Here is a 61,726-nt window from a genome sequence, read left to right as displayed (position 1 = left end):
CGTGGTCATCAGTAACCGAGAAAAGAATCAAGGATTAAGCCAGAGGCGCTGAAGGCCATGATCGAGGAGACCAAAGGAAGGAGAAGGCAGGAGACCACGATGAGCTCGAGGAGAGGCTTCTTGGATGGAGCGGGAATACTCCATTGCTCGCTCGGTCGGTCACAAGGATCCCAGCCACAAAACCCAGAGCTCGCAGAAAACTAGTGTGCTTTTCTGAATCAAGTGACAGAATTGGCGGCGTTGTTGCCTGGGTTTTTATAGTTGGACCACGGTGCTGCTAGCGCATTGGCATCCTCTCGCTCTCCTTCAATTTATTTAGAAGGTGGATATTGTGCGGTCAGCACACTAGGTAAGATATCTCTTATAGCTTATTGCACTGTAGATTGTAATAAACAGTCAACAATAGAAGTACTTAGAGAGAGAATACAGAGTATGATTCTTGTATTTATTGATCAGAATGTTTACATATTTATACATATTGAATGGACATGAAAAGAGGACATGTTTATTAGGGAGGCACGTCTTCTTAATATACATAACTCTTGTAGTTGACACTTAATTGATCGCATGGTGTTTATTCTCAACACTCCCCCTTAATCAATTGTTGCGGTTGTAAACTTCTTGTTGAAAACTCCTCTAAAACCTTGTAGGAAAAATATGAGAAAAAAATAATATATTGATATGTCATTAAAACTTCTTTAAAACTCAATAAAAAAATATATATTGATATTGGCATATATTAATTATTATTTCATTAGCTCATATGATAAATCTAGGTAGAAAAAACTCATTGATAAGCTTAGAAAATAATAATTATGATCTATATATCATATTAAAACATCCAAAAAATCTCTTAGCAAAATAGGAGAAATAATGTAGATATTGCCTCATTAAAAACTTTATATGAGCAATCATAAAGGAAAAACTCATAAAGGAAAATAATACAATATAATAAGAACATGTTATTATTTAGGGATCATCTCTCCTGAACCTTGCAAATCTCCCCAAATAATTTTGGTTTAATAATGCGGTGCATAAAGCCACATGTCACCAACAAATGTTGGCAAATTGCAATGCTATGGTTGGTTTTGTAAATGATTTGATTCTCTTGATGAGAGATTTAGCTAAATCATTATGAATGTGCATATAGGATACTTAATGCAATAATATCCAAAACTAAATAATAATTGAATGTATGTTAAAGAACGGCATTATCCATGTGAATGGAATTGATCTTGCGTCCAGGATAATTTACTCTAATTTTGATTATTTGAGAAATATGTTTGGTAAAAATGTGGTGCCATATGTATAAAGGACATATGTGAGACTATTTTTAAGGTACATCAATCTGTATTATAGAATATCTAGATAGTCCATAAAATTGCTGAATAGAGCCACATATATATTCTTGATTATGTTAAAGAAAACGGGTAGCGCATTATGAATTTTAAAGTAATAGAGCCTCAAAATTAAATTCCTTGTGATACATGCGGAGCACACAAATCTTAAGATTTGGGAATTGATACTTTGATCAATAGAATTGTTAATAGTTTTCTTATTATCTCTAAGGTAGAGTGATCGAGGCAATCATGTCAAATCTTGATTTGATCAAGATAGAAAAATTATTTTATATGCAATATGTGCTACATGATTTGATGTATGTGTAGTACAATTCAGATGGTATATAGAGAAGCTTGCCATATCCGTTAGTTTTTTGGTTTTCAATATGAAAATCATTATAATGAATATCTCAATAGCTTAGCAAGGTACGGGCTGAACTAGGATACAATTGAGTATCATCAATTGTGACTTGTGTACCTAAAGGAGGAGTAATTATGGCACGATCCGAGCCAATAATTATTGCATCGCATCCAGCGATTGTCAAAATATTTTCTTGTCTCTTAGTTAGAGTTTAGAAATACTTTTGATTTCTTGCAGTATAGAGTTTGTGGTGCAATTGTCCATAAGGCATATTTCCTCCTTCATCAGATTGACTACTATAAAAATCTATACATGGAAATGAAAAATTTAATATGAAATTCTTATTATATATATAGAATACATACAAACTTTATGTAATATCATAATGCTGGTACAATATTGTATTACAATATTTAATGAGATGTAGATAACATGTTATCTGAGGAATTGGGAGATTAGTTAAGATCTCCAAACATGTCGTGCGAAGTAAATTTGACAAATATGTTTTCCGTGTTCATAGGATCTTCTGGTTACAGAAGAGTCTGGTTGTTACTTGATTTTTGTAGAACTTGTTGTGAATAACTATCCTTGTTTGTGCAATTAGTTTGAAAATTTAAGTGTGTTTCAAATTTTTACCCTTGAGTAGGTTGGTTATGTCCCACAGATTGTAAATACATATAAATTAAATATCTCGGTGTGCATCATTTCTTTGTGGTGTGCTTGTAGCATCCGCACTTGCGACAACAATACATTTATCAAGTTTGGGTTTAGAAATATCTTTATCCTGATCTAGTGCATAGTGCTTCTTCTTCTTGCTGTGTTTGTGTTTACCATTGAAGTTCTTTGGATGGTGTCTAAAAGAGCTATCGAACTTGTTGTTATTTTGAGCATTAGCGTGTACTTCAGGTAAAGGAGCAGCGTCAATTGGACACTGATGATGATTACTTAGAAGGAGCTCATCATATTTTTTTGCCCGAAGTAATACTTGTATTAAGTCAGAATAAACTTGGTATTCTGTTGCACGATATTGTTGCTGTAAGATCTTATCAGTAGGAAGCATAGTAGATAAAAGTTCTGTAGGTTCTTTTTTGTAAAAATGCAATTTTGAATAGATTTTATGAACAATGTGGTTGTAACCTCCGACGGATTTGAAATCCTGGAGTCGGAGATGTCTCCATTCATAACTTGCATTAGGCATAATGATTGCCTTCTGCTGTCCATATTTTGAGAGGTTGCCATAAAGTGCTCAGATTCTCTTCCATCAAATACTCAGATTTAAGATCCGGATAGATATGATACCTTATTATGTATAAAATTCTATATTTTACTTGATCTGGTAGCGGTGAATCTTCCTCTTGTAGAGGTTAGAGTATTGCTACTATTTTGAGGGACGCAAGGCTGATCTTTACGTCCATAGCGCATGTTGGATAGTTGTGACCGCCAAGCGCGAGTCATCGAACTCTTTGCCGGTCATTGTATCATACATGGATTTAACTATAGATTTAATTAATTTACTGTTGGTAAATTAAAAATCATTATGGTAATATTGTAATAATGATGTAAAATCAAATTGAGACTTGAATTATATAGTGTAGGCATCAAATTATGTAGCTAACACATTGAAGATAATCACCAAATGTGGTGTGGATCTCACAGTAGTAAGAGACATAATCTGATATATGTCAGTAGATGCCTATGTTTATAGTATCTTTAGTTATGCTAAGTAGAATATTTGAAAGAACACGTTGAAGGTAATAATTAAGTTAAGATGATGAAAAATAGACTTCATAGTAATGATGGATAATCTGTAGATATACAGTAAATGCTATAGTTTTATTATCTTGTGTTTCACAAATATTAAATTGAGGCAATCACTTAATTTGATTTTGCATGAAAATCTGCTTTTAATTAAGCGCTATGTGCTTTTATAAAGCAATTTTGGGCTTAAATCAAAATATGAGTGTGGAGAGTATTTAATTGCAATATTAAAGTAAATTGCAAGATTAAAGTAAATTGCAAGAATTTAAAAGTATAGAAAGGTAAACACATATTTCTTTAAATGCGGTGACACAAATACATTGAACACATCGCAAATCTAGTACTCATTGTGTCTAAAAATACTTATTCATAAAAGTATCCAAATTGGTACAATTACAAACAATTACAGGGGTTATAATAGAAATAATACACACAATACTATTTATTTGGACTGAGGGGGCCTGAGGGAGCCTAAATGGAAATAGCTGGTCACTAGAATTTTTATTCTTTCAAGCCTAAAACAAATTTGGGCCGAAGCCATTTCATTTCCACCTCGAACCTTAGGAAAGGCATTTTTTTTTACATGCAAGGAACAAGCAAACGTGGGCCGCAGTCCAGACAGTCTTTTGGCCCAAAAGCCCATGCGAGCTCCCCCTCCTCATATATATAAGAGGAAGAGGCGGCGGGTCCACCCTAACCGCTCGGCCTCGCTCACTGAGTGCAGTTGATGCTGGATGGGTGGGTTGCGTCGGATCCGGATCCCCTGACCTTAGGGGATGAAGTCACGAGTAAACAGTAATTTGTGAGTAGATGAACAGTTCTTTGACATCAATTTACTGTAGCAGTGCATCTGATCTATCCATCCATGCTCCAACGGTCTACAGAGGTTTGAAGTCACCTGACTTCACAGTGGGTGAAATCAGAGAATCCGATTCCGGTTGCGTCACCGCCAAGTGCCTATTGGCTTCGTTGCTGGTCATCGGTGGTTGCTGTCGGATCTCGCATGGAGTGGTCGCCACGTCGCCATGATGTGCGACGCCATTGTGGGCGCGTCGCCGAGTCACGATGAGGACCATCGTCGCTTGCCGAAGAGCTGCCAGCTATAAAAATTTCTAAACCAAGGAAGGACAGCCTAATGCCCCATATACGGATGTCCTTGTCGTCCAATATATCTTGTAACAGTGTTGGACCATACCACATAATTCCACGATTTGGCCCATGGGACGATTATTGGGCTCAACTTCTTTCGGCCCATTAAAACTGGCCGACTTCGTAAATTACTGGAGCCCGCCCCACTCAAGAGCTGATAAGAAACCCTCGCGGAGCTACCAACACACTGCTCCCTCATCTCCTCTCCTCTCCGCCGCCGCCGCCGCCGCCCATCGCCTCGCAGCCGCCTGCGGCTTCGCTCCAAAGGTAACCGTCGAAATGTTCTCCCCTTCGTCCCTATCCTAGAGCAACCAGTTCGTGCTGTGCTCACCTCATTTCGTGCCGTTGTTACTGGAATCGTATGCGATTTGGTTCTTGATTCCAGTCTGTGCCCTGGATTTGGAGGTTTAGATGGTTTCTTGCACCTGTAGATGATCCCGTGTGCTGATTACCTCGCAGTGTAGATAGACGAGGTATCCAGTTGAGTTTTGGGTTGGCTGTGTGTGTACCTCACATCTTTGGCTTCCCTTCCCAGCAACGGATCAGAGCACCGGTACTGAGGCGCTACGGCTGTTTAATGGCGTAGTTGCCTATTTCTTTTGCGTGCTATATGGACCAGGGAACCCGCTTTGCAGCAGAGTTTTGTTTCGTGTTTCTGCTGCCAGTAGTCGCCCAACAGTTAAAATCTTTCGAGTTCTGAATCATGGCCGTGGATAACTAGTGAATTCTTGCTTACTGATCGCGGCATTATAGGTTCTTTAGTTGTCTTTCGAGACCCTTTGGATTGAAGCACACGCACTCAGGTGCTATGGCCTTTGGCATTGCATAGTTGCCTATTTCACTGATGTGCGAGATGGACTAGGGTAGCACCCTTGCGGCAGGAGCTTACTTATTGGTTCTGTTCCTGCTGCCTGTCGAATCCCAATATTTATGTGGATGCAAAATGGCTTGTTTACTTTATTTAATTGTTATGGGTTGTCATGTCATGTACTTGCATAGTTACATTTTCCTTTTGTTTTGAACTAACGATAGTTACATTCTCATGTGTTGATGTCATGGATGCTGATTTTCTGTCTTTGTTTCATGGAAAATACACAGGCGTTTGTGAAGGTTTCTTGAAGCTGAGAAGGTGGTGCTGAAGTAAATTTTTACTTCTGTGAGAAAGAAGGGCAATCTTTAGGGCTGCCTGCGCCGCCACCACCATCCTCCTCGCCTCGACTCCACCTCTTTGTGCGGCGCGATTCCCCTCCTTCAGGACAAAAGCGGCGTCCCTCGGGGCTTTTAGGGCTTATCGATTCATTACCTCCTCTCCCTCCTGCCGCGTGGCTCGGATCGAAGCAGAGCAGAGAAGATGGTGGCGGCGATCAGGGTGCCCAAGAGCCGCCGCGCCAAGCGGGAGCTCCTCAAGCACGCGCCCAAGCTCGTAAGCTTCTTCCTCTGCCCCCTCCCACCCCTGCTTTCGCTTCCCAAAACCTTAGTGCTGTCGAGCAGGGGCGGAGCTATTTGTCGGGCTTCGATGTGCCCTGAATACACATTCCAATTCGTTTTCTATGGAATTGAATACATAGCTGCCATCCTTTTTAACAGACGGACATTTTTGTTCTAGTATAAAAGCTCCGAACTGAACCAATATATGCAAGCATGATGACACGACTAAAGTATCAAATCTGTAGTGTTTTACGTAGCTTATTAGTGTCATTGCTACTTTCTTTACTCTTGGATACTAGTAGTGCACCATGTCGCCATACCTAAATGTTAGTCCTGGATCTGCCACCGCCATCGAGCGTTGCGGCTCCTCAAGATGAGCAGCTCGCCTGCGGGGCAGTGTGTGGTAGCCATCTTAGAACAAACAACACAAAGTAGGCAACATCTGGATAACCTGTAGCATCTCTAGTCTTCTGTTCCTGTCCGGGACACCTGTACCGTCCTGTAAACTTGTTTTCCGTTTCTAGTGATGGAACTCTAGAAAAACTTTACCACTCTAATGGGTTGAAAAATGAAATAAAGCATGAGCTTTCGGCGGAGTGCTCAGTGCGCTATGCCTTGTGCTTGAAAACATGTGGGGTTATTAATGTTAGCCCATTTAGTTATTAGAAGGCTCAGCATATTTTGAACCTTGTACGGTAAGAAATCTGAAACGAAATGGTTAATGCTTTTTTTGACCGAGTCTCACATCTGATTTCTGCTTTGATACTTTTGCCAGGTTGAGACCGGCAAGAAGACACTTATCCTCCATGGTACCAAGACTAGTGCTGTGTTGAACTCTGTGCTGTCAGATATTTACCACCTCAAGCGTGATAATGCTGTGAAGTACACCAAGAAGAACGACAAGATTAGGCCTTTTGAGAGTGGTGGTGAATCTTCTCTGGAGTTTTTCTCCCTCAAGACGGACTGCAGTCTTATAGTGGTGAGTGAAATCATTCCGATTTGTTTTATAGTTTGTCATTTGGGTGCTCGGTGTAGAGGACTATTTGTTTCCACTGCAAGAGATGTGATCCTGTAGTTCCTAATGCTGTAATATTTCATGGTGTGGAGTAGAAGTAGAATAATTGAAAAACAAATAACATTTCGAATTGAAGAACTAGGTGGCATTGCATATAAGAAGAAATAGGCACACCAATTCGAATTGAAGAGGACTTGAACTTGGGTGGTGGGGGTGTACACCCACACCTCCCACCAACTGAGCTAGGCTCAGTTCCTATAATAGAATGAACTGCATGATGAATTTCTGACAACCCCTGGCAAACCTATCTGAAACAGAGTATAACATTTTCTATTTCTTTTCTAATGCTTGAATCTATGTCCTCGGATCTTAAATGTGGTGATTTGCTGAGTTGACTTGATCTTATCTGTCCATTGTTTCAACTGTACTTCTTTACTTCTGCTTCAGTATGGTTCTCATTCAAAGAAGAGGCTCAACAATCTGGTTTTGGGAAGGACGTATGACCACCACATATATGACCTTGTTGAAGTTGGAATTGAGAACTACAAATCCATGGAATCTTTTGTTTATGATAAGAAGCTGGCACCAAAACTTGGATCGAAGCCTTTCTTTGCCTTCATAGGGGAACACTTTGAGAGTGCTGAAGAGCTGAAGCATTTGAAAGAAGTGCTGCTTGATCTTTTCAGAGGAGAGGTGTGCCATTTTGTAAATACAAGCTGGTATGCAGGACATAGATAATCACTTGAGTTTCATAATAAACTGTTGCTGTTGAATGCAGGTTGTAGAGAATCTAAACCTTGCTGGTGTAGATCGGATCTATGTGTGCACAGCAATATCTCCTACTACTGTCTACATGATGCACTGTGCTGTCCGTCTGAAAAGGTCGGGCACATCTATTCCTAGGATGGAGCTGGTTGAAGTTGGACCTTCAATGGATCTGGTAGTTAGGAGGCACAGGCTTCCAGTTGAAAGTTTGAAGAAAGAAGCAATGAAGACTGCTGAGCATTCTAAGAAGGTAAACCTGGTGGAATTAACTGTCTTTTATTCTTCAGATTATTGTTATCTTATCTTGCAAACTTTGGTTCCATTAGCCTTGAACAACCATCTTGTCTTTTATGTTCACTAAAATCTTCCTGAGTCACTGCGGTATTCACAGCTATCATGAACCTTCTTGCAGATGAAAAATGTAACAAAGGATCCAGTACACGGCAAGTTGGGAAAGGTGTACATGCCAGACCAGGAGGTTTGTATCTAATCTGTTTGGAGCAATTGAAACGTGAAGATTATTTTACCGAAAACTAATTTGGTTCACTGTTTTGACTGAAAAGGTTGGAAAGATGACTTTATCGAATGACGTAAAGGGACTGAAGAGGGAGCGCCGTGAGGCCAAGAAAAATAAGGAGCACTCAAAGAAGCAAAAGGTCAACCCGAGTAGCGAAAGCTGAAGGTTATTTTTTCTTGGAAACTGGCCAGCCTGAGGAATTTTGCTTTAACTGGTCCCAGCTGCTGTGTTAGCAAAGTGGAAGCCACTTTCTGTTAGATTGGGTGGTAAATAGTTTAGTGCCATCTTCTTAGGCTAAAAATATTTGTGGTGACTTCCACAGCAATGTCGTGTACCTACTCATTTGTCGTCCTGAGCATGGAAATTTTGAGCAATTATATGTTACAAATATTTCATCTTACAGTTGCTAGTCTAAGAAGATGTCCCTGATCTCTGATGATTGACGAGTTTTGTCCTCACGAAATGGATGACATCTCTATCCATGTGGTTGTGAACTATGCAATCTGTTGACTTCTCTGCTGTGCAAGACCATCCATCATCTCCCGCCCTTGTTAGAACGGCTACTACCATGGAGCAGGGAAGCAGTTCACTGCCAAATAATGAGAAGACTTGGGAGGTTATGTTTTGGCGATGCTATATTGTTGCTTCATAATGAATCGAGGTTAACATTGTTCTCGATATATCGGTCATGCAGTGTTCTTGCACATGGTCCGAAGTCGTCGGCAAAAGGAATTAGCAACCAACAAAGTTTCCAAGACGCTATGTCGCTGTGTGAGGAAACTCTCTAGTGGGCACGATCGAAAGTGTGTAAGATCTGATGTCGAGGCACCAGGGCGTTGAAGTAGCTTTGTATCTAATACTTGCAATTGCAACTTGAATCTTTAATACTAATATGTTTATTTATTATTGCGTTACAATTCTAGATCCTGTTCTTTGTCAACACCATTACCTTAGTATTAGTAAACAGAATGTGTTGATGGTACGGTAGCCGCATCTAATTATCATTCAGTCGATTAAAATAATGTGATGTTTTGTCATTACACCTCTTCGAGAAAAGCTTATGAATCTTAAAACAAAATAGTTACACACTTTCTAGATTTCAATCAACTGAAATTTTACAATTGCTTTAGTCGCCCGCGCTGGCGGAGTGATTAAAGTTGAGGGTTGAGGGTTTTGGCGCTTCGGGAGGCTGCCGAGGTTAGAGGGAGGCATGGGGTGGCAGTCCGACTGGCGATGTGGTGGTGTGACGAGGTAACGATGGCACCGCTGGTGTTGCAGGCAGTGGGCGGTGCCGACGATAGGGGTGTTAAATCGGACCGGTTAGCACAGTGGAGGGCAGCGGTGGCGGATGCGTAGCAACGGATCCACTAGAGATGGGAGGAGGCGAGTGCGGCTGAGGAACACGTTATGGGTTGCGTCTATGACGGTCACGATTTGTCAACTGAGAACCATAAAAAAAGAGCGCTCGTTAAATAGCATCTCCTAAATAGTTATCATTGGAAAGGAAAATTTTCACCAACATAAAATAACATATCAAACTGATGATTAGATATATACAAATTAAGTTTTAATATCAGTGGCAGTATATTTTTATTTTATTTATTTACCATGTTAAATAAAACTTTGCTCCACCCTAATAATTTTTGGTTAGCCCTGCCGGGTCCTCGGTGAGCGGAGGGCCATTACTTATGTAAAAAAATTGTTTTCGCAGCCAAGCTTCCATAAAGAAAAAAAAAGTTATGCACAGTTGTTCAGAGCAGTTCTCCGTACCACTATAAATAATGCTCTTGTGTGTTTGGTTTTCTTCAACCTTCTAGCTTTGCAGCCATGGAGCTCACCTCTTTTCTCCCTCGCTCATCTTCTTCCTCTGTCTCTGTGCCGTGAGCTCTGACTCACAAGCTCACCTCGATGTTTACCCTGGGAGACTCCCACATTGACACCGGCAACGCTCTCATCATTGCGGCACCGGTCATGCCCATATGGACCGACAAGCCTCCTTACGGCGAGACCTTCTTTGGCCATCCCGCCGGCCGCTTCAGCGATGGGAGAGTCATCATCGATTTCATTGGTGAGCTCAGTAATGTTGTTTAACTACTATTTCATTGCTAGCTACTTGGTAGGCTTTGCATATATATACCAAGCAAGCAACTTAATCTCTGCAACTGTCATGTGAAGTTAACCATCTGAGAATGCCGTGGTTGTAGCTGAAGAGTTTGGTCTCCCGTTCCTCCCGGCCGTCCTGGCGAAGAGCTCGAACGTCTCGCAAGGCGTAAACTTTGCCGTCGGCGGCGCGACGGCGGTCGAGGTCGGCTTCCTCGAGAGGAACAACCTGGTTCCGTTCAAGCTCCCCAACAACTCAGAGCTAGGCTGGTTCGAGTAGATTGATCTGCCTGCGCTGCGATGCATCGTCGGTCTCCAAGCATGCAACTATGAGTGTGTCTGGACTCTGATCTGGAATTTCGCAACGTGCAGGATTCGTCGGTGACGTTCTGAAGGCTTGCTGCGGAGCTGGCGGCGCCTACAACTGGGACCCCAACGCCTTCTGCGGCATGCCCGGGGCGGCCGCTTGCCGGAACCCGTCGGCGTACGTGAGCTGGGACGGGGTGCACTACACGGAGGCCGCCAACCGGTACATTGCCAGGGGGTGGCTCTACCTCTACGGCCCTTACGCTGATCCGCCGATTCTGACTGCTGTTCAACACTAATTCTTCAGATTTACGTGAGCAGTCTTCAGATTTAAATCATCTGACTCAACCTAAATCATGCCCACTCCCAAATCAGCAACAAAGTTCAGGGCTTGCACTCAGGCTTCCGCACCCAGATGTTCGCATTTACGTACACAACAAGGAAAAACAATCAGACAGAGATTGATGAATAAACAGCCCAAAAGTTTAGATTGAATAAACATATGGGCTGTCAGCTATTACAACATAAATCAGATCAATCAATTAAACATACATCAATGTCTTAATGCAACAATAGAGCATGTTAATCCTATCAGCAACTAAAAAAACTAGAGAAATTTTATGGTGGTCTAAAATTAATATGAGCTATTTATTTTTAGAGTCTAATGGTTCAGATTATTCAGGATACTATTTATTTCTCATCGGTAGTATAGGTAGTATATGTAAGTAGTATGTTAGTATTAAGGTTATTTTAGGAAGAAAAATACGTGGCATGAAAATAATTAACTGCAGTTATATGTCTCTAAATAGAATAATATTTCATTACCGTTTTAACATTTTAATCTGTATTCGGCATGAGAGTTTATTTGTTATCCATCGGCTAGGGTTAGCGATTCGACGTTTGCGGCATTTGCGGCGTTGATCTTTCTATTAGCAAAAACATGGTGGGTAATTTTAATAAAATTATCATAATTACCAAAATATCCAATTACGTAGATCGTCAGATTAGATTTATACTACCTCCTACCTCTTAGATAGTATAGACCACCATAAAAGAGCTCAAAAACACTCCAAGAACTTGGGAAGATGCCACGGTCTTGGTCACGGTCATTGGCATCAGTCATGCAACGGTCCAAGGCATCTGTGCTCTGATCCACCCATCCGACAAGTCGGAGCCGCTGCACCACGAAGACAACGCCAGCGGAGGCAGGAAAGGAGCAAAGGGCATGCCGCACACATACGACGCACCTGCGGATCCAACGATGCCCCACTCGTCCTGCGTGGGAAGGCCTCCAGGCAGTGGCGGAGCTAGAGTAAAAACAGCCAGTTTTACTGTAGCAAGTGACGTAGGTGCTACGGTGAGGTCGGCCCAGGCGGCGGAGTGGCGCTGGAGACCAGCACATCGCAGCGTGCTGGTTGCGTGTGGTGCGCGCGTGTGCAGGCTACTGCGGGCCCAGGTGTGAAGCTGTGAGCGCTTGGGAGCATGTGCATGCAGGTGCTGCCGTGGCCCAGAGGTGGGGGGCCGTGTGGGTAGTTGGCCGGTGCGGCTAGGCGTGGGTTGTGCGGGAGAGGCACACGATGCTGTAGGGCACAGCGGATTCAGCTCGTGTGCTATACGTGACTGTTCGACATGTATATAGAGAGGTTTACACGGAAGAAGGGGAGCCGGAGCCCAGTTTGGTCTCCACTGGGTTCCGTCAGTGCTCCAGGAAACGCCATCTCGCTGGAGCAGGACGCCGTGGTGTCGTACCCTGTCCAAGAACCAGAGGTCCCCGCACCTATCGCGTAGAGTGGCATTCCTGACACGTGGCCGTAGCCGTTCATGAGGTTTGTCCCTCCGTAGCAGTAATTCCGGCGCAGGAGGTGCACCGCTGGCCTTCAAGAAGCTCAAATCCAGCGTTTCTGTCTCGCTTTGCGGCGCCTTCGGCTGGGGCGTCAACAAGCTGGGAAGAGACTCCCATGTGGTGCTGCACTTGTCCTGCTCCGATGCCAGCACCATGTCACCGGAGCAGGTTGTAGTGGTGTCGCCGCGTAGCCAAGAACCAGAGAACCCGGGACTCGGAGCGCGTACTGGAAATCTAGAATTATGGCCTGCCATTTGGTTTGTGAGATATAAGTTAAAATATGCATTTATTTGGGTATGATGAGTTATTGATAATATTAAATTTGAGATGATTTTAGTTGGTATGAGTTTGTTAGTGCGTGATCCAGTTATTTATGTTCAGTTGATTATAGTAGGGTAGAATTATATTGTTGTTGGTTAAGTTAATTACTCACATCTATGTGTCTAAGTTGCTTACTGCTTATGTTTAACTTAACTATATGGTTTTTTCTTGCTAATGGCTCAATGCATAATTCTTAGGGTCAAACTATGTATATGTGCTATTTATAGTTTAAGTCTTGCGAGTACATTCGTACTCATACTTGTATTTTCAGTGTTATTGGTGAGAAAGAGCCGGTGTTTGACTACTTCGTACCTGCTGTTCAGGGTGACGGGCAAGAGTAGTTCATCCTACTCTCGGAGGTTGTGCTTTTTGGATGGAGTCTAAGGGCATGTAGCTCCACTCTCTTTTATTGTATATGTTTATATTTTCGCTGCATAGATGTTGTTGTTTTTTGTTATAAATTGGTGTAAATAGTTGCATTGCTAAAGACTTGTAACATAATATTAATTACTCGCTTTTTCTTAAGCCTTGTTGTGATGTATATATTGGAAAGGTATGTATTCTGATCTTGGGTATAAAACACGTACCGGGACTACCGGGATAATATTCTGGTTAATCATCGAAGTTGTGATTATGAATAATGATCATTCTAATAATTAATTAGAATATTATTTGGACAGTTCATCATAAGCATAAATCTATTCGAATAGATGTGTCCGTGGTTATGGACATGCGAAGCAATGACCTCAATTGATTAATCTAGAGACGTGAGTATCCTTATTAGGTGAGTGTGTAGAATAGATGTTTGTATGGTAAGATTTCTGACTTGAAAGATCAAAGAGCTCAGTGGTACTCCATGTATTCTAGCCTCAGTGTTTGGGATTGCGGAATATGGGATAGCCCCTCCTAGGACCAAAACTCTCATTATAATTAGTACCTTGTTACTTGTTTCAAATCATAACTGAATATATGCATAAAACCCATTTCATAAACTATGTCGTATAACCTTGATCCTTGTGTTTTATCCAATATGTATCTACCAACTTCTTGAAGTAGTATAGTACTTATTGAGTACCTTCTGTACTCATTTCTTCGTATTATTCAGATAATGAGATGGATGCCGACTTCGCCGAAGATAGAGGAGAAGATGAAGAATATCCATAGAGTTGTATCCACACCCAAGTTGCTTGTGGCTTAGGTTACTTTATCGTTCTAATGTACAGTTGTTTTAGCTGATTGACCATGATTGTAAAATAATATAACACTTAAATACCTTCGTAATATTGTAATTAATTTCAGTTATGTATATAATATATATATAATATATATATATATATATATATGATACTATAAATGTTGTATTATGTATATCAACTACTGATTAGGAACTAATACAAATAGCATAGATGATTCTAGGTAAGGATCCCACAGTTGATAAACGCCTGCTCACACCTATCCCCGGTCCCTGCGGTGCCTGGACACTCCTCGATTTTGTTGTACACACAATTATCATCTCGTTGGATCATCTTCCCAACTGTTTGCTTTTTGATGTATATGGATTGATTTTGTTTGCAGTCTTGCTTCCTTGCTTCTTCCTCCTGTTCGTGCACTTGAACGCTTAAGCACTTAAGAGCTAACAAATCACTTGGTAGTCAAAGAAGGTCAATGAGATCATTGGCAATTATGGTGTGGTCCTTAATCCTCTTGTCAACTTCGGCCATGATTGAATCCTGCTATATCGATTCATGGCTCTGTCAATACCTCTTGTTGTCATTATAGGTCACAGCTCCACCATTTGTAGCATGCAAGTTGTGCCTTATCCCGTGCGTAACCTAAGCCTGGCTCATGTGTCCTTACCCACTGATCGACGACTTCATCAGTGTTTTTTTGTCGCTATCACAGGGTTGTAGCTCCACCATCTATCTAAACTTTATAAAATTTTACACTTTAAACTATATATACGGCATAATAGACTTGCGTTGAGCCTAGGCCACGTCCATCCACAATGCGCACTTGTTGTCACCCCCACCCCTGTGCCATGAGAGAGGTGCCGCCCGCCGCTGCTGGCTTGCTCAAAGCTGAGCACCAGCGAGCTAGAGTTGGAGCTAGCGCTCGAGACACCAAAAGCATTGTAGCCAGCCCAGCCGCAGTAGTCAACCGAGCCGCACCGGCCTTTGTAGTTGTCGTAGAAGGCGAGCTGCAGGGGCATGGCACTGCCTGCGTCGATGTCGTGGTCATTGTCCCCAATGACACCGTGGTAGCCGAAGAGCTCAAGCGACATGGAGGAGGGTTTGTCGTCTTACCTCACCAGTCAGTAATGCGGCGGCTCCCATGGCGTTGCAATGGCGTGCTTGTTGCTTGCCTGATGAGCCATCTAATCACTCGACTGCTTGATTACCTAGCTACTAGCTTGCACTATGTCATTGTCTACGTACTTTGAAGTAGTGAGTTGATGTTTGTGAACAAGTTATGATCCCATGGCAAAGAAGTACATAATTATGACCAGAGAAGATACCGAATTACGAACAGAGAAGGTACCGAGTTACGACCATATATATTTGTAGTAACTGATATATCTTATGAGTCGCAACTATACTGCTTTTGAGATCATAACTGAAGGTGTGTATAGAGGTGAACAAGTTACGATCACATAACAAAAAAGTACATAATTATGACTAGAGAATGTTACCGAGTTGCGACTATATATATTTGATCATCCAACATCTGGCGCACTAGTCTCATATGATCGTAACTGGGGCTGTGTGTAAAGGCGAACAAGTTACAATCATATAAAAAAAATAGTATAGTGATGACCATACTGTTTGATGATATTTTGTTCATGCATGTTGAGATGAGCCCATTCATGCTACTCAGGAAGTAAGGAGAAGAAGAAAGAAGCAAAGCAGCTTCACGCATAAGACATGCACGTACACATGCTAAATAGAGCTAGAGTGTATGTATGTACATGCCTCACGAAAGCCCCCTAAAATATGTACTCGTATACGTATAGCTCGGTGAGAGACGCGGGATGGCACCTATTCTTGACTCGTGAGTTAGCCGGCGCGCAGCTGCACGTACGTGCAATACGGGATCAATGAACCTATCAACTTGCCAGGCTCACGTATCTGAGGAGTGAACCTTTTCTTATCTAGCTACATGGTTTTGACATACTCAAGCCAAGGAGTAGCACAATTATCCATCAAGCGAAGCGAAGCTCTCATTCAGCAGAGCGGCTCAACCACCTCCGAGAATTTTGCGCCTGCTGAATGGAATAGCAACGGTGCTACCTCGCGATGCCCTCTCCCCACTGGCTATCCTAGTTATTGCCTATAAAAGGACCCCCTTTTTCTCCACGTCGGGGGGGGGGGAGGGATCAAGATTCATTCACCACACACACATGCCGTTGCACTGCCACAGTGCTGCTACATCGCCAGAGGCCGTCTACGTCAAGCCGACACCTCTTGCATCCCTGTACCACCCACGCACGTACACAAGAGCCATTGAAGAACCCATTTGCTAGTAGTTAGACGCGAAGAAAAGCAAGAAAGCAAGAAGTAAGACGTGAAGGCCAGAAGGAGGATGGTGTTCACATCATCCATGGGTGAGCTTGGTTTTTGTTTATTCTTCTCTCTCTCCCATCTCAAATCACATGTATGGATGGATGGCCTGCTCCTGCTACCCTAGACACTATAGTTGAGGCCTTCAAGCCTGCCGCCAGGGATGCCAGCTGTCGGTGTATTCAGAACTAGGGGTCCCTAAGTCCCGAGGCCAGACCGGCTATCCACCACATGTCACCACCCTGCGAGGTAAGAAAAAGCTAAGTCTCGGGAGAAGGTGCTCGGGGCCGCCGCCTCTGGTTCCCGAGCACCCTAGTTCCCCGATGATCTGCAGGGTCCAAATACTAAGACCAAAGTGCTCGGGAGAGAGTGCTCGGGACTGCACGTGGCAGCCCCCGAGGACCCAGTGCCCCGAAGGCCCCACCAAAGTGCTCGGGAGAGAGTGCTCGGGGCTGCACGTGGCAGCCCCCGAGGACTCGGTGCCCCGAAGGTCCCACCGAAGTGCTCGGGAGAGAGTGCTCGGGGCTGCACGTGGCAGCCCCCGAGGACTCGGTGCCCCGAAGGTCCCACCGAAGTGCTCGGGAGAGAGTGCTCGGGGCTGCACATGGCAGCCCTCGAGGACCCAGTGCCCCGAAGGCCCCACCAAAGTGCTCGGGAGAGAGTGCTCGGGGCTGCACGTGGCAGCCCCCGAGGACTCAGTGCCCCGAAGGTCCCACCGCAGTACTCGGGAGAGAGTGCTCGGGGCTGCACGTGGCAGCCCCCGAGGACTCGTGCCCCGAAGGTCCCACCGAAGTGCTAGGGAGAGAGTGCTCGGGGCTGCACGTGGCAGCCCCCGAGGACTCGGTTCCCCGAAGGTCTCACTCGAATGCTCGGGAGAGAGTGCTCGGGGCTGCACGTGGCAGCCCCCGAGGACTCGGTTCCCCGAAGGTCTCACTCGAGTGCTCGGGAGAGAGTGCTCGGGGCTGCACGTGGCAGCCCCCGAGGACTCGGTTCCCCGAAGGTCTCACTCGAGTGCTCGGGGCTGCACGTGGTAGCCCCCGAGGACTCGGTTCCCCGAAGGTTCGCGCAAGATCATTCAACGACCCGAAGGGTCCCGTCGTCAGGGTGTCATCCAGTCAAAGGCCCAATGCCGTATTTAATAGGCACGCGCGGTCTGACATCCTGACATCCTGACATTCTCAGCTGCCCACGCCCCAGTGTCAGACCCTGCCATGCACTGGCAGGGGGGCGTGGGTCCATTAAATGCACGGGTCCCGTCCCGTTTCATCCAGGTGCCTCGGGATAACGTTGCCAGAATCGAAGCGCTCGGCCTGCCACCCTGCCCTGGCAGAAGAACAAGACAGGGTGGGCGCACCGGGCACCTCTGAGGCTGCCCGGTGGGCCCTTTTCATGGCGCCCCGAGGCTTCCGCAGCGGCTGGTGGTCGAATGTGCGCCGCATTTCTCCACCGCCCCTGTCACTTCGCCAAGATGAAATGATTACGCCTTTTTCTCCGTGGCACCTTGGCATTCGCGTCACCTCTTTCCCATTCAGGATATGTTGAGGTCGGCGCACCTATAAAAGGAAAGGATGGAGAACACTAAAAAAGGAGAGAAAAAGCCTTCGACCACCAGACGACCAACAATCTCCGACGAACCAGGCCAAAGACAGATCGACAGACACTCGAACCAGCTCGAGTTAAGCTAGAACATAAGAGCCTCAAGCTCTTTGTAAACAGCTCTCCCCTTAGAACCAGATACCTCCTTGAAGAATTCTCTTCAAGGATAAATATAGTGTTCATACAGGAGTAGGGTGTTACGCCTCCGTGCGGCCCGAACCTGTCTAAAACCCGGCGTACCCACTTTTTCTTGCATTAGGGTGATCGTCTCCCGCCAGCCATCGCATTTATTTCCGTTCCCGCTTATTTCCCAAACAAGTTTTTTCAGGATCATCCCCCCGGCCGAATCTCTAAAAAGGGGTCTCTCGGGATCCCTGCGACAGGAGTTCACTCTCCGACAGCTGGCGCGCCAGGTAGGGGGGAATATCCCTGGATTGTTTGTTTCACTTTTTTCTCCACAGGAAAAGATGGTAGGTGGGCACCGTCTCCAGCGTTCCGGCTCCACTTCCAGTAACGGAACGCTGCCCCACGAAGAAAGCCCCATCGCTGCTGCGTACCCGCGGCAGCCGCCATCCACGCGTGCGGTTTTTCCCGCCCAAGGGGATCAAGGCGCTGGGCCCATCAGCGCCGCCGCCGCTGCCAACGTACTTTCCGACCCCCAGCAGGTGGTCGGGACCCCGGCCGCCAGGTCTGCCTCTGGACCACGTCGGGTGCCGCCTCGGTGCAGGCTCGCTTTCAGTGAGGCCAGCCCAGGGAGCTCGTTGCTTGCAGCACAAGCTCTCCTCAGACACCCGCCCATTCAGGCCACGCCAAACACTCCGGAAGGCCGGTGGATGCAAGACGTCGTCGCTTTGGTCGGCACTGCTCGTCGCCAGGTGCAGGCCGGGAGTCCTCGCACCACTTCTCAGCACGGTGCCGCCAGAGCCGGCTCCTCAGCGGGCAACACCCACACGGGCCGAGGGGTCTCCAGGCGGAGTGCCGTCCCCCTGGCCATGTCCGGAGCCCGGGACCTTCGTTTGCACCTTGACGAGCGGAGGGGCCACGAAGATGCTCGAGTCACTCTCGAACATCAGCGGGAGACCCGGCAGGGGGTTGGGGCAGAGGACCAGGCTTCCTCTCTCCCGGCCCATGACCACCGGGGATCCCCGGCTCGCCGCTTCTCGCCACCAAGAACCCCCGCTCGTGCTGCGGGGTACGGCACCGGTTGCCGTGCCTTCACCACCGAGCTCCGCCGGGTGAGGTGGCCTTCCAAGTTCCGCCCCGAGCTGCCGGAGAAGTACGACGGGTCCATCGACCCCGTCGAGTTCCTCCAGATCTACACGACGGCCGTCCAAGCGGCCGGAGGCAGCGAAAAGGTGATGGTAAACTATTTTCATGTTGCCTTGAGGGGTTCTGCCCGCTCTTGGCTTATGAACTTACCCCCAGGATCTATCAGCCCCTGGGATGACCTGTGCCACCAATTCGTGGCCAACTTTCAGGGCACGTTCGCACGTCCCGGTCTGGAGTGCGACCTCCACGCCGTCCAACAGCAGGAAGGGGAGACGCTACGGCGATTTATACAGCGTTTCAGCCAGGTTCGCAACACTATTCCGCGAGTGGCCCCCCATGCTGTTATTGTTGCTTTTCGGCAGGGCGTCCGTGATGAGCGGATGCTCGAGAAGCTAGGTACACACGAGATCGAGACCCCTGCGGAGCTTTTCACACTGGCCGATAAGTGCGCCAAGGCTGCGGAGGCCAGGGCATGGCATACTCCTCGCCCCGTTTCCGACCAGCCAAGTTCTTCCCGCTCTGATAAGCGGGAAAAGAAAAAGAGAAGGAAGCGCGAGGCCGCTCCCGTTGAGCCAGCCCAAGTCCCCGCTCACAGGGAGCCGCAAGAGCCCGATCGCCGGCAAGAGCGTCAGCCGGGTGCCGATCGGCGCCCCGTCAGGGCCCCTGCTCGGGCTCCTCCTCGGGCCTCTGTGCCCGCGAGGGCCCCGGCACCGGCTAGGGCGTCAGCTCCAGCAAGAGCCCCGGCCCCTGGCCGAGCTCCTATTCCAGCGAGGGTCCCCGCTCCCGCGGGGCCCGAGCCAGGTAAATGGTGTCCCATACACCTGACCAGATGGCACGACCTCACGGAGTGTCGTACGGTCAAAGGACTCGTGGAGCAGCGCCAGAGGGAGCGCGACGAGTCCCACGGAGGAGGCAATGCCGAGGTCGTCCCCAACAACACCGAGCTCGGCTTCCAGGAGCCCGAGCATGCGGTTGCCTTCATCGACGGGGGCGCTTACACACCCTGCTCGCGCCGTGGCATCAAGGTCATGCGGCGCGAAGTGTGCTCGGCAACCCCGAGCGAGGAGGCCACAAGACCCCTGAGGTGGTCGGATGCTCCGATCACGTTCAGCATGGCAGATCACCCCGTCAGCACCGCAGCCGTGGGACGGCTACCTCTGGTTGTGTCTCCCACTATCTGCAATGTTAAGGTCGGCAGAGTGCTGATCGACGGTGGTGCCGGCCTCAACCTCCTTTTCAAGGAGGCTTTTGAGAAGCTGCAAGTATCTTCCCGACGCCTAAAGCCGTCACTCCCTTTCTGTGGAGTAACTCCTGGGCACTCCCTGCCCCTCGGGCAGGTTGAGTTGCCTGTCACATTTGGGAGCCGGGACAACTTCCGCACGGAGTGCGTCCTCTTCGATGTTGCGGAGCTCCCTCTCCCCTACAACGCCATCCTCGGGCGTCCGGCGCTTGCCAAGTTCATGATGGCCGTGCATTACGCATACCTTACGGTTAAGATGCCCGGCCCCGCAGGCTCTATCTCCGTGGTCGCCGACTCCCGCGGCGCCGTCTCCTGCGCCGAACAATCATACATGGCTCTGGTCTCAGCACAGGCCGAGGTTGATGGCTCTTCAGGGGGCCCGGGACCCCCTTCATCCAGACCCCGACTCGCCGCCGACACCTCTGTTCCAACGAAGGAGGTCGAGGTGGGCGAAGGCGCTACCCAGGTTGTCCGAATCGGCAGCGACCTGGGCAGCAAATAGGAAAGCGCGCTCGTCGCCTTCCTCCGTGCTAACGTGGACGTGTTTGCCTGGCAACCGTCCGACATGCCCGGGATCCCTAGGGAGGTGATCGAGCATCACTTGGCCGTGCGTCCGGACGCCCGCCCGGTGAAGCAGAAGGTCCGGCGGCAGGCGCCAGAGCGCCAGGAGTTTATCCGCGAGCAGGTCCGCAAGCTCCTCGACGCCGGATTCATCTGAGAAGTCCTCCACCCCGACTGGCTCGCAAATCCAGTCATCGTCCCGAAGGCCAACGGCAAGCTTCGCATGTGCGTGGACTACACCGACCTTAACAAGGCTTGTCCTAAAGATCCCTTCCCCTTACCTCGCATTGATCAAATCATAGATTCAACTGCGGGATGTGATCTTTTGTGCTTCCTAGATGCAAACTCTGGGTATCACCAGATTCGCATGGCCGTAGGGGACGAGGAAAAAACTGCTTTTACTACCCCAGTGGGGACTTATTGCTACATGTCAATGCCTTTCGGCCTGCGCAACGCTGGATCATCCTTCCAGCGCGCCATTCGTATCACTCTTAACTCGCAGGTTGGCCGCAACGTCGAAGCCTACATCGACGATCTCGTGGTCAAAACCCGAGATCGCGCCACCCTGCTCGAGGACCTTGCCGAGACTTTCAACAGTCTCCGCTCTACCCGCCTCAAGCTCAACCCGGAGAAATGTGTCTTCGGGGTCCCAGCGGGCAAGCTCCTTGGTTTCTTGGTCTCTGGCCGAGGAATCGAGGTCAATCCGGAGAAGATCCGGGCCATCGAGCAGATGCGACCCCCGGTTCGACTCAAGGAAGTCCAGCGCCTCGCCGGCTGCATGGCCGCCCTCGGGCGTTTCATCTCCAAGCTCGGGGAACGAGGGCTCCCCCTCTTCAAGCTTCTGAAAAAATCCGGTCATTTTAACTGGACGCCGGAGGCCGAGCAGGCCTTCCGCGACTTAAAGAAGTACCTTACTTCGCCACCCGTGTTGGTGGCTCCTCCTCAAGGTGAGCCCCTGCTGCTTTACGTTTCAGCCACTCCTCAGGTTGTGAGCGTAGTATTGGTGGTGGAGCGAGACGAGTGTTCGGGGCCGGGTGCTGGGTCCCAGCTCCCAGAGGCCCCCGACCACTCACCTGTCCTCGTGGCTCCCCCGGAGCGAGGGGTCGAGCCCGAGCACACTGCTCTTCCCAGCCAAGGAATTGAGCTCGAATGCTCGGCCAACCCCGTCCATACCGCCGACCCTGGGGGCTGTGGCAGCCCCCCGGGTGGGGCCACCATCCGGGCCCGCCGGGTACAGCGACCGGTGTACTTCGTCAGCGAGGTCCTCCGGGAGGCCAAGACAAGGTATCCCCAAGCTCAGAAGCTGCTCTATGCCGTGCTCATCGCCTCCCGGAAGCTGCGCCACTACTTCCAGGCGCACAAAGTCTCGGTGGTTACCACTTATCCACTGGGACCCATTCTCCGGAACCGGGAAGGCACCGGGCGCGTTGTCAAATGGGCAGTAGAGCTGGCGGAGTTCGACCTACACTTCGTCAGTCGCCAGGCAATTAAAAGCCAGGCACTCTCCGACTTCTTGGCGGAGTGGACGCCCGTCCCCTGCGTCGTCCCAGAAGAGGTTTCTGCCTATCCCGGGCACGACGCGCCCGGGTACTGGGTCATGCACTTCGACGGCTCCCTCTCGCTGAAAGGCGCAGGGGCCGGAGTGGTTCTCACCTCCCCAACGGGTGAAGAGCTCCGGTACGTCGTACAGTTGCAATTCCGCGCATCCAACAACATGGCGGAGTATGAAGGTCTCATCGCCGGCCTCCGAGCTGCGGTGGGGCTCGGGATTCGTCGCCTCCTGGTCAAAGGGGACTCCCAACTGGTCGTCAACCAGGTGTCCAAGGAGTACCAGTGCACGGATCCTCAAATGGCGGCGTACGTGGCTGCAGTCAGAAAGCTCGAGCGACGCTTCGACGGCCTCGAGTTGCGGCATATCTCTCACCGCGACAATGCTCCGGCCGACGAGCTCTCTCGCCTGGCCTCATCACGTGCGCGCGTCCCTGCCGGAGTCTTTGAAGAAAGACTCGCACGGCCTTCCGTCCTGCCTGCCGAACAGGATGAAGGGGAAACCTCGAACTCAATTCAGGAAACCCCGGCGGTGCCCTCAGTGGGAAGCCCCGTCAGGGCGCCACCGTCCGACGAGTGCGCTGTGCTCGCCGAATGTTCTCAAGATGCCTCGTGGATGTCTGACATCCGAGGGTACTTGAAAGAAAAGTTCCTACCCGAGGATGAGGCGTCTGCCGAAAGGGTTGCTCGGCAGTCCAAACGCTATGCCATTGTAGATGGGGATCTCTACCGACGTAGCGCAGGAGGTATCCTCCTGAAATGCATCTCTCGGGCAGAAGGCGGCGATCTTCTCGCTAAGGTCCACGAGGGCGAGTGCGGTGGCCATTCATCGTTCCGCACGCTGGTCGGGAAAGCCTTCCGGCAAGGTTTCTACTGGCCTACAGCTCTCCAGGATGCTTCTGAGCTGGTTCGGCGCTGCAGGGCATGCCAGTTCCATGCAAAGCAGATTCACCAGCCAGCTCAGGCTCTCCATACCATTCCCCTGTCATGGCCTTTCGCGATCTGGGGTTTGGACATTCTGGGTCCATTCCCCCGAGCAGTCGGGGGCTATGCATACCTATATGTCGCTATAGACAAATTCACCAAGTGGCCGGAGGCGGTCCCAGTCATTAAGGTGACAAAAAACACGGCGCTCCAGTTTATCCATGGCATCACTAGCCGCTTTGGTGTCCCCAATCGGATCATCACCGACAACGGCACCCAGTTCACAAGTGCCTTGTTCGGGGACTATTGCGAAGATCTCGGCATCAAGCTCTGCTTCGCTTCCGTCGCTCATCCTCGGAGTAACGGGCAGGTCGAGCGCGCCAACGCGGAGATACTAAAAGGCCTCAAAACCCGGACCTATAACGTGCTCGCTAAGCACGGGAAGGGATGGGTGGACGAGCTGCCAGCCGTGCTATGGGCCAATCGGACTACGCCAAGCCGCGCTACCGGGGAGACTCCTTTCTTCCTCGTCTACGGCGCCGAAGCAGTCCTCCCCTCCGAGCTCACTCTGGGCTCCCCTCGAGTGCATGCATACTCTGAGGGTGAGCAGGAGCATCAAAGGCACGACGACGTAGACTACCTGGAGGAGCGCCGGCGGCGTGCTGCTGTCCGGGCGGCTCGGTACCAGCAGAGTCTGCGGCGTTATCATCTGCGCCATGTCCGGGCCCGGTCTCTCGAGGTGGGGGACCTAGTTCTCCGACGCATCCAGTCGCGCGAAGGAATGAATAAGTTGTCCCCTGTGTGGGAAGGTCCCTTCACCGTGATCGCGGTCCCCCGGGCAGGTTCTTTCAGGTTGGCGACGGAGGAAGGACAGCCACTCCCGAATCCGTGGAACATCGAGCATCTTCGACGCTTCTACCCGTAGATGGCCGTGCTCGCGGTTCAGGTTAGTAAGGCCGGGGGCTTCTCCCCGCCCGAGCAGTCTGAAGGCTTCGCCCCGTGGGGTAAGTCGATGTCACCCAACCTTGTAAATATTGCACATTAAGTTTTTCAATAAGCAATCGCTATATCAAAATACTTTTTCTGGATTCCGTATGTTTAATATGTCTGGTGAGGAGCTCGGTTGTGCGAGAAAAAGTTCGCTCTCTCTTTTTTCCCGTTGACAAAAGAATCCCGATCGGTATGCATGCGAGCAGTCGCCGCTGACCCACGTCCGGCATGGTAGGCTGTGGTGTTTGGTGTCATGGCAGGCTCCCGGGCACTACCAAGTTTCGGGGTGCTCTGGGTAATCCAATCGCTCGAGCTGCTCGAGTAGTCCGGAGCTCGGGCCCTCGGAGCGGGCTGTCGGTGCTCGGTCTGGTCTGTCATACCCGGACGACACCGAACCATAGGACCTCTAGGTTATGCCTCTGTCCGCTCTTGTTCGCCGGTTTGGGTATTCAAGAGGTCTCGGGTCAAAAACGAGAACAGTCTATAGCAAGTACCGCACTAACAGAGCGCACCAGACAAAGAAATTCTATATTCTCTCTCAAGTCACAGGCTGGCAATCACAAGCAGTTCGGCCGCAAGGGCTTCAATGCCCCGGTCTCTGGTCGGCCCCAAGGGTCTTCGGGTGGTCCTACCACTTAGGCTTGGGTGGTCGAGGCCACCCGACCCTAGGAGCCTCGTATGCCTCTGGGCCCTCGGGCGCTCCGTTGAAAGAATCAAGTCCCCGGGCCCCCGAGCTCGGAGGCACACCCCTCCTGGATCGGTTGGCCGGAAGGACGACAGCTGTCCGGTGAGTGGTTATATTCAGACAAGTCTGCTTTCAGTAAATTTATGTTCCCGAGTCATTCTCGGGGGCTCTCGCGCTTTAATCTGTTCGGCGAGGTGGTCTCCTTGCACGCAAAAACCCTGCCGCGTGTCTACTTTTTCCCAGAACGACATAGCGGTTTGTAGAAAGGAGTACCGTGCTTACGATAATGTCTGACCGAAGCCCTTCGTGGTCGTCGTGGTGTTCGGTCTGCTTTTATGGACCCCGATCACTACCGAGTCCTCGGGTGCCCTGGGTAATCCTATCGCTCGAGCTGCTCGAGTAGTCCGGAGCTCCCGCCTTGGGGGCGGGCTGTCAGTGCTCGGTCCGGCCCGTTTTGAGCCCGGGCACCACCGGACCGCGAGGACTTTTGGTCACATTCTCGCCCGCACGCGTCTCCCTTCTACTAACTGAGTGGTCGCAAAGTGAAAAAGTGTTCATTAGGCACGGCGTGTTCCGAGCAGGATCGATCTATCTCCTGGGCAAGGGAGTCTGTGTCTTCGTTTCTTAACCTAGGTAGTGCGGACTCGCGAGAGCTTGAGGGCTGGCTGCGCCAACGCCAGCGACCGGAACAACTTCATTTCTCGGGGATGGGAAGGTCGGGAACGGCCCGACTGAGTACTCCCCGGGACTTCCAGGCAGAGCACCAGAAGAAACATCAAACACACAGAGAAATTGGAGTTGCGAGCCCAAGGAAAAGCTGCCATTATATTCACAAGACATATACAAGGCGTTTTCTAAAGGTTCACTCCTAATATTCACTCCTACATCTACAACAAAAGAAGAGAGGGCACAGAAGGCCTAGTCGGCGGCAGAGGCGTCGGCTGAATCCTCCGAGTCATCCCCGGGGGCTGGCGGCGGCGGCACTTCTCGCCTGAAGCCGGCCGCCACCACGGAGGCGGTACTCCTAACCACTGCCCGGGCGGCCTCCTCCTCAGCCTCGACTACTCCCTCCCGCGCTGGCTCCAACGGGAAGTTCGGGTCCCTGCTTCGGTAGCAGGCCAAGACGCGGCACGTGCCAAGCCACGTCCCTCCCGGGCGGCAAGTTCCTGAACTGCCCAGGGCAGGGTCTCGAGGCGCTCGCAGACCTGCTGCAGCCCCAACACTTGTCGTGCGGGGCCGTCGCCCTTCTTGTCGTCGACAAGCCGTCCGAGACCACCCTTCTCCACGGCCCGTCGCATCCGCCGGAGGATGTCCTCCAGCATATGCTCAAGGTTGACCCGCGAGACAAAGGCGGTCTCGAGCTTCTCCTTGGCGGCCCGCAGCTGTGCCTCGAGTCCCTGGTCCCTGGCCGGACCAGAAGAACCGCCAGCTGCGGCGGGGACGGCAGCCTGCTTCGCCTTGGCCACCATCTCGGACAAGGCGCGCTCACGGGTGGCCAGTTCCGCCTCGTGCTTCGCATTCTCTTCCGCCCTGGTAGCCGCGGCGGCCACCGCAGCAGCAGCTTCGCCCTCTCGGCGACTCAGTTCGCCTTCTCGACGACTCAGCTCATTCTCCCGCCGGGCCAGCACATCCTCCTGCTGGACCACCGAATCCTCCCGGGCACCGAGTTCGGACGCCGATAGCTCGTTGTCTACTTCCCGGATGGAGACTTCCTCTTCCCAGCGCTTGATTTCTTCTCTGATTTGCCGGAGGTTGTCTTCCCAGCGCCGGAGGTCGGCGTGCGTCTTCTCGGCCGCGCCCTCCCGGCGGGTCAGCTCAGCTTGCCGCTCCTCCGCAGCCTGCTCCCGGGCTTCGACTGCCACCTCCCTCTCCTGCGCCTGCGCCATCCTGGCAAGGGCCTCGGCAGCTTGCTGCCTCGACACCTCGGCCAAGCGGGCGGCGTCTTCTCGTTCCCGCGCGACCTCTGCCCGCGCGGTCTTCAAAGTTTCTCGTTCCCGCGCGGCTTCCGCGCGGATGTCTTCTAGGAGTTTCTGCTCCCGCGCGGCTGCCGCACGGGCCTCCTCCTGGGCGCCCGCCAGCTGCGCCTTCTCCAGTGCCAGGCGGGCGCACTCGGCTTCGAGCTCCCCCTCCTTGGCCTTCACCACTGCGCCCAGTTGCCCGACTGCTGCTTGGACGTCTTTAATGGCGGCCAGGAAGGGATCGGCAGGCCGACCGGGCACTGCGGGCGCCCAGGCTTCTCCGCGCGATGCCTCCAGGGGGGCCGAGCTCTCCGCCGGGCCTTGCGCCGCCATCCGCCCCGGGCTCTGCCTGCCCGGGGTAGGCTCCACCGGAGCCAAGGTCTCGGACGGCGGCCGCGTTCCCGCATCGGCCGCCCTGTCCACCGGCCCCGGCAGAACATCCGCCTCCACCGTTATCCGCCCCGGGCTCTCCGCGCCCGGGGTAGGTTCCGCCGGCACCCTTCTTTCGGCTGCCACCTCCGCCTCTCTCCCAGGGGCCGCCACGTCGATTGGCACCTCCGCCGATCCTATGCCGGCCTCCGCCGTCGCAGCGGGCAGGCTCGGCTCTGGCTCCGGCGCCCTCTCTCTCTCCGTCACAACAGCGCCTGCAGCTGGCCTGCGGGAGACAAGTGAAAGTTGTCAAAACTTAGTTCGGGCCGAAAATGCCCATGGAAAAGCAAGAAAGAAGACTCACCGATACCGCCATTTGGCCGCTGGGAGTCTGATGTCCGGGTCCGGTGCCGTCGGTCCGGACTCCTCCCGCCGCCTCTTCCGCTGGGGGCTCGGCCGAGCCACTACGCAGGCCACGGGCGCCGTCGTGCGAACCTCGGGTGCCGCCGGACGGGTCTCGGTCTCCGCCGTGCAGGTCGCGGGCGTCGATGCAGGCCCCATCCGCACCAGGCGCGGCTCCAGCACCGGAAATGCCGCCGCTGCCGTCGGCGACGGCGGAGAATCCGGCACTAGGATCAAGGCCCGGGGTCGCTTTCCCCGGTCTCCCGGCGCCAACTCTTCAACAACTTCAGTGGCGCCCTCCTCTCCGGCACGGCGGCTGCTGCTTGCGGCGGCCCCGTCGCCAGCCCGCGCCGAACTACCTGCGACCTCCTCGCCAAGAAGTTCCTCCAGCCCGGGGAGGTCGGAGGCCTCGGGACTCCGGCTTTGTGGCCGGTCCACGGGCCCCTGGGCATCGAACTCCGGCAGCCCCGCCATGATGGCCACCCGGTTGGGATTGGCGCAGAGCGCCATCTCCGGCCACGGGAGCTCCGCCCGGCTCATGTCCTCCGTCCCGGTGATCACTCGGGTCATCCCTCGCAGCTCCGCCTGCCCCAGATCCCAGCTCGCGCCAATCTGGGTCCTGGTGATGTCCTCCGGCCCGGTGTAGAACCAGCTTGGTCGGGCCCGCTCTCGCAAGGGTGCCAACCGACGACGCAGAAAGTCCACGACCACCATGACTGAGGTCAGCCCGCCCTCGCGCAGTTCCAAGATGCGCTCTAGCACCGGCTTCAGTCTCGCATCTTCTGGCGGCGGCGCCTCCCACGTCGACCGCCGAGGTTCCGCCGCCCTCTCTGGCAATTCGAGGCGCTCGTGGGGGTCGATGTCGACGAAGAACCAGTCCCGCAGCCACTCCTCCCACTTGCTGCGCAGAACCTGGGGAATATAATGATCCCCCAGGCCTTCCCGGAGCCGAAGGTTGCAGCACCCCGCGACGTCCGCCGTGGAGTACCCCCTCTTCTTCCCCACCGGCCGGAGAACGAAGAAATGGCGAAGCAGCGTCGCCGACGGCATCACCCCCACGAACATTTCGCAGAGATGCGCGAAGACCGCCAACGCCACGACGGAATTGGGGCTTAGGTGCGCCATTTGTATGCCGTACGTCTCCAAAACTTGCAGAAAGAAGGCGGAGAACGGCGGCACTAGCCCCGCCGCCACGAAAGAGGTGAAGAGAACGGTCCGCCCAGGGACGGTCGTCGCCGGCGTCAGAGTCGCCGGCCTCACCACCACGGCACCTTCCTGACCCTCCGGTACCAACAGCTTCCTAATTTTATCCGCCGCCTCCTCATTCCTCAGACGAGACTCCGGCAAGATGCTGTCCGAAGTCCTGTCCCGGCGTCCTCCTCCAACCCTCGTCATCTCAACAGGGTGGAGAAGAGGGAGAAGGGAGAATGCTCCGGTCGCCTGGGATTTTCCTGAGGGCTTCAGAGCACCAAGAATGCGCAAGTGCAAGAGAGCGTAAAAAGGGGAAACGGACCGATCCGTTCCCCCTTTTTTATATCTCAAAATTCGAAAACTGCCGCCCCAGACGGTTCGCTCGGCGAAGCGTCGCCTCGATCGACGCAACTGTCAGACGAATCTCCCGCCGATCGCACGATGTCAGCGGTTGCCAGGCGTATTTTCCTCGATCTGCGCGGCGACCGCGCGTGCCGCCCGTATGGTTATCATACCCTTCGGAAGTTGTGTGGACACGCGTCCACTCATTTTCCCGTTGGAACGTACTTAAGGTCTAGGTCCGCAAGGGCCACCTCTCGAAAGCTTGCCACATGGCGTCCGCGCTAGCCTTGGCCTCGGTCGCGACGAAGGGCCCATTCGCAGTCTCCGTCCCGTCGGCTACCAACGGGCCCGGGGGCTACTGTCGGTGTATTCAGAACTAGGGGTCCCTAAGTCCCGAGGCCAGGCCGGCTATCCACCACATGTCACCACCCTGCGAGGTAAGAAAAAGCTAAGTCCCGGGAGAAGGTGCTCGGGGCCGCCGCCTCTGGTTCCCGAGCACCCTAGTTCCCCGATGATCTGCAGGGTCCAAATACTAAGACCAAAGTGCTCGGGAGAGAGTGCTCGGGACTGCACGTGGCAGCCCCCGAGGACCCAGTGCCCCGAAGGCCCCACCAAAGTGCTCGGGAGAGAGTGCTCGGGGCTGCACGTGGCAGCCCCCGAGGACTCGGTGCCCCGAAGGTCCCACCGAAGTGCTCGGGAGAGAGTGCTCGGGGCTGCACGTGGCAGCCCCCGAGGACTCGGTGCCCCGAAGGTCCCACTGAAGTGCTCAGGAGATAGTGCTCGGGGCTGCACATGGCAGCCCCCGAGGACCCAGTGCCCCGAAGGCCCCACCAAAGTGCTCGGGAGAGAGTGCTCGGGGCTGCACGTGGCAGCCCCCGAGGACTCGGTGCCCCGAAGGTCCCACCGCAGTACTCGGGAGAGAGTGCTCGGGGCTGCACGTGGCAGCCCCCGAGGACTCGTGCCCCGAAGGTCCCACCGAAGTGCTAGGGAGAGAGTGCTCGGGGCTGCACGTGGCAGCCCCCGAGGACTCGGTTCCCCGAAGGTCTCACTCGAATGCTCGGGAGAGAGTGCTCGGGGCTGCACGTGGCAGCCCCCGAGGACTCGGTTCCCCGAAGGTCTCACTCGAGTGCTCGGGAGAGAGTGCTCGGGGCTGCACGTGGCAGCCCCCGAGGACTCGGTTCCCCGAAGGTCTCACTCGAGTGCTCGGGGCTGCACGTGGTAGCCCCCGAGGACTCGGTTCCCCGAAGGTTCGCGCAAGATCATTCAACGACCCGAAGGGTCCCGTCGTCAGGGTGTCATCCAGTCAAAGGCCCAATGCCGCATTTAATAGGCACGCGCGGTCTGACATCCTGACATCCTGACATTCTCAGCTGCCCACGCCCCAGTGTCAGACCCTGCCATGCACTGGCAGGGGGGCGTGGGTCCATTAAATGCACGGGTCCCGTCCCGTTTCATCCAGGTGCCTCGGGATAACGTTGCCAGAATCGAAGCGCTCGGCCTGCCACCCTGCCCTGGCAGAAGAACAAGACAGGGTGGGCGCACCGGGCACCTCTGAGGCTGCCCGGTGGGCCCTTTTCATGGCGCCCCGAGGCTTCCGCAGCGGCTGGTGGTCGAATGCGCGCCGCATTTCTCCACCGCCCCTGTCACTTCGCCAAGATGAAATGATTACGCCTTTTTCTCCGTGGCACCTTGGCATTCGCGTCACCTCTTTCCCATTCAGGATATGTTGAGGTCGGCGCGCCTATAAAAGGAAAGGATGGAGAACACTAAAAAAGGAGAGAAAAAGCCTTCGACCACCAGACGACCAACAATCTCCGACGAACCAGGCCAAAGACAGATCGACAGACACTCGAACCAGCTCGAGTTAAGCTAGAACATAAGAGCCTCAAGCTCTTTGTAAACAGCTCTCCCCTTAGAACCAGATACCTCCTTGAAGAATTCTCTTCAAGGATAAATATAGTGTTCATACAGGAGTAGGGTGTTACGCCTCCGTGCGGCCCGAACCTGTCTAAAACCCGGCGTACCCACTTTTTCTTGCATTAGGGTGATCGTCTCCCGCCAGCCATCGCATTTATTTCCGTTCCCGCTTATTTCCCAAACAAGTTTTTTCAGGATCATCCCCCCGGCCGAATCTCTAAAAAGGGGTCTCTCGGGATCCCTGCGACAGGAGTTCACTCTCCGACACCAGCCGAGTTCATCAGTCGGTGTTGTACGTCGAGCCACATATTATCGATCGACAAACACCCACATGTTCATGCGCACAGTGAAGGACATCTATGTTGTCACCATGCATCCATCACAACAACATGTGGAGGCGTACCTGGAGTTCACCCTCACGCTGCACGTGGAGAAGCGCTCCACTATAATGTCCGTCCGTGATCCGCTGAGGTTCACCGTCCAAATTGTCAAGCTCGAGATGGCGCCATCCAGCGGAGCAGCTTCTGAGGCGAAGTCATAGATCCCACCGAGACTGTGCAGGCCGCGGAGCTACCGACGCCACCAAGGCTGTTCGTGAACCATAAAGGATGACGCTGGGGTTGCCAAGATGCCGCGTCATTTGCAGAGACCCCAACATTACCACGTTGGCCACCGGAGGCATCGCACACGACCTGAAAGCCAGTCCATGCACTTAGATGCACTAGTGCATGTGTACATGCAAATACACATGTATTAGTGCATGAGTGCATCGTACTGCTACTAGATCACAAAATCAAGCACTGGAGTCTACAGGCTTTCCCGGATGATGTTTCAGGATGCACATCTTTACCAATTTCCTCTCTCTATCTTCTCATCCCGATGATGCTGCCAAGTCATCGAATCGGACAAGTCGAGCGCCATCATGCATGTTCTTCCATCTACTATAATGACAAGGGCGAATGCAGCCAACGCATCAACTGCGCTACCACCGGCTCATGGACCAACGAGGCCATGGATGACACCGACGCCCCCATCTACACCAACCACATCATCACATGCATGGAGAACGGGAAGCGAAGACCAAAAAATATGACCATGTACACAGTTTAATCGGAGATATTCTGTGAGCTCAACTCACAGATGTAATTAACTAGGAGCCTTTCGAGGGCCTAGAAACTAGAAGACCACATTGCCCAAGTCAGATTGCCGTCAGCAGGCTATGGAGCGCACACACATGAGAACCTATATTTATATTATTTAATATGAATAAAATATGTTCCCTATCTTTTGTCTTTCATCTGTTTATTTTGTGTACTTAGGTACACTATCACACCCGCACCCTTACACTCTGGGCTGAGAAATTTTAGATGATCTCTCGCATCCAAACATATACATATTTATAGTAATTAACATATCTTGTGGATCACAATTATACTATTTTTATGGTCGTAATTGAGGATAGCATAATAGCAAACTACAATACGCCTAGGTACATTATATATATATATATATATATATATATATTCTAGTTGGGCAAACCCAAATTAACAAGCTCGTCAACATATTTATTGATAGAAACTAAGTCTCCCTTCAACCCAAGTAAGAAAAAAATTACACTCATATCATGCTCGCTAGAATTACACAACAATGGTTTCGGCAAGCTAGTGCTGCATAGCACTCAGTATCGGCGGATCAGCGTAAGGCCCGTACAGCCACCCCTTGGCAACGTAGCGGTTGATGGCCTCCGTGTAGTGCACCCCGTCCCAGCTCACGTACGCTGCCGGATTCCGGCAAGCCACCACCCCAGGCATGCCGCAGACGGCGCTGCCGTTCCAGTTGTAGGCGCCGCCTGTGCCGCAGCACGCCTTCAGAACGTCACTGACGACGCCTGCACGTCGCAAAATTGACGATAACTTAATGATTGCATACACGAACCCGCTTCAACCGAAAAATGTCAAATGGCGACTACGACAGTTCTAAATACCTTTTTCTTACTAATCTTATATTTACTAATTGGAGGCTCCTTTTGGTGCCTCCACATTAATCTTAGAAAAATCCTAGAAATTCTCATAAAAAAGCAAAACATCCGACCGTCGAATTGATTGATTGACTAACTGTAACCATAGATCAACAACCAGAAGAAACAAAAGATTAAAAAACAAATCAGAGTCCAATTCTAAGACTACTTCCTTCCTGATCTTTCCTTCTTCTTTTTTTAGATATCCTTTGTCCAACAAGATTACGTTAGCAAACTCCAACTTAGTTACGTTAGCAATAAACACACTTTTCCAAATCAATTAAAATATACCAATTAAATATACGTGTAATCAGATATTACAAAATTAAAACAACAGAACGCAAACATATTACGGATTATCACATAAAAGTAATATCAAAGAATTTATAATGTATCTCAAAAAACTAATATGAGATACGGTGACAATATTAAAAATAATAATAATTTCAAAAAATCAAGAAACAAATAAAAATCAATTTGCATAACACATAAAATGAAAATTATAAATTAGATCTATTCACAAATAATAAATATGATTTCAATATTATGAATAAAAATTACATTTATATTTTATATTCTAATATTTAAATATAAATAGCTGATGTATCTTAGCATACAATTATTATTAACACAAATATCTAAAATTTAGTTGTATGCTAAATTTCTAGCCTGTGCAATCGCACAGGTTGATGCGCTAGTATATTATAACCAAAAGGGGCTTGCCTCTCCTGTTCTCTAAAAAAAGCTGAAAAAGATGCAAGTTTTACCGAAACTGTTGGGGTTTTCGATGATTCTGCGTATCGGGTTGTAGAAGTCGGCGAAGATGATCCTGGCATGGGGGTACCTGCCCCTGAGCCCGCCCACGGTCACGCGGAGCAGCGTGTTGTGGTACCTGGCCACGCTGTTGACGGCGCGGAGGCAGCCGATGCGGTCGTAGTCCATGGCGTTGGCGCTCCGCCGAAGGGTCAGGATGGTGGGCGAGCACCCGATCGGCGGGTTCCCCGGCACCACGATGTACGCCGCGCCATCGTTGATGAGCCTCTGTAAAGCAGAGCTGGATCACTGCCTGATAAACTAGCCGGAGTACAACTGATGAAACGGCGTGAAAACTGAACAGAAATGTGTGAACATGTATCAATATACCTCCACGGCCAAGGCAATGGTTTTCACAACTTTGGGCACGTACGATCTCACTTCGTCCTCGGTCTTGTTCGCCATCCAGATGAAGTTGTAGTCGTTCACACCAAACTCCCCGACGAGGAAAAGTGATTTACCGAAACAGCCCCCGGACCCTGCAGCAATCGGTTTGTTAGTTATCTATCTCGTCGAAAAATAATTAAGCACGACATGTGTATTCTTGAACCGTTGAACAAGACATGATGATAATTGCAAGGGAGAGGAAATGGCACACCTTCCGTGGTGTTGCAAAGCGATGGCCTGAGCTTCTCGAACCAGCCCAGCTGCACGTCCAGCGAATTGTTCAGAAGCTTAAACGGGACCAGGTCGTTCCTCTCGAAGAAGCCGACCTCGACCGCCGTCGCGCCGCCGACGGCGAAGTTTACGCCTTGAGAGATGTTAGAGCTATTCGACAGGGAAGCTGGCAGGAACGGGAGGCCAAATTCCTCGGCTGAAACCATGGGAAAGAACTGTCAGTCCAGAATTCAATTCAGACGTGTGCTCAAACTTCAGATAAGTGTATGTGAATCAGACAACTCACTTACCGATGAAATCTATGATGACCCTTCCATCGCTGGGGCGCCCCGTGGGGTGGCCGAAGAAGGTCATGCCGTAAGGAGGCTTGTCGATCCAAACAGGAATCACCGGAGTCGCCATGATGACGAAGTTGCCGGTGTCGATGTAGGAGTCCCCAAGGGTGAACATGGAGGTGAAGTAGCGTGGTGAGGCAGAGCTCACGCCCGAGAGAAAGTCTTGGAGGAGGAAGATGAAGGAGAAGACAAGTGTGAGCTCCATGGCTGCTACAACAATTTTTCGAGAACGCGCATTTGCCTAAAAGAAGGAGACGGCTGCTACAACTTGCAAGGGGAAGGCCAAAGCCACATGTTGGTCACGTCATAGATCGTGCTCGTTTGAGACCTTCTGTAGAAAACGACTTGAGAATGCTTATTGTGGACAGCGACAGCTGAGTTGCGTATTCAGCTAGATCGGCATATATATACCAGGCTCAATTCATCGGGCACATTTACTCGGAATTTTCAAAACCATGGGCGCTGGCACCATGTAAGTTATTTTCTCATGCTGCTACTCCAGAACGGTGCCTTCCCGACGGTGTGTAACTCACATGTCTTATTCATAAATCGGTGGAATGCTACATTGATGACATGGTAGTGAAAACCAATGATTGTTGCAACCACAAAGATGATCTCCGCATTGTTTCAATAGGCTGAGAAAGCACCAGTTAAAGATGAACCCTCTCAAAACCTTACGATGCAACGGAACTCATATGTCTTATTAATAAATCGGTGGAATGCTACGTTGATGACATGGTAGTGAAAACCAAATATCGTTGGAACCACCAAGATGATCTCCGCATTGTTTTCAATAGGCTGAGAAAGCACCAGTTAAAGATAAACCCTCTTAAGTGTGCCTTCAATAGGCCTAAAATCTTTATAGGGACACTTGGCATACATATGTCGCTTCATCTCTAACCTGTTTGGACACACTCACCTGTTCACAAGATTAATGAGAAAAGACGTGCCGTTCCACTGGGATGAGCAGTGCCAAAATGCGCTTGATAGCCTCAAAAGGTATTTACTTAACCCCCTGTCTTAGTGGCCTCTATAAAAGGACACCCTCTCATTCTTTACATTGCTACGCAGCCTTCCTCGGTAGGCATGCTTCTCGCACAGCAATTTGACGAAGAGAAGGAGGTGGCTTGTTATTATTTGAGCCGCACCTTGGTTGGCACTGAGCACAAATATTAGTCTATAGAGAAGTTGTGCTTGGCCTTGGTATTTGCTCTAAAGAAGTTGCAATACTACATGTTGGCGCACCAAATTCAACTCATTGCAAGAGAAGACCCCATAAGGTATGTGTTAAATCAACTGGCCTTAACGGGACGCCTTGGCAAGTGAGCAGTACTTATGATGGAATTTGGCATTACTTATGTTCCACAAAAAGCAATTATGGATCAAGTTTTGGTTGGCTTCCTTGCAGCACATCCTATACCAGATAGTGGTAGACTTGCCCAACGAAGAAGTATTTACCGTCGATGTTGAGTCACCATGGGAGTTATACTTTGATGGAGCATCTCGCACCGAGACCGATCTAGATGGCGGCCCAAGAAGAAGAGCAGGAGCAGGCCTAGTGTTTAGGACTCCGCAAGGCAAGATGATTTATCACTCTTTCCCCCTTTTCAAGGAGGAGTGTTCAAATAATGAAGCTGAATATGAAGCTCTCATCTTTGGCCTCTTGCTTGCACTTTCCATGGATACAAGGAACTTACAAGCATATGGAGATTCCCAGCTCATTGTTCGACAAATAAATAACATATCTTGTGGATCATAATTATACTATTTTTACGGTTGTAATCGAGGATATCATAACAGTGAACTACAGTACGTCTAGTTACATAATATATATGTATATATTCTAGTTGGGCAAACCCGAATTAACAAGCTCGTCAACATATTTATTGATAGAAACTAAGTCTCCCTTCAACCCAAGTAAGAAAAAAATTACACTCATGTCATGCTCGCTAGAATTACACAATGGTTTCGGCAAAGCTAGTGCCGCATAGCACTCAGTATCGGCGGATCAGCGTAAGGCCCGTACAGCCACCCCTTGGCAACGTAGCGGTTGACGGCCTCCGTGTAGTGCACCCCGTCCCAGCTCACGTACGCCGCCGGGTTCCGGCAAGCCGCCACCCCAGGCATGCCGCAGAAGGCGCCGCCGTTCCAGTTGTAGGCGCCGCCTGTGCCGCAGCACGCCTTCAGAACGTCACTGACGACTCCTGCACGTCGCACAATTTCGGACAACTCAGTAACAGGTACAGGCAATAATTTCGTGCAAGAAACCAGTTCAGAGTACAAGCAATAATTTCGTGCAAGAAACCAGTTCAGAGTACAGGCAGCTCAAGCAAACCCGCTTCGACCGAAAAATGTCAAATGGCGACCACGACCGTGCGAGACGATTGCATTTTCAATGACGTTGATCCAACAGTGGTGGATTGTAGATCATGGTTATCTATATAGCGAAATCAAGTTATTCTTCCAAAATTAAACACTGGCTAGATTCTCTGTCTTACCTTTTCATTTCCTGGAGTTGCAAATACGTGTTTCCTTATTAATATATTGTAACTACTAACTAGTAGGGGTTTGCCTCTCTAGTTCTCTTAAAAAATGTTACGAATTGATCAATATTGGTAACTGCTTATGGCTGTTATAGATTCATGTCCCTGTTGGAGAAGGATGTCTCCCAAACAGGCAACTATTCATCTAGCAAACCCGCTTCGACCGAAAAATGTCAAATGGCGACCACGACAGTGCGATTGGATTTTCAATGACGTTGATCCGTGGCTTGCCGATCATGGTTATCTATATTGCGAAATAAAGTTATTCTTCCAAAATTAATTAAACACTGCCTGCCTAGATTCTCTGTCTTACCCTTTCATTTCCTGGAGTTGCAAATACGTTTTTCCTTATTACTCCCTTCATTTTCAAATACTTGGCGATTTTGACCAAACATCTATACCAAGTTAGTAACAACTTTAAATGGGAAATGACAAAAATGCTCTTAAGAACTAATCAAAATATTCTAGAACACATCGTAAATAGGTGGTAAAAGATATTTTATAAGGATAAAATTGAAAACTATATTTTGAAAAACGTGAGGTGACAAGTATTTGAAAACAAACAAAGTGATCAAAAGTGACAAGTATTAAAAAATAAAGAGAGTAATATATTGTAACAGTAGAGGCTTGTTCTCCGGTTCTCTTAAAAAATGACGTGAATTGATAAATATTGGTAACTACCTATGGTGGTTATAGAGAGGAATGTCTCTCAATAGACAATCATTCATCTAGTGTGTGTGTAACAAGACACAATATAATGTATCAATGAGTTCAGTCTATTTTGATTCTCTACCGTCATTACTCGTTTACACTGAAAAAAAAAAGCTGAAAAAGATGCAGGTTTTACCGAAACGTTTGGGGTTTTCGAGGATTCTGCGGATCGGGTTGTAGAAGTCGGCGAAGATGATCCTGGCATGGGGGTACCTGCCCCTGAGCCCGCCCACGGCCGCGCGGAGCAGCGCGTCGTGGTACCTGGCCACGCCGTTGACGGCGCGGAGGCAGCCGATGCGGTCGTAGTCCGTGGCGTTGGCGCTCTGCCGATGGGTGAGGATGGCGGGCGAGCACCCGATCGGCGGGTTCCCCGGCACCACGATGTACGCCGCGCCATCGTCGATGAGCCTCTGTAAAGCAAAGCTGGATCACTGCTGCCTGATAAAACTAGCTACAACTGATGAAACGGCGTGAACACTGAACAGAAACGTGCTCAGCATGTGTAAATATACCTCCACGGCCAAGGCAATGGTTTTCACAACTTTGGGCACGTACGATCTCACTTCGTCCTCGGTCTTGTTCGCCATCCACATGAAGTTGTAGTCGTTCACACCAAACTCCCCGACGAGGAAAAGTGATTTTCTGAAACGTCCCTTTGACCCTGCAACAATCGGTCTGTTAATTATCTATCTGGTCGGGAACCACATTTGGTGTGATGGAGAGGTAGTAGTATTTATAAGCATGTGATAGGCGCGTACTCGCGGGTGCGTGAGCGTGGTGCGCGTGCGTGTGTAATCGCAAAAAATATCTATCTCGTCGAAAAATATATAATTAAGCATGACAGCATGTGTATTCTTGAACAAGACATGGTGATAATTGCAGAGCGAAGGAAATGGCACACCTTCCGTGGTGTTGCAAAGCGATGGCCTAAGCTTCTCGAACCAGCCCAGCTGCACGTCCAGCGAATTGTTCAGAAGCTCAAACTGGACCAGGTCGTTCCTCTCGAAGAAGCCGACCTCGATCGCCGTCGCGCCGCCGACGGCGAAGTTTATGCCTTGAGAGATGTTAGAGGTGTTCGACAGGGAAGCTGGGAGGAACGGGAGGCCAAATTCCTCGGCTGAAACCATGGGAAAGAACTGTCAGTACAGAATGCAATTCAGACATGTGCTCAAACTTCAGATAAGTGTGTGCGAATCAAACAACTCATTTACCGATGAAATCTATGATGACCCTTCCATCGCTGGCGCGCCCCGTGGGGTGGCCGAAGAAGGTCATGCCGTAAGGAGGCTTGTCGATCCAAACAGGAATCACCGGAGTCGCCATGATGACGAAGTTGCCGGTGTCGATGTAGGAGTCCCCAAGGGTGAACATGGAGGTGAAGTAGCGTGATGAGCCAGAGCTCACGCCGGAGAGACAGTCGAGGAGGAAGATGAGGGAGAAGAGAAGTCGGAGCTCCATGGCTGCTACAACATTTTTTGGCAAACGCGCATTTGCCTGTCTTTTTATAAAAGAAGGAGATGGCTGCTACAACATTTTTTTTCAAGAACGCGCATTTGCCCTTCTTTTTATAAAAGGACATGGCTGCTACAACTTGCAAGGGAGAAGAAAGCCAAAACCACATGTTGGACTAGCAGTTAAACCATTTGAGACCTTCTGTAGATAACGACTTGGAAATTCTTATGGTGGACAGCGACAGGTGAGTTGAGTATTCATCTAGCTCGGCATATATACCAGGTCCAATTCATCGGGCACATTTGCTCGGAGTCGAGAACCTTGGGCGCTGCCACCATGTAAATTCTTTCTCTGCTACTCCAGAACTGTGCCTTTCCGACGGTGTGCATATTTGTGACATGTGCGCGCGGCGGCGGCGCCCGTGTCACGAAATCACGGTCATCGCGCAGCCGGCACGGACGCACCCACGCTCACGGCCCCAGCGCGCGCGCGACGGCCGAGCCTCGAACAACCCACGCACGCGCCCGAGGATACGACGATCCGCGCGTCGCGAACGAAACGGCGCGCGGCTGGACCCGGCCGCTTCAGCGATGATGCCAACCTGACCATCTAGGCATGCATGCCATGGTTGAAGCCGAGGAGTTTGGCCTCCCTTCAGTTTCCTCCTGGCCTTCCTGGCGTTGAGCTGCCTCGAACGTCTCGCAAGGCGTAAACTTTGGCGTCGGCGGCGCGCGACGGTGGTCGAGGCTGGCTTCTTCGAGAGGAACGACCTGGTTCCGTTCAAGCTTCCCAACAACTCAGCTAGGCTGGTTTGAGGAGATCGATCTGCCTGCAATGCATCGTCGATCTCCAAGAATGCAACTATGAAATACCGATCACTGAAGGGTGTTGGGCACCTGCTGGGTTGAGGCCCAATCAAGTCACGGTGAATGCTATGCAGCCAAGAGGAGATCACCATCCCAGGCAGAAGGCGTCGAAGAACCTTCTAGAACCACTGCTTATCCCTCCTCTGTCTCTCTTCTTACCCCAACTAGTTCTCCTCCTTCTGTGCTTGTATTCCTCCTCTGCCCCTTCTCTAGAATCTTCTAGAAACTACTGTCTATCCTATAACCCTTTGCTAACTCTCGACTCTTTGGTCCTCCACCTCTACTTCCAATTCTCAGATTGTATCACGAATTGAATCATCTATGGAGGTTGCTAGCAATATAGTATCAGAGCCCGCTTTCCTGGAGCGCCCCATGTCAAAGGAGGAGAGCTACGGCGTGCTGCTCGACTGTCTCAAGGCGTGGAACAAGGAGCTCAAGAAAAGTCTTCGAGGCATGGCGAGGAAGACGGGTGACGCGGCGGACAGGGCCCTCGGTGACCTCGGCTCGTGGAGGTGGCTGCGAGTGGAGAGCACGCCGAGACTGCTAATGCGGCGTGCGTTGGCATCGGCGTGCCCAGTGAGCCCGACGTCGCCATGGACACGAGCAATGGTGACACCGGTACATTACCAGGGTTGGCTATATGGCATTATGGCCCATACACTGATCCGCCGATACTGACTGCTGTTCAGCACTAATTCTTCAGATTTAAATCTTGTGACTCAACCTGAATCGTGCCCACGCCCAAATCAGCAGCAAAGTTCAGATCTTGCAGCAGGCTTAAGCAGCCAGATGTTTACACATTCACACCATAAGGAAAATCATACAGATATTGATTGAAAAAACAGACCAAAAATTTAGATTGAATAAACATATTGAGCTCTCAGCTGTTACAACACTCTAAAATTTAAACGAGATCAATCAATTTAGCATAAAGGTCTTAATATCCCGTCAAAAAAATAAATCAAGGTCCTAATATAACAACAATAGAACATGTTAAGTTCTTCCAGCAAACTAAAAAACCAACTCGAAGAACTTTCTCAAGATGCCATGGTCTTGGTCACGGTCACTCATCAGTAGAAAGAAGTAATCAGTCACGGAGCTCTCCAACGCCGACATGCACTGATCAGCAACTCCAAGAACTTGCGAAGATGCCACGGTCACTCGCATCAGTCATGCAACGGTCCAAGGCATCTGTGCTCTGATCCACCCATCCGACAAGTCCGAGCCGCTACACCACGAAGACGACGCCGGCGGAGGCAGGAAAGGAGCAGAGGGCATGCCGCGCACATACGACGCACCTGCGGATCCAGCAATGCCCCAATCGTCGTGCGTGGGCAGACCTCCAGGAAACACCATCTCGCCGGACCAGGACGCCGTGTTGTCGTTCCCTGTCCAAGAACCAGAGGTCCCGGCACCCGGCGCGCAGAGTGGCATTCCTGACACGTGGCCGCAGCCGTCCATGAGGTTTGTCCCTCCGTAGCAGTATTCCGGCGCAGGAGGTTCACCGCTGGCCATCAAGAAGCTTGTGTCGCCGCGTAAGCATGAATCAGAGACCCCGGCACCCGGAGCGCATACTGGAAATCCTGAATTGTGGCCGCCGTCCATGAGGTTTGTCGTCCCGTAGCAGTGTGCCAGCGACGCCTCTGGCTCAGTAATCAAGAAGCTGGGTGGAGATTTCGTACTGCAGATCTTGTCCTGCGACGCGGCCGGCGGAGTTGTAGTAGGGGAAGCGAAGAGCCGCCGCCTCACGGGAGCTGAAGCCTTATCAACGCGCTCGTCCGCGTCCTTCCTCTTGCGTGCGGACCCCGAGGATGATGACCTCGACGCGGACCCGTCGGTGCGGCGCGAACGGTAGATCTTGCAAAGAAGCAGCCTGGAGTCGCCGCCGCCGCCGCCCTCGTGATCATCTTCTTGATCGTCGCCGTACTCCATCATGCACCACCCGGACCTCTCGCTCTTGTTGCCGTTCTTGCGCTTGTATGAGAAGTACTGGCGGTGCCCGACGCGATTGCCCTCGACGTCGAACACGTGCTCTGGAGCGTGCTCGGAGTGCCAGGTGCCCACGCCGCCGCCGACCATGCGGGACTTGCGGCAGTCGCTGCTGCTCTTGGCCTTCACGGGGGTGAAGAAGAACCAAGAACTGGCCTCTCCCTTCCTCGCCGCGGCCGGCTGGAGACCCGCCGTGAGCGTGGCGGGCTCGGCGGCGTAGATGTCGGCATCGTAGAAGATCGTGCCCGCGGCGGCGGGGAGCGGCTTGCCCGCGAGCTTGCAGCGCAGGTAGGCGGTGATGAGCTTGTGCTCCGCGGGGGAGTCGGGCGACGGAGTCTTGTCCGGGGGCAGCGACATGGATGCCGTCGTGTGGAGCGCGAGAAGGGGAGCGGCGTGGGTGGGTTTAGGGCAAGAAGAGGACGGTCGGGAGGGGAGGGGAGAAGAGAGCAGGATATCTAGCGGAGATTGACCCGAGTGGGGACGCACACGCGCTTCTTATATTGCCGCGAGTCTGTTTCTTGCGTCTGACGAAATGATCGATGCCCTTACAACATCTGATCAGCTGTTTTCGGATTTATTTCCAAAAAAATTCCAAATGGCATTGCGTGTGATGTTGCTTATCCTATCAGGATTATAATTTCACTGAAATTTAACAATTTTTAAAAAGAAATAAAATATCTAATTTTAGAATTTTTTTTACTGATACGTGAGATTCATATAAGGACTAAAAATAACCAAAATTTCGCTTAAATTTTACGAATGTCAGTCTCTTTCTCCGATGAATGAAAAAAAAATGAAAATCTATATTGAAATCCCTGTATCCTACTATTTATTGTGCACTGAGATTTGTGCACTTTATATGTTTTTTGCCTTGTCTCACTAGCAGTGCTCAAATCTCAATGCTTCTTCACCGTTGTTACAGGCCAAGAATCACATTTCACGTCACAATAAAACCAGCTCGGAGCCTCAGATACGACAGAGCAAACGTACCATACTTAATGCCAGTACTAGGAAATGTTTAACTGGTACTAGGCCATGTTTTAGGGTTCCAGTTGCATGGCAAAGGAGCTACTAGATACTAGAAGCACACAATAACGTAACACTCAGGGATATTTACATAGTTGCGCCATCCAGGCACGGGCTTACTCTGGAGCTTACCATCCACCACTGCCAGCATCGCTACCCTTGTTGCTGTTCCATGCACCATCCGAAGCTTTGTCCCAGGAACTGCCGCCACCTCCTCCCTGGCTCCCGCTCCCTTCGCCATCTTTCTTTGGAGCAGCTTCTGACCCATCCCATGAAGATTTCTCTGTACCTCCAGTTCTTTTCGAAGGATTCCAGCTATCTTCATTACTCCTTTCCCAAGAGCGTCCGCCTGCTCCTCCACCAGTGGTGGTGTCACTAGGAGCACCCCATGCGCTAGAATCCTTAGCATTACCGCTTGGCTGACCCAGGATAGACGAAGATGAACTGTTTTGACTCCAGGTGTTGATTTCATCACTCTTTCCTGCCTGATCATTTCCACCAGATATCTTTGGCGCTCCCCAGCTATCATTATTGTCACTCCCCCAGCCAGGCTTGCTTTTTGAGAAAGCTTGATCTCCTTCGCTGCTTCCTTTGTTGGTATTCCAGTCACCGCCTTGACCGAAGGGCCTTCTCTCATTGTTGTCATTCCAGTTTCTGTAACCACCTCGGCCACTATTACCCCTGCCAGAGCCCCAACTACCACCATCTCCTGACCCAAAGTTGTTACCTTGATCACGATCACCTCGCCCAAAGCGTCCTCTCCCTCTTCCTCTGCCACCATCAAAATTCCTCCTGTTCCAGTGGTCTTCAGACCTTTCGCCACCTGATTCATCATTTCTGTTGCCTCCATTCCATGAGGATCCACTATCCCCGAAACTCCTTCCTCTCCCTCCTCTGCCTCGATTTCCCCGTCCAAATCCACCCCTATTATTTCCATTATTATCATCACCATACCTTGGCCTGCTCCAAGCAGGTGTCTGATCTTCTAAAGAGAAACTTGGTTTGCTCCAAGAAGATTCCTGATTCCCACCTGAGAAGTCAGCACTCCAGCCATCTGTTTTCTTGTTATTATCATTACCCCATTTACTACTCCAGGCATCAGCCTTTTCTTCAGCTCCAGAACTACCAGGTGCAGCATTGCCCAGCTTGCCCACACTGCCAGATGGAGTGCCCTTAGTGTTCCAGCTATCATTGTTGTCATCAGCACCCTCAGTAGAAGACACCTTGCTTGCCCAAGGATCAGTTTCTTGTTCTTTACCTACAAAAGAATAAATATAAGCATAGCAAGAGACCCACAAAAGGTAATTCTATTGTTCAAATTAAAATGTCAAGCAGAGCGACCAATATAAACAGTTTAGTACGATCATTTTGTCTTTCTTCACCTACACAACAGAGTGAAAGATAAGACTGAAGTACATCTACAGTTGAGCAGAATAAGAAATTTGATCGGCTTCAACAATACCAGATACAGCATTTTCACACTTACCCCCAACGCTGCAGGAAGAGTCTTTTGCCTTGGCGTTCCAGTCACCACTGCTATCCTTGGCACCAGCAGTAGAAGTCATCTTGCTTGCCCAAGTATCATTCTGTTGTTCTCTGCCTACAACATATAATAAATAATAAAAATAAGCCTCTAAGACAGCAAGTGGATAAGGATGTGCAGGCCACAGTGGAAAGCTACAGCTCAAAACACTGAACAGAGCACAAAATATGGATGTCTCTGATTGCTTATTAATCACCTTCGGTAGAAGTCACCTTGCTTGCCCAAGGATCATTTTGTTCACCTACACGTGAGAATAAAAAAATAAAAGCTCTGTAGCATATCTTTATATTTACTAATTGGAGGCTCCTCCAAGAGCTCTACGATAATCTTTAAGTGAAACGTGCTAAGAAAAAAGAGATCCTAGAAAATCTCACAAAAAACAAAAACATCCGATCCTTAATTTTGTGGGTCCCAAATATACATTAAAGATCTACAGTAGATATTTGTCATCTGAATTTGGCAAGGCAATGTCAAGTAGAGTCATGCTAGATTATAAGAATAGTCATGCAAAGTTACTACTCAATATAATATATGCATGTCAGACAAGTCATTAATACGGTTATCCAACAATGATGTCTCTAGCTGATTAATCATACGACTATGATTTATCATGTGTCATACCATGGAAACAGACATGCGATAGCCATGTTTAACATGTAAAGTTCGATTAGATTGGCAATATCTGTTCAAGTCTGAGTCCATCGCTGATGCAATAGAAAGACATGCATATAAGGAAGAGACATTGCTAAAAAAGAAGTTGATTCCATTGGTCTGCCGTGTACACGACGAGCTAGAGTCGTGTACAAGAAGATAAATTGCATGATGATGGATTGATGGCATGAGGAATTCAAAGCCGCTTTGAAGTCAAAATAAGACAAGGATGACATTGGAGCCAAAATTAGCGAGAGTGTAGCCTAAGATCAACAAAGAATTCAGTTTGTCTAGAGCAGGATTAATTGGCATCCGCGGAGATTAGAAGATTATTAAATATAAAGATGTGCTTTCCAACATCTTCAAAATGAAGGAAAAATGTGTACGATAGTATGAGACGGAATATCAACATTTACAAGATTACGTTGTTGGAGCAAGGTTAAAAGTTGATGATTGATAGAATGTAGCCTGAGATCAACAAAGAATTAAGTTCATCTACAGCTGGATTAATTGGCATCCGCGGAGACTAGAAGATTATTAAAGATAAAGATGTGCTTTGCAACTAACAGTAAGCCTAGATGGTTTCAAAATGAAAGAAAAACATGTACGAGAGTATGAGACGGAATATCCACATTTACAAGATTACATTGTTGGAGCAAGGTTAAAAGTTGATGATTGATAGAAGTTTGCATGATATCAAAACAATACTACCCATTTTCTGTGAAGAATGTATTGTAGAAGGAAACAAGTTCGGGGTAGTTGATCTCTCATGTGCCATCGTGTAATCTTTGACAAAATAGCAAATAGTTTATGGGTGTTGGCTTGCCACAAAAATGAGTCTATGACATATGGTCATTAAGCTAAAAAAGTGAGGCAAACCACAGCTGTAATAGATGATTGAAAACAAAGCATGTCAACTACAAGTAAAACTTGATAAATAATTCTATGAATTGTTTCCCTCAAAAGAAAAATCTATGAACTGTAGTCAGGCAAGAAGTAATATTCTCCGCTAAATTTGTTATACTATCAATCAAAATTGTATTACACTTTAACAGATCAATTGTTAGTACTATGACTTACAATTCCTAAATATTAATTGAATATACAACTAATCTTGCCAAGAACTTCTATTATTCAATTTTCTTCTAATATTGCTAGTCCATGCAAGTGCACAGGTTGATTCACAACAAGAATCTCCATTCTATGATTATAATGTTGAAAACTCTCAGCAAGTTTATGTTTTTCACACACTTGAAAAATAATAAAATAAGCACCCAAAGCATTAAGCAAAACAAGAAATTTGAGTAGCATATTCTTGTTGCCGTGTAGACATAGAATAGCGCTAGAAACTTCAAACAGATTACTGACCAACAGATGGTTTGTTATCCTTTGAACTGTTCCAAGTGGAGGGTTGATTTTCACCATATGATTTGGTGCCTCCACTGCTACTCCAGGGCTGGCTACTTGATGGATTTGTGGTGGTCCAATTATCTCCACCACCCCAAGAACCTTTATTGGATGCACTTTTATCCCAATCAGAAGAACCACTGTTTCCCCATTTTGGCCCATCACCACTGCCGCTTTCCATTCCAAATCTGGAATTGCTTCTATCACCATTTCTCCAACCATTGTCTCTCCCTCTCCCTCGCCCTCCATATTGCCCCCTCCCTCTTCCCCTGTATCCACCAGAATCTCCAGCTTCATTGTCTACCTGACTATCAGACTTCCAAGAGGGCCTTCCAGCATTGTCACCTCCCCATGAGCTCTTCCAGCTTCCCTCATCATTTCTGCCATTGTCTCTTTCTTCAGAATTAGCAGATGACTCTTTTCCTTTGCCCCAAGCTTCGTCCACTGCAGATGATTTATTCCAGTTGGAAGCGGCAGTATCCCAACCTCCCGCGCCACAGTTTTTGTCAGAGGATTTAGCTTCATTCCACCCAACTGCTCCATCACCATTATTGTCTTTTGACTTGCCCCAGGTTTCATCTTCAGCGATAGGCAAAGCATCAGATTTAACCCAGGCATCACCATCCCCTTTCCCAATAACAGATGATCCAGTCCGATTAGTAACAGCAGTGTCCCAAGCCCCACTATTGTCCGCATCATTGGCAGTTTTGCCTTTTCCTTGGTTTTCATTTGACTTGCACAAAGGTTGGGCCCATCCTTGTTGACTGTCACCCTCCAACTTATTATTTGGAGGCACTGTAGCCTTTTCCCAGCTATCTGTTTCTTTCGTATCAACTACTTTGACATTGCTACCCCAAGGATCTGTGTTACCACTAGTTCCCATGTCTGCCACCCTGCATGCCTCTCCCCAGTTGTCACTCTTTTCACTGTCCTTATTGACTGCTGCTCTGTCCCAAGAGCTGCCAGCAACATCTGATCCACCAACTCCAGCTTGTTTATCCCATGCATTGTCATTGGAACTTTCCTTTTGTGCAGCACTATTGTTCCATACTTCAACAGCTGAAGATGTTGTTTTCTTACCCCAAGGATCAGTATCATCATCAGCAGAAGAAACCATTTTCTTACCCCACGGATCAGAATCACCATCAGCAGAAGGTACTGTTTTCTTACCCCATGGATCAGAATCATCTTCATCCGATTTTTTCTTAAACCACGGATCAACCTTTGATTCTCCATCTGAAAATGTAAAAGTTCAGCACTCAGCAAAACTGTAAACACCTCAAATATTGGTAAATGAACTTAAACAATCTCATAAACATAAAGAAAGATGGCATCTCTCCATGTGCCAGAACCATGAACTAGAAATCGAGATTCTTTAATTACTATTGTTATTACTAAATATTGCTATTTTGTAAAGTATTACTCCCTCTGTTCTCTTTTAGATGCCGTTTTAGCATTCGGCACACAGAACAACGAAGCAGTTAATTTTTCACCCATGACATGTTTCCCCCCTTTGATTGCTCCCATATCCAAGTGATGGCACCCAATTCATCAATCCACCACGCTCATTCAATCAAAATTCCACTTTCCAATAGCTTTTAATATAGGCTCTTATGGAAAACATCTAGAGAATCTAAAACGACATCTATTTAAGAACAAAACCAAGTTTTTAAACGTCATCTATTTGAGAAGGTAGGGAGTACTATCTTTTTTGGTGTATGTGGTTCTTACTGGGTTTAATCTCCAACCTACCCTAAACTTGCTTGACTAAAGTTTTCATTGTTGTTATTGCTTGAAAGAAAGCTGGTCTTCCTGTGTAAGATAGGAAGCTACATGTGCATCAGCATCACTGCACGCAAAGAAAAGATGCAACAATCAGCTACCAACATGCAAGATATTATTGCGCTATGTTGCATGCTGACCAAATCGCAGGTGTGATACAATACAAACGTAAGGTAATACAAGAAAGATATCGGTGGAGCGTGTGCGTGCACACACAGCCTCAGGCCCCAGCAGTTTAATTGTTAAATAGTACCACAATAACTCAGCAACTAGCTCAGTTAAAACAGCAATATAATGCTTCAGCCTTCGAAGCCAAAGCTCCCACTGACAGACTGATTGTTTTCAATTAACCTGAAACACACAACTCAAAACAATACTGTCCATTCTCAAATGTCAGCACTTCAAAAAACTCTTTACACATGCATGGCACTTTTCCAAACTCAATGCAGTTTCCCAAAATAACCCTATTAATTTTTCTTTTCCCTCTGCTTTACCACCTTTTGGCTTACTATACAATGAATTAAAATAAAAAAATTAAAACAAAGTCACAAGTTCAATATAAGCTCTAAAAACCAAAAACGCCAAAATAAATCTTGACAATAGTGCCAAATCATAATGACATGGATCATCAAAAAATATGGGTCACCAAACACAACCACAAGAATTCACCCCGAAGCAAGGGATGATTTTATAGAAGTAGATCAAACAGGAATCGACACATGTCACATAGCAAGCATTGAACAGATTGAATAATGCAATACCATTATGATAAAGGTAACAAAAGTTAAAGAAGAACCACAATGTGCTACAAAATAGAGAGGCCACAAGCTATGTTAACAAATAAAAATGACAAAACTAAATATTACCTGCATTCTGGATTGGTAAGGTGGAACTTGAAAAGGGTTGCCATGAGTCACTGCATTGCATCAAACAATTTGGTGAATAAATAGGACATGCAAATGATAAAGAGTAATGAGACAAATAAGAACGAATGCATGTGTTGTTCTCTTCAGAAATTCGGCCCAGATACATGCAAGAAGTTAACAGAGAACTGAGCAAGCAGTGCCAAAGCAAATTAGCTGATACATTAGTCGCATCACAAAGGGCACAAGAACATATATCTAAGTGAATCATACCACTTGCAAAGCAAAGGCAATCTGAAGTTCTCAACTATGTGAAATCATTTAGTGACCCCTAATTTGAGTAGTCTAGCAGGAAACTAACATTTTCATTAAAATTTCTCACAGGTTCAACTAGTAGTATGCCAAAATGAAACACAGCCACACAGGTTATGTACTTTCATATAAAGAAGTAAACAAAAAAATTACAGCTTTTAATTCGGATTTTGCAAGGGCATTTGCAGAGCAAAACAGGCAGAAAAATGGTACAGTCTTGGACTCTTGGTCAGTTCCTTTTCAAGTATAAGTCAGGATTAAATAAGTACAAAGAAAGAAAATCGGCTACTGCCAATTTCAGGTGTCATGTAAAACTGCATGAGTACAAAATAAGTACAAAAGAAAGAAATTTGGTTACTGTCACTTTTCAGGTGTCATGTAAAAACTGCATGAATACCAATAAAGGGTTGTTGTATATCTTTTTCGTCTTTTTTTTGGCAAAAATTGTTCATCTTTTGTGGACTAGGGCCCTAGCAGCATGCGCAGCAACAGCACAGACAAGGAGCATGGAAGTTTCTTGTTGGCAGTATTGGGAAGCAAGGAAGAGGAGTTTAGCCAGGCTCAGACAATAGTTTGATACAGTTCAGGCGGAATTAGGAAATCAATCAGCATTAGCCTATTAGGCAAGAAAGACGCTGTACAAGCAGTCCAAGACAGCTAGGAGGTGTAGTCAGCTAGCAGAATAGGAAAAATTAGGAGATAAGTTGAGGCCATGTTATTGTAGAATAAAATTCAAACCATGACAGGAGTCTTTGGCATCAAAGGCTGGTTCTACTATGAAAGGAGATCCTAATCTATCACCTCTATTTGCTATCTCTCAACCCCTTTAGTTCTCTCATCCCAGCCTATGTCTATTCCTCTCCTTAAGAATCCCTATTTCCAATTAAGCCATGTCGTGTGGCCATCTTTTGCATGGTAGTTATTCAAAACGTGCACAAAGGTTTGTAACAGCAGCTCAAAAAGCAGATTAAGGGTTATCAATATAACATTGGTATGCTCAAGCAGGCTAAAATACGTCCATTCTCCCACACTGTACATTAGACATCATAAAATCTAGTCCATGCTTAGGCTGGTTTACAGGTAACCAGCAAATTATTACAAAATTCGAAAGGAAACTGAAAAACATAAAACAAACCTGCCAAAAGATGGCAACCCGTTGTCCCAAGAGGTTTTGTCTGCTTCTGAACCTAAATTAAGAAACAATGTAAATAATAAACCCCACAATCTACAACACCAAGCCAATAGAGATAACTAGATAAGAACAAAGAATTTCAATATTATAACATATAAACATCTTAAATTCAGTTTTCCATTTCTAACATAATATACAGCAGGCCAGAAGCAATTTTTGTTTTATGGGCATGTGCATGGTGGTGGTTGGGGGGAGGGGATGAAGTAATAACTTCTCATCTACACACTGTAGAAACTGAATGAGAAAATAGCAACAACCACTGTATATATGAAAGTATGAAGCTTACACTTACCAAAGAATGATGTATCTTGACTTCCAAAATTACCAGCTGGAACACCAGACGAATTATCCCTGGTATGCCATGTAACATAATGAGGAGCTAATATGGAAGTGATATTATGCAGTGATATAATGATGAATCAGCCATATTAGAACAAGCAACAAAGGAAAGAAAACTTTCAAAACATGGTAGTTGCTTACCCCCTGTTAGCTGGGACTGAGAGAAACTCAGCTTGCACTGCAAACACAGCACATAAAAAAGTCAGTCATTGTCCAAAGAACAGCTCCAATATACTACTAAGCTAACCAACCTGTAACAATCTTTAGTAGAGAATCTAGCTTTACAGTCACATCATTCCGAAATATTCGAACTACTCGACAGAGATAGCCCTTCAAAGGACCCTTTCGAATGCGCAGCATCTGCCCAATAGAGAAAAGTTGTTCTCTGGTGCTCCTGCAAGGCCTTTCACCTGTATGATGAAGGACATCAGAACAACAAACTTGCATTCAAATAACATTACAGAATATTCAGTGCAAACCTCCTACCCGGTGGAATCGAGAAAACCCCTCTAAAAAATACATGTTTAGAAGTTTTAAAAATTTCTCAAAAAGCCCACACGTGTAGAGGAGGTCCAAACTCAACTTCCTTTGTGAGATATGAAATTAACCAAGAGCCAAGAAAAAAACAAAAATACAGCACAAACACTGTTTTTGTCTTTTTCTTCTCTTTCTTGGCTTTTTGTCAATTTTATGTCTCACAAAGTTGAGTACTTGAGTTTGACCTCGAAATTTTATGTGCTTGTATACCACCTCCTCTACATATGAGTTTTTTTTATAATTTTCTGAAACTTCTACGCATGTTTCTTAGAGGGAAGGGGGATCACGATTCCACCAGGTAGGGGGTTTGCACTGAATATTTCCCCTAACATTACAGAACAAATCAAGAAAACTTACTGTCACGATGCTCATTGTGCTCATAAGTTGGCTCTGAAAACATGGGAATTGGATTGTCCTCCTGGTACACAAAAAAGCAAAGTGACACAAAGAACATCTCCAATTCATTGACAGGTGGATACACTGTATCTACATACCAAATTTTCAGTAGCAGAACTTCCCATATCCTTCCGTTTTTTAATATTTTCACATGACACGCATTGGGCACAGAAAAAACCACAGTTCTCGCTTTCACTTTCATTATAAATGAAAAGTATTCCCATGTACAAGTGTTTAACAACTCCTTGCTTACCCTGCAAATATATTAATTTATATCAGCATGTGTGCTAGATGAGGAATCAAATTCTTGTATAACTATAAGAAAATATATACATTGGAATTAAAAAATGCTATATGTTACTATAATAACAGTGCAACACATCATAAAAAAGTACAATGTAGCAGTACTAGTGCATATGCAATGTTAAACTACCATTGGCAATACTCGGTGGAAGTACCACATCCACATCAGATTATAGAAAAGACCTCAAATTAATGTTTTCTTGAAAGAAAAGGAAAAAAAACAAGAAGCATAAATTCCCACAGTGCTTACAGAATGAGAAAGAGTTCACAATAGCATACTCCTGTTAGATTGACAGTTAAAATTTCACCTGAGATGGCCCTTCCAGAACTTTGACAGTGTCGTTAATAGATATTATCTTCTTCTGATGGTCAACAGCTGTAAACATCTTGTCTACACAACCTTTCTTAATCTCCTGCTTTCTCAATGTTACTGCAGATCCTTCGGGACCACCCTTTAATATCTACGCGGAAATCAATTCTTCTTAGACCAAAACAAGACTATAAAAATGAAGCGTGCATTAAAAGATTGTTACCTTAAAACCATCTTTCTCAACAGCAATGACCACACCAAAATCTTTTCGCCTGCTCCTTAGGAAATAAAATATAAGGATGGCATCTGATAATTAGTAGACAATGATTATAGACCGTGTCATACAGGACTCACCCAAAGAGTACAAGATCATGGAGGTTGAATTCATCATTATCATCATAATTTTCAGTAGAAGTCGAAGCTTTAAGATTTGATGCTTTGGAGGATTTCATTTTAGAAGATGATGCCTTCACATCACGTTCTTTGGGCAGGTTCCTTTTCTTAGGACCATAGATGCTGGAGACCCAATCCAAGTCATCAGCAGAACTTCTATTGCTTGGACTAGAAGAGAACTTCAGAAGTTCAGTCTCCGTTGGTTGTATCCCCCAGTAAATCAAAGAACTAAGTGCAACCCTTTTATACAGAAAACCATCTTTGAACATCAAGCCATCAAGCACTTCAAAAACATCACCAGTCTGACGATCACGCTTCATTTCAATATGAGGTCTGAAGAACCTACACAAATGAGATTATGGAAACAATGTCAAAGACTGGTTAAAAATAGTCAAAACAGAAGGCTATTGCCTATTGGGTGTAGCACAGAATGGAAGTAATTACTCTAGTTCTTGTGAGCTGATTAATCGTGGGGCAGGAACTGCAGCTTCTTTTAGCGAAATTGCACCACCCTGCAAAGACCAAAGCATAAGATAAGCAGTTGGCAATCAGACTGTTAGCAGAACAAATGGTTGTTAACAAGCACATAGATGAGCCAAGCAATAGTGCAGGCTAAATAAACCAGCAGTTGATACAATTAACCAGTCAGTCAAGATATCACATGTTCAGTAAACAGAATGGAAACAGGCAACAGGCGCCACAGGGTTTCAGACATATCTCATAACATCCAGGTTTGACATATATCATTACGTCTACTGTAGAACACAGCTTGGTGTATCCAGTTTCTATGACAAAGATGGGGCTCTCAGATTTACATGAAAGCCCCTAAAACATACTTAGATGTACATCTTACTCAAATCATGATCGGTAATGCAAGAAAAGTGAGTAGTTTGGATCAATAAATAATGAAAATCAGTTCAATGATGGACATTTTTACTGCCAAAGTATAAGAGCATTACATATTTTTTCGAAATAGCGTGGAGGTCAACTCTGGGTATAATCTTTATCAGCACTCTTTTCCGTCCATCATCCGCGCTAACGACCTAAAGAGTCACAGGAAAATGATGATATAAGAACAAAGAAAACGGAAAAATGAAGAGGGCAGATGCCCCAGAAGTAATAAACATTATACCCTACCTGCGCTAGATCTCCTTTATAATTTCCATTCTTCATGCGGACCCATGTACCACGAGAGATTTCAAATGGTTTTGTACGGCTGGATAACAAGCTAGGAACTTCAGCTGCAGGAACAGAAGTAATTCTGCTTGCATACACGCTACAAAATCCTTTGCATGCCTGTAACATGAGATGCAACATGGCCAGTTGGACATTTTACAACCACGATACAAAGTACAGCATTTAAGTGGAGAAGAAATCTTCAAAAGGAAAAGGATTTTTGACTATGATACAGTTCTGTTTCTAAAAATTAATTGAAAACTCATGTCCTTCCCAAACTTCCAAGCTATGAAGTAATACAAAATTGGAGTGCATGAAAAATGAGAAAAACAAAATTTGATAATTTATGCGGTTATGCCACATATCAAAAGCTGTCAGATTTTCAACCTTAAATATTGCGCTTGATATTATACAAACCGATAATAGTATAAAAAACAAACTACACTTCATGTCAGCCGGCATGTTCTATCATGACTGCAGTTTTTTTTCTCTTGCAGTAAAAGGGTCCAATTATGTACCTCCGTAACATCACAGGCCTTCTCAGCTTCAACAAAAACAAATCCTCTCACATGATCAAGTGCAAATGCCGTGATAATTGGCACTTTGGTACCCATTCTCTGCAGGTCAACAAACTTCTGCATGAAGCAGAAAGCCATTTGGCGCTCGCGCCCAACCTGGAAGGCAGTTAAATGAATCAGCATCTAGCCAACAAATAGTAGTTCAACAATGTCAAGTCAAATGTTTGTTAATCACAAACCATGCATTTAACCCTCCAAATAGTAGGCTCTTTCAGAGCACCATCCATTGGAAACATGTCATCATCATCTTTTTTATGATAGTTCCGATCAGCAGCATATTTCACACCATTACTATAACGGTTCTTGATGAATTCCTCAAGTTCATCACCACTAAGCTCCTCTTCCTTTACAAGAAATGGAAGAGGGTGTGACCTTTCAGTTCTTTTGTGGCTGACATGTTCTGCATGTTCCTCAGTGAAAAAACCTGCAGTGGTCATCAGTGAGATCGCATGAGCAGAAGATTCTGAGAATCACCAGCAATAACCACCTTACAATAAGCTTATGGTCAACGAGTGCAGGATAAAATGACAATAGTGCAATAGTGCTTAGCAAACACAATAACCTACAACATCCAGATAATTGCTAACAACATTTGGTCAAAATGGGACAACAATTTGCTGGCAAGCATAATATGTTGACAGACATTGACAAAGGTCAAAAAAGGAGAAAGAAAAATCTGAAGATTGCAAATAGAAAAATGAAACAGCAAACTAACAAGAGAAAGAAACAGGCAAAAAGAAACATCGACCTATGTCCTCGCTGTGCAATGCACAATCACTTCTATATGCATTGTAACGACACAAAAACGAAACCTTTGGGTAGAAAAGGTATCAGTCATCACACTTTGCTGAAGGGCAGACTTCCAAGCCGAAATATTTGAGTAGCAAAGGTATCGGTCATCACACTTTGTTAAAAGAAAAAAGAGCCCCAAACCAAAAGTTACTTTTGCATTTCTATTAGCTAGGAACGATTTAATCCGTCGTACAACTAAAATGCTACTATAATCACGGATTCTAGAGAAGAGGTGAAGTATCGACAGTGCTGCATAGGGGTTCCTATCGTTAAGAAGGGGGAAAACCCAAACCCAAAATCCCAATCGACACCAACCAAACCTAGACAACAAAAAAAAGGTAAAAAAATTCCCAAAATAATCGACCCAGAAAATCAACATTGCGGATAACAAAAACCCCAGACCGAACCACCCAACCGATCCATGCTCCACGCGCGATGCTACCGAGCGGAGGCTCGTTCTCGGGAACCGAAGCGATCCAGTACGTACCGTCGTCGAGGTCCTCCTCGGACTCGTCCTCCTCCTCCTCGTACTCGTCGTCGACGCCGGCCGCGTCGTCGACGAACTGGAGGGCACCGGATCGGCGGCGGCGCTTCGCGGCGGCGGCGGAGGACGACGAGGGCCCCGCGACGCCGGCGGCCTTCCGCCGCTTTCCGCCGGACCCGGAGGCACCACCGGCGCCAGGGGGGTCCGTGGCCACCTGCTTGCCCTTCCCCTTCACCGCCATGGCGAAGGGAGCAGCGAACGAGGGGACTGGGGAATGGAGACGACGCGAGGTGCCCGAGGTGGAGGGCTTTAACCACACCCGGCCAGGCCACCGTCCGTTTTCGAGGCGTGGGGTTTGCAGATGCCCCCCTGGAGTGCCACGAAATTCTTCTGTTGGGAAGCTCGTGGATCAGTGCTGCGGGCGGTGATGCGTGGGGGTGGGAGTGAGAATTCTCATCTACTTAAGGGTGCGATGTCGAAAGTGAGGAGCGAGTGAGGGACTTCCGCAGGGTGTGTTTGTTTTAGTTTAGAATGGAGTAGTTATCTATCCGTGCGTTGGCGCTAAATTTTTTTATAAGGTAATATATCTGATCATGTGAAATATATTCAAAATAGCATGATAGTATTACTCGTTATAAATACTTTAGATTCTAAAAGAATATAAGATAAGAGAAAGATGATATAGCTATTAATACTTATTAGTATAATGTCCGTGCGTTATAATAGATACTAAATTAGACACCCCTATATTACAATGGTTCCTAAATCGCACACACAATATTGTTTTATTTTTCACATGAAGAAAACAAAACATTAATACTAAAGGTAACATTTAATTCATAGAGAAATAGTGCTCTATGATGTCTAAGATCCAATATTAGGACAATGTCATGACTCTGGATTTCTTATCTAACATGAATATAAAATAAAATAATATCGCTAACAGATTCAGAACAAATTACGTATAAGAGCACATAAATGTAATTGGTTCATAGATGAGCAAAGAAACGGTAGAGACTTGTAGAATGGTAAAGGCGGCATGTTTAGGCATTTGAATCACATACTCTACTTAGAAACTAAAACATAAAATCAATCTGATCTAATCCATTAATCGGCATCAGCTACAATGACACATCACCGATTTCAGCACACCAACAGAGAAACAACCAAACAAGCAAATCGCTCTCACATTAAGTCATCAACAACACACCAATTGCCAAGAAACATCGTTAGTTCTTATCTCATTGCATAGAGGATTACCACATGACAAATAACAAAACTGTTTTCAGATAAAGCTTGCAACTTGGATTACAAATACAATTATGACTCAACTTTGAGTATAAATAAATAAATCCATAGAAATATATTTATTTTCACAACTATCTCTTTCAAATTTTTATTGCCCACGATGTAGCTAAGATATTCTCGTACACATACAGGTATTACATATCGACGTAAATTCCTGTCGTACGTCAATAGACTGATCAAAAAGTGCCTCCTCAGTGCTGGGCCATCCTGCACATGCATCATATATATGTAAATATAAATATATCTTATGTCTAAAGTATAACTTAAAATATAGATACAACGGTGCGATAAAGTAATATGCTCACCGTGCAGATTGGCGTGTGTAGTTTTTTACCATTCCATGCGCACATAAATTGCAAAACGAAGTAACCAGATAAATATCTACGACAGAATGAATTGTAAACTCTGTGTTAGATAAACATACTTATTACTTATTGCTTCTAGTGATATTCAAAACAAGTTACCTGTATATGTCTATTGGAGTAAGAGCTGGAAGTATATGGTGCTGAAAACCTCCTAAACACAAGCCCATAGAAATGTTGCTAAGTAGCAATGAAGGATAATATAATATGCATCCTCAAGCTAACCATATAACACACTGTCTTTCATGGGCCATTGTATTTTTGCACTTGTGCTACAGACTAAATTTTGCCATGATATGCCTGCCAAATGAAAATCCGCACCTTGAAAGGTGCCGTAATGTTCCAAGCCTGCTTCATCTAACTATTAATATGCCCTCTAAAATTTGTAGAGCTATATAAGGATGGTGGATAAAGTAGAAAACTGCCCATTATTTTTGAAGGCCCAGATTACCATGTCCTCTTCTAAGGAAATGTTGACCGTAGCAAGCCTTGCCGTCAAACCTGCCCAGTCTCTTAATTCTGTATCACTAAAATATCTTTGGAGAGAAATATGTCAAGAACCCTCCAACCAGATATCACTCACTTGTGCTTCCGGGTTTGCACACATCTCAAATAGGAAGTAAACTTTGCTCTTCATATTCAGGGAAAACATGGGAAGTAACTACACAGTACTCCACAGTACTCACCATGAAGTCGCACGGCAAGATATCTACAGCACAGAAGATGTCAGTTGCTAACAACTGCCAATCAGAATTGGACCTCTTCGATAAATCTCACGAGAGCAGCATGCATGAGGACTACCATAGCGATCTTTTGAGCCACAAGGAAGAATAACAAACTCCTCCAAAATGGCATTGGTGCTCCTCTTGGCTCCCAGAATTCCTGTCGCAAACAGATGAAACTCTACCCACCTTCGGACAGGGGATCAAAACTTGACCTATGTATTAACTTGATCCGTTAGTTGCAATAAAAGGAAATATCAATCATCTGCCACCTTAAAGATTGTCACAAAAGAATTTGGCAACCTTAAAGAAAAACATAGATAGGATTACCAATCCTTGTGTATTTACTGTGTTTGTAATCTGAAAAAATAAGATATGAGAAGGCCCACTTTTTCCACAGCAATTTTTGATCTTTTGGATTGGCTAACTGCCTGTCACCCTGCACAGCCTACACTGGAGCCCTCCCTTTGCCGCACTACAGCGAGTCAAGGATAGCTTAAATAGCGTTCTTCAGAGTGGGGGGGTGACCTCTTGAGCAAGCACCGGTTACTGATCACAGCAACGCTGGTTGCAGGATCATGATGATGTCATCAAATTTCCATTCGCATTAGCTCCTAATGGTAGACATTCCTGTCGATGTACTTGTAATAGTAGGATTTCTTGCTAAAACCAATACAGTATCCTTAACTATGGAAATCATAAAAGCTAATCGGACAGACAAAACAGTCTGCAGGGTAGAGTGTACAGTTGTGCATACCATTGGCCTATGATGATACCTGTTGGTAACATTGCACCGGTTATTCAGTGGAATCAAGATGCATATGTATTGTACATTGCACAAGAACCTTCGTTTGTCAATGACAACTACGTTTGAGGTGGGCAATGAAGATATCTGACAAGCTCTCAAGTTGTGGACCAAACTACTGGATTAGCAAGGTCGAGAGGGTGGGAAGTCATAAAGTGCAATCACTAGCGTGGCAAAAAGGAAGCTATGTATATGTGCGTGATATTCTTCGTCGAGGCATTTGATCAAGCATGTGGCGGACACGAACAGAACAGGTGGCAAACAACAAAAGCAACTGGGATGAGTAGCTTTGCTGATGGATCATACCTGAGCAGGTCACAAGGAGGCCATTGGACGAGGGAAGCAGAACGAAGATGCCAAATTCAGCGTTCTTTTTTTTTTGGGAGGGGGGGGGGGTTCAATTTCAGCATACATCAAAGGGATTTTGACCCTTAACTACCATTAGCTAATCTATGGTAGATAATGTCACATGCCATGAAGAACACCAAAGACGTGACAGAATATTTGGAAAAAAAAAGCCAAACTAATGAACTATTTTAGAGTAAAGTGATACTTTTCTTAGAACAGACAATAACAAGTCAGGTTAGGCAGATAATAAATAGCACCCAAGATTTCACCATAATTCGCGTCCTTGGCAAATGGTAGCTAAATGCTGCAATGTGCGAGGTATACCTATGTATGAGCTTGTCCCAATCATGGAAACACTCTTTGTTCAGGTTGTCCACCGTGACGCCCTGGTGCGTCTCGCTTCGGTCGGTGAGCAGGAAGGTCTTGAACCCAAGATCACAAACCTCCTTGTACAGCTTCAAGCTAGAGGGGATCGCCGGCGCCTCCCCCCTCTCCACCCACTTGTCAAACATGTGGTGGTCGAGCAGTTCAAGCCTACCATTTTGAAATCAAGAACCACATGTGAGACCATTTCAATTGAGTAATTCATGCCTAACTTTTCTTCCCCGTTTCCTGCTTAAAGTTTTGCCATTTTTCGATAGCATGTACCAAACGAGGATTGATTGCACCATCAAACTGATGCCTAACAAATTAGAATTTTCTACCATTTTTCTAGATGGGGATGTGCGAGGCAACAGGGGTGTTCACCCGTATCCGTGCTCGGCGTAGTAGGGTAGGTTGGAGGACAGCGTCTTGTTGACGTCGAACACCCAGGTGTCGTAGCTGTCGTCCCCGATGGGCGCGGCGCGTTCGCGGAGGAATCCCGCGCCACAAGCTCCAGGTCAAAGTGGTAGGCGACCCCCGTGAGGCCGTGACGTAGTCCCGCACGTGCGTCGCGCACTCCACCAGAACGGCCTTCCACGACGCCAGGTTGTTGGCATCCGCCGCCAGCCTCCAGCTCGCGCACCGCACATCTGACGGCACCTCCTCCAACCCCTTGCTGTCCGCCTCCCACGTCGTCGCCGACGTCAGGATCTCGATGACGAGCGGGTGTGGTAGGAGGTGCTGCTGTGCCGCGTCCGCCTCCTCGGAGGTGCTTGCTCTGCCTCTTCCGCGTGCTGCTGCTTCTCCTCGAGGTCAAGCTTGGTGACGCTGAGGTCCTCGATCTCAGTGTGGGTGGAAACAATGGCATAGGACTTGGCGGCGGCGTGGGCACGCGCGAGATTTGGGCGGATCCCGTCAAATCCAGCTGCGTAGGTAAA

General features: G+C 47.8%; 6 protein-coding genes and 1 pseudogene across 6 annotated transcripts; 2 read left to right on the top strand and 5 right to left on the bottom strand.

Moving 5' to 3' along the window:
- The first annotated feature begins 4,738 nt into the window (after positions 1 to 4,738).
- On the top strand, positions 4,739 to 8,742 carry LOC133929179 (ribosome production factor 2 homolog). Its single transcript, XM_062375824.1, has 7 exons — positions 4,739 to 4,875; positions 5,707 to 6,031; positions 6,812 to 7,015; positions 7,499 to 7,744; positions 7,830 to 8,066; positions 8,229 to 8,294; positions 8,380 to 8,742. Exons 2-7 carry the CDS (start codon positions 5,960 to 5,962, stop codon positions 8,494 to 8,496), a joined length of 942 nt encoding a protein of 313 aa, XP_062231808.1. The 5' UTR covers positions 4,739 to 4,875; positions 5,707 to 5,959; the 3' UTR covers positions 8,497 to 8,742.
- An 824-nt stretch (positions 8,743 to 9,566) lies between these two features.
- On the top strand, positions 9,567 to 11,038 carry LOC133928152 (GDSL esterase/lipase At1g31550-like). The gene is made up of 4 exons (XM_062374407.1): positions 9,567 to 9,584; positions 10,233 to 10,401; positions 10,538 to 10,708; positions 10,806 to 11,038. Exons 1-4 carry the CDS (start codon positions 9,567 to 9,569, stop codon positions 11,036 to 11,038), a joined length of 591 nt encoding a protein of 196 aa, XP_062230391.1.
- A 21,951-nt stretch (positions 11,039 to 32,989) lies between these two features.
- Positions 32,990 to 35,522, bottom strand: LOC133929859 (GDSL esterase/lipase At1g28600-like). The gene is made up of 5 exons (XM_062376617.1): positions 35,191 to 35,522; positions 34,881 to 35,096; positions 34,613 to 34,761; positions 34,237 to 34,510; positions 32,990 to 33,340 (listed from the first exon to the last, which is right to left on the bottom strand). Exons 1-5 carry the CDS (start codon positions 35,438 to 35,440, stop codon positions 33,114 to 33,116), a joined length of 1,116 nt encoding a protein of 371 aa, XP_062232601.1. The 5' UTR covers positions 35,441 to 35,522; the 3' UTR covers positions 32,990 to 33,113.
- A 1,575-nt stretch (positions 35,523 to 37,097) lies between these two features.
- On the bottom strand, positions 37,098 to 39,985 carry LOC133929858 (GDSL esterase/lipase At1g28580-like). Its single transcript, XM_062376616.1, has 5 exons — positions 39,701 to 39,985; positions 39,391 to 39,606; positions 39,002 to 39,150; positions 38,626 to 38,899; positions 37,098 to 37,439 (listed from the first exon to the last, which is right to left on the bottom strand). Exons 1-5 carry the CDS (start codon positions 39,945 to 39,947, stop codon positions 37,213 to 37,215), a joined length of 1,113 nt encoding a protein of 370 aa, XP_062232600.1. The 5' UTR covers positions 39,948 to 39,985; the 3' UTR covers positions 37,098 to 37,212.
- A 1,715-nt stretch (positions 39,986 to 41,700) lies between these two features.
- Positions 41,701 to 43,629, bottom strand: LOC133929178 (uncharacterized). Its single transcript, XM_062375822.1, has one exon. It carries the CDS (start codon positions 43,151 to 43,153, stop codon positions 41,978 to 41,980), a length of 1,176 nt encoding a protein of 391 aa, XP_062231806.1. The 5' UTR covers positions 43,154 to 43,629; the 3' UTR covers positions 41,701 to 41,977.
- Positions 43,630 to 43,767: 138 nt separating this feature from the next.
- LOC133929177 (protein RNA-directed DNA methylation 3) lies at positions 43,768 to 57,170 on the bottom strand. The gene is made up of 20 exons (XM_062375821.1): positions 56,884 to 57,170; positions 55,784 to 56,028; positions 55,545 to 55,700; positions 54,988 to 55,146; positions 54,810 to 54,893; positions 54,295 to 54,362; positions 53,812 to 54,192; positions 53,681 to 53,729; positions 53,456 to 53,608; positions 52,943 to 53,098; positions 52,806 to 52,866; positions 52,163 to 52,321; positions 52,053 to 52,089; positions 51,865 to 51,923; positions 51,516 to 51,567; positions 50,072 to 50,121; positions 47,385 to 48,659; positions 45,562 to 45,606; positions 45,309 to 45,422; positions 43,768 to 45,080 (listed from the first exon to the last, which is right to left on the bottom strand). Exons 1-20 carry the CDS (start codon positions 57,119 to 57,121, stop codon positions 43,951 to 43,953), a joined length of 4,671 nt encoding a protein of 1,556 aa, XP_062231805.1. The 5' UTR covers positions 57,122 to 57,170; the 3' UTR covers positions 43,768 to 43,950.
- Positions 57,171 to 59,886: 2,716 nt separating this feature from the next.
- The window catches only part of LOC133928151 (acid phosphatase 1-like), a 1,900-nt pseudogene continuing 60 nt past the window's right edge, over positions 59,887 to 61,726 (bottom strand).

Source organism: Phragmites australis, chromosome 9, assembly GCF_958298935.1.
Source record: "Phragmites australis chromosome 9, lpPhrAust1.1, whole genome shotgun sequence".
NCBI classification, from domain to species: domain Eukaryota; kingdom Viridiplantae; phylum Streptophyta; class Magnoliopsida; order Poales; family Poaceae; genus Phragmites; species Phragmites australis.
Note: the sequence above shows the minus strand (reverse complement) of the source record. Positions and strands in the feature narration are given on the sequence as shown.

What these genes read in the sequence shown, in the direction of transcription:
- LOC133929858 (XM_062376616.1), bottom strand. Translation starts at nt 39,947, where the DNA reads ATGGAGCTCCGACTTCTCTTCTCCCTCATCTTCCTCCTCGACTGTCTC. An exon ending in GCTTTGCAACACCACGGAAG is followed by an intron (nt 39,151 to 39,390) that starts GTGTGCCATTTC and finishes CGATTGTTGCAG; the next exon opens with GGTCAAAGGGACGTTTCAGA. An exon ending in CCATTGCCTTGGCCGTGGAG is followed by an intron (nt 38,900 to 39,001) that starts GTATATTTACAC and finishes TTTGCTTTACAG; the next exon opens with AGGCTCATCGACGATGGCGC.
- LOC133929179 (XM_062375824.1), top strand. Translation starts at nt 5,960, where the DNA reads ATGGTGGCGGCGATCAGGGTGCCCAAGAGCCGCCGCGCCAAGCGGGAG. An exon ending in CGGACTGCAGTCTTATAGTG is followed by an intron (nt 7,016 to 7,498) that starts GTGAGTGAAATC and finishes CTTCTGCTTCAG; the next exon opens with TATGGTTCTCATTCAAAGAA. An exon ending in TGTACATGCCAGACCAGGAG is followed by an intron (nt 8,295 to 8,379) that starts GTTTGTATCTAA and finishes TTGACTGAAAAG; the next exon opens with GTTGGAAAGATGACTTTATC.
- LOC133929178 (XM_062375822.1), bottom strand. Translation starts at nt 43,153, where the DNA reads ATGTCGCTGCCCCCGGACAAGACTCCGTCGCCCGACTCCCCCGCGGAG.
- LOC133929859 (XM_062376617.1), bottom strand. Translation starts at nt 35,440, where the DNA reads ATGGAGCTCACACTTGTCTTCTCCTTCATCTTCCTCCTCCAAGACTTT. An exon ending in GCTTTGCAACACCACGGAAG is followed by an intron (nt 34,762 to 34,880) that starts GTGTGCCATTTC and finishes CGATTGCTGCAG; the next exon opens with GGTCCGGGGGCTGTTTCGGT. An exon ending in CGAAAACCCCAACAGTTTCG is followed by an intron (nt 33,341 to 34,236) that starts GTAAAACTTGCA and finishes TGCGACGTGCAG; the next exon opens with GCGTCGTCAGTGACGTTCTG.
- LOC133928152 (XM_062374407.1), top strand. An exon ending in AGTCATCATCGATTTCATTG is followed by an intron (nt 10,402 to 10,537) that starts GTGAGCTCAGTA and finishes CCGTGGTTGTAG; the next exon opens with CTGAAGAGTTTGGTCTCCCG. An exon ending in CTCAGAGCTAGGCTGGTTCG is followed by an intron (nt 10,709 to 10,805) that starts AGTAGATTGATC and finishes CGCAACGTGCAG; the next exon opens with GATTCGTCGGTGACGTTCTG.
- LOC133929177 (XM_062375821.1), bottom strand. Translation starts at nt 57,121, where the DNA reads ATGGCGGTGAAGGGGAAGGGCAAGCAGGTGGCCACGGACCCCCCTGGC. An exon ending in TTTGGAGGGTTAAATGCATG is followed by an intron (nt 55,701 to 55,783) that starts GTTTGTGATTAA and finishes ACTGCCTTCCAG; the next exon opens with GTTGGGCGCGAGCGCCAAAT. An exon ending in GCACAATGAGCATCGTGACA is followed by an intron (nt 52,322 to 52,805) that starts GTAAGTTTTCTT and finishes TTCATCATACAG; the next exon opens with GTGAAAGGCCTTGCAGGAGC.